Source organism: Hyla sarda, chromosome 4, assembly GCF_029499605.1.
Source record: "Hyla sarda isolate aHylSar1 chromosome 4, aHylSar1.hap1, whole genome shotgun sequence".
Taxonomy (NCBI): domain Eukaryota; kingdom Metazoa; phylum Chordata; class Amphibia; order Anura; family Hylidae; genus Hyla; species Hyla sarda.
In genome coordinates this window covers 126,451,642-126,523,730 of record NC_079192.1, presented here as the reverse complement: position 1 = coordinate 126,523,730, position 72,089 = coordinate 126,451,642, and the positions used below count along the sequence as shown (strand labels likewise).

The 72,089-nt window shown below is 36.1% G+C and overlaps 1 long non-coding RNA gene across 1 annotated transcript; it reads left to right on the top strand.

Annotated features, from left to right (window-relative positions):
• The first annotated feature begins 43,850 nt into the window (after positions 1-43,850).
• On the top strand, positions 43,851-65,492 carry LOC130368431 (uncharacterized). The gene is made up of 5 exons (XR_008892460.1): positions 43,851-43,924; positions 46,452-46,524; positions 46,900-46,969; positions 63,172-63,235; positions 65,411-65,492. It is a non-coding gene; the product is annotated as an uncharacterized LOC130368431 (long non-coding RNA).
• Positions 65,493-72,089: the final 6,597 nt, after the last annotated feature.

Sequence of the window (72,089 nt, the reverse complement as noted above, 5' to 3'; positions counted from 1 at the left end):
TATCATACCTGTGTCTTTTTACAGGTGACTGATGCCCGATGAGAAGGTGAACGTGACATATACCTTTGTCAGCTTCAAGAAAGGAACCACGAGACAGGTAATTAATATTTATATTAATTACTGATAACAATCAGGCTAGATGTAAAATCTAGACCTGCAGAGATGTCATAGTCTCTACCTTATACATGAAGATATATGTGTTGTTAATAAGTATATTGTGTATAGACAGCTTCTAATATAACACAACCATATCTCAGGTACAGAGATTAGGAACATTTATCATCCTTCTTCTCTAATTTTTTATTTGTAGGAATCCTCTTTTTCAATATTAAATAGAATAGACTGAACTTACTACAGAGTTTACAAGTTTACTTTAGACTGTGGGCCGACTGACCGCAGATTTAAGACTTAACTCTACTAAGTAAAATAAAATCAATTTTTTTTTGCTTCAAATATATAATTGTAGCCAAAGACTATAGCCATAATAATACATAGCCTGTTACCATAATACTGAAGGGTGTAATACACTGCACTTGAATACTAATGCAGTGTGTTATGTGAGCGATCTGAAGCTCGCTGTTAAAAGTCCCCTTTATAAAAAAAATTTAAGGCTAGGTTCACACTGAGGAATTTCCAGTCAGGATAAGTATTGCCGGAGGTTCCACGGGTACATTGCCGTCCCCATAGATGGCTATGTACTCTGCATGGATCCTATCTAAAAAAAATAAAACTAAGATAAAAATAAACAATGAATAAAATAATGAACCCCAACCTCTACAAAAATGTATATATAAAAAAAAGAATTTTTAAAAAAATAACCCAAAAATAATAAAAAGTAACTTAACCCTCCCCTCACATTAGCCATAATTAAACATTGGCTGTCAACATAATGCTGACAGCCATAATACACTGCACTGTAATACTAGTGCAATGTATTATATGGTGATCAGCAGATCGCTGGTGAAAGCCCTCACATGGGATAAAAAAACAAGAACAAAAAAACAAAACAAGTTAAAAAAACGAATTAAACATATCACTTTTAAAAAACATATTAAAAAAAGTGAGAGAAAATGTTTTAAAAAACCCACAATAAAACCCCTGACAATACCGTAACCATGCACTGTCTTTTAGAATAATACCGAGAGGCATAAGAAAGACACTGTCATACTTCTGCAGTCTATGAATATATGAGCTATCGAAACATGGCTGCTTTGTGTCCCTTAATGGGAATGGTTACAAACTAATAAGAAGAAAAAGAAGGCTAAAAAAATATTTAAAAAAATAACTAAAACTCTGCATTAACAAAAACTTCCCTTTAAAATAATTTTTGGATCAAATATAAAATTAAGAAAAAAGCAAAAAAAATATATAAAAATGCCAAAAAAACGTTATAACCCCATAAAAAAAACCCTTACGATAGCCATAACCATACACTGTCTGTCAGCATAATACTGAGAGGCATAATACACTGCACTACAATAGTGGTGCAGTGTTTCAAAGAAACAATCAGATCAGGAGTGAAAGGTCGTTCTCGTATGGGAAAACAATAATTAATAAAGAAAAAAGAAGTAAATAAATGAATAAAACTGATTAAGATTAGTTTAAAAAAGTATAAAAAATTAAGAAACGGTTGATGAAATAATAAAAAATTATCTGAATAGATAGTTAAAGGGGTACTCCACTGCTCAGCATTTGGACCACAGATTTCCAAACACTGGAGCTGATATCAGTTGCTCGTGATGTCATAGCCCCGCCCCCTCATGACATCACGCCCTGCCCCCTCATGACGTCACATCCTGCCCCCTCAATGCAAGTCTATGGGAGGGGGCTTGACAGCTGTACCCCTTTAAAAAAAAAATGGTTGATAAAATATTTTTTTAAAAACAACAACCCTGCCCCCACAAAAACATCCCTTTAAAAATACTTTTTTGTATCAAATATACAATTAAGAATACAGAAGAGAAAATATATTAAAAAAAATCCCCCAAATTTTATAAATAAACCCCAAAAATTCTACAAAAGCTACACACATTGCATAAATGTGAGAGGCATAAATCATGTAATAAAATAATACAACCACCCCCCACTTTAAAAATTAATAGGCATACATTCCTATTATATGATTAACTGTTGTATATAATATAAAAAATTTTAATAAAATATTTAGTAAAAAAATAAGAAAAATATACATAATATTTTAAATTAAAAAAAATCTAGATCCCAATATGGTCCATCTTTTTTGTTCCTTTTTCTTATGCAGTTTCATAATGTCTGAGATAAGTAGTTCTGGCCCTAGAATGTTATATATATTAGCTTCTGTAGCATGTATCAGGAACATGTTATCATACTTGTGTCTTTTTACAGGTGACTGATGCCCGATGAGAAGGTGAACGTGACATATACCTTTGTCAGCTTCAAGAAAGGAACCACAAGACAGGTAATTAATATTTATATTAATTACTGATAACAATCAGGCTAGATGTAAAATCTAGACCTGCAGAGATGTCATAGTCTCTACCTTATACATGAAGATATATGTGTTGTTAATAAGTATATCGTCTATAGACAGCTTCTTATATAACACAATGATATCTCAGGTACAGAGATTAGGAACATTTATCATCCTTCTTCTCTAATTTAATATTTGTAGGAATCCTCTTTTTCAATATTATATAGAATAGACTGAACTTACTACAGAGTTTACAAGTTTACTTAAGACTGTGGGCTGACTGACCGCAGATTTAAGACTTAACTCTACTAAGTAAAATAAAATCAAATTTTTTTTGCTTCAAATATATAATTGTAGCCAAAGACTATAGCCATAAATATACATAGCCTGTTAACATAATGCTGAAGGGCGTAATACACTGCACTTGAATACTAATGCAGTGTGTTATGTGAGCGATCTAAAGCTCGCTGTTAAAAGTCCCCTTTATAAAAAAAAAATTAAAGGCTAGGTTCACACTGAGGAATTTCCAGTCAGAATAAGTATTGCCGGAGGTTCCACGGGTACATTGCCGTCCCCATAGAGGGCTATGTACTCTGCATGGATCCTATCTAAAAAAAAAAAAAAAAAAAGTTAAAAATAAACAATGAATAAAATTATGAACCCCAACCCCTACAAAAATGTATATATAAAAAAAATTATTTTTTAAAAAATAACCCAAAAATAATAAAACGTAACTCAACCCTCCCCTAAAATTAGCCATAATTAAACATTGGCTGTCAACATAATGCTGACAGCCATAATACACTGCACTGTAATACTAGTGCAATGTATTATATGGTGATCAGCAGACTGCTGGTGAAAGCCCTCACCTGGGATTAAAAAAAAGAACAAAAAAACAAAACAAGTTAAAAAAACGAATTAAACAGAACACTCTTAAAAAACATATAAAAAAGAGAGAAAAAAAGTTTAAAAAACCCACAATAAAACCCCTGACAATACCGTAACCATGCACTGTCTTTTAGAATAATACCGAGAGGCATAAGAAAGACACTGTCATACTTCTGCAGTCTATGAATATATGAGCTATCGAAAGATGGCTGCTTTAAGTCCCTTAACCCCTTCAGGACCAAGCCCATTTTGGCCTTAAGGACCAGAGCGTTTTTTGCACATCTGACCACTGTCACTTTAAACATTAATAACTCTGGAATGCTTTTAGTTATCATTCTGATTCCGAGATTGTTTTTTCGTGACATATTCTACTTTAACGTAGTGGTAAAATTTTTTGGTAACTTGCATCCTTTCCTTGTGAAAAATCCTAAAATTTGATGAAAAATTTGAAAATTTTGCATTTTTCTAACTTTGAAGCTCTCTGCTTGTAAGGAAAATGTATATTACAAATAAAAAAAATTTTTATTCACATATACAATATGTCTACTTTATGTTTGCATCATAAAAGTGACGAGTTTTTACTTTTGGAAGACACCAGAGGGCTTCAAAGTTCAGCAGCAATTTTCCAATTTTTCACAAAATTTTCAAACTCACTATTTTTCAGGGACCAGTTCAGGTTTGAAGTGGATTTGAAGGGTCTTCTTATTAGAAATACCCCACAAAAGACCCCATTATAAAAACTGCACCCCCGAAAGTATTCAAAATGACATTTAGTCATCATTTTAACCCTTTAGGTGTTTCACAGGAATAGAAGCAAAGTGAAGGAGAAAATTCACAATCTTCATTTTTTACACTCGCATGTTCTTGTAGACCCAATTTTTAAATTTTTACAAGGGGTAAAAGGAGAAAATGTATACTTATATTTGTAGCCCAATTTCTCTTGAGTAAGCACATACCTCATATGTCTATGTTAAGTGTTCGGCGGGCGCAGTAGAGGGCTCAGAAGCGAAGGAGCGACAAGGGGATTTTGGAGAGTACGTTTTTCTGAAATGGTTTTTGGGGGGCATGTTGCATTTAGGAAGCCCCTATGGTGCCAGAACAGCAAAAAACCCTCACATGGCATACCATTTTGGAAACTAGACCCCTTGAGGAACATAACAAGGAATAAAGTGAGCCTTAATACCCCACAGGTGTTTCACGACTTTTGCATATGTAAAAAAAAAATATTTTTTTTTCACTAAAATGTGTGTTTCCCCCCAAATTTCACATTTTTCCAAGGGTTAATAGCAGGAAATACCCCCCAATATTTGTAACCCCTTCTCTTCTGAGTATGGAGGTACCCCATAAGTTGACCTGAAGTGCACTATGGGCGAACTACAATGCTCAGAAGAGAAGGAGTCATATTTGGCTTTTTGAGAGCAAATTTTGCTCGGGGGGCATGTCGCATTTAGGAAGCCCCTATGGTGCCAGAACAGTAAAAAATACCCACATGGCATACCATTTTGGAAACTAGACCCCTTGAGGAATGTAATAAGGAATAAAGTGAGCCTTATTACCCCACAGGTGTTTCACGACTTTTGCATATGTAAAAAAAAAAAAAAAAAATTTCCACTAAAATGTGTGTTTCCCCCTTAATTTCACCTTTTTGCAAGGGTTAATAGCAGAAAATACCCCCCAAAATTTGTAACCCCATCTCTTCTGAGTATGGAGGTACCCCATAAGTTGACCTGAAGTGCACTATGGGCGAACTACAATGCTCAGAAGAGGAGTCATATTTGGCTTTTTGAGAGCAAATTTTGCTCGGGGAGCATGTCGCATTTAGGAAGCCCCTAAGGTGTCAGAACAGCAAAATAACCCCCACATGGCATACCATTTTGGAAACTAGACCCCTTGAGGAACGTAACAAGGGGTACAGTGAGCATTTGCCCCCCACTGGTGTCTGACAGATCTTTGGAACAGTGGGCTGTACAAGTTTTCATTTTCATGGACCACTGTTCCAAAGATCCGTCAGACACCTGTGGGGGGTAAATTCTCACTGCACCCCTCATTACATTCCGTGAGGGGTGTCGTTTCCGAAATGGGGTCACATGTGGGGTTTTTTTTTTTTTGCGTTTGTCAAAACCGCTGTAACAATCAGCCACCCCTGTGCAAATCACCTCAAATGTACATGGTGCGCTCTCCCTTCTGGGCCTTGTTGTGCGCCCCCAGAGCACTTTGCGCCCACATATGGGGTATCTCCGTAGTCGGGAGAAATTGCGTTACAAATTTTGGGGGGCTTTTTTCCCTTTTACCTCTTGTGAAAATGTAAAGTATAGGGCAACATCAGCATGTTAGTGTAAAAAATAAAAAAAATTTACACTAACATTCTGGTGTAGACCCCAACATTTCCTTTTCATGAAGGGTTAAAGAAGAAAAAGCCCCCCAAACCTTGTAACGCAATTTCTCCCGAGTACGGCGATACCCCATATGTGACCCTAAACTGTTGCCCTGAAATACGACAGGGCTCCAAAGTGAGAGCGCCATGTGCATTTGAGGCCTAAATTAGGGATTTGCATAGGGGTGGACATAGGGGTATTCTACGCCAGTGATTCCCAAACAGGGTGCCTCCAGCTGTTGCAAAACTCCCAGCATGCCTGGACAGTCAACGGCTGTCCGACAATACTGGGAGTTGTTGTTTTTCAACAGCTGGAGGCTCTGCTTTGGAAACAGTGGTGTACCGGACGTTCTTATTGGGGGAGGGGGGCTGTGTAGGGGTATGTGTATATGTAGTGTTTTTAACTTTTTATTTTATTTTGTGTTAGTGTAGTGTAGTGTAGTGTTTTTAGGGTACAGTCACATGGGCGGGGGGTTACAGCGAGTTTCCCAGCGCAAAATTTGCTGCATCTCAAGATGCGAGAAACCCACTGTAAAAGCCTCGCCCATGTGAATGTACCCTGTACATTCACGGGGGTGGCGGGGCGGGGGGGGCTTGCATCAGCTGTTGCAAAACCACAACTCCCAGCATGCATGGTCTGTTAGTGCATGCTGGGAGTCATAGTTTTGCAACAGCTGGAGGCACACAGGTTAGGAAACACTGAGTTAGAAACAGACAATGTTTCCCAACCAGTGTGTCTCCAGTTGTTGCAAAACTACAACTCCCAGCATGCCCAGACAGCTGAAGGGCATGCTGGGAGTTGTAGTTCGGCAACATCTGAAGGGCCAGATGTTGCTGAACTAAAACTCCCAGCATGCCTGGACAGTCAGTGCATACTGGGAGTTGTAGTTTTGCAACAGCTGGAAGAGCACAGATTGGAGACCATTATACAATGGTCTCCAAACTGGGGCCCTCCAGATGTTGCAAAACTACAACTCCCAGCATGCATGGTCTTTTAGTGCATGCTGGGAGTTATAGTTTTGCAACAGCTGGAGGCACACAGGTTAGGAAACACTGAGTTAGAAACAATGTTTCCCAACCAGTGTGTCTCCAGCTGTTGCAAAACTACAACTCCCAGCATGCCCGGACAGCTGAATGGCATGCTGGGAGTTGTAGTTCGGCAACATCTGAAGGGCCAGATGTTGCTGAACTAAAACTCCCAGCATGCCTGGACAGTCAGTGCATGCTGGGAGTTGTAGTTTTGCAACAGCTGGAAGAGCACAGATTGGAGACCATTATACAATGGTCTCCAAACTGGGGCCCTCCAGATGTTGCAAAACTACAACTCCCAGCATGCCCAGACAGCCAAAGGCTGTCTAGGCATGCTGGGAGTTGTAGTTTTCAGACTCCTAGAAGCAGCAGTGAAGATCTTCACTGCTGCCTCTGAGGACTACATACTTACCCGTCGCTGCTCGTCCACGTGGCCGGTCCCGCGCTGCTCCTCGGTCCCGCCGCTGGATTAGGTAAGTCCGCCGGTCCCCTCCTGTTCCCCCCCGTGTGCCGCAGGTCCCCGCGAGCCCCTGCAGCGCTTCGTCCCCCGTTCTGCCCGACTTCCAGGGGCGGGCAGTGCGGGGGATCTGAACTTTCACCCCAGATCACTGTGATTGGTCCACAGGGACCAATCACAGTGATCGCTGACCAGGACCATCAATTGATGGTCCTGGGGGTGAAGCAGAAGTTGTCCCCTGCTGGAAACAGCGGGACTTCTGCCAGTTAACCCGTGTGATGCTGCGCATCGCCGGGTTAACTGAATGTCATTTATAAACGCCGGGATGCGCGAACGCACTGCACAACCCGGCGTTTATATATGACATTCTGCGGGAAGGGGTTAATGGGAATAGATACAAACTAATAAGAAGAAAACAAGGCTAATAAAATATTTTAAAAAATACTAAAACTCTGCATTAACAAAAACTTCCCTTTAAAAAAAATATTTGTATCAAATATAAAATTAAGAAAAAAGAAAAAAATATATAAAAATGCCAAAAAAACTTTATAACCCCATAAAAAAACCTAACGATAGCCATAACCATACACTGTCTGTCAGCATAAGACTGAGAGGCATAATACACTGCACTACATTAGTGGTGCAGTGTTTCAAAAAAAACGATCAGATCAGGAGTGAAAGGTCGTTCTCGTATGGGAAAACAATAATTAGTAAAGAAAAAAAGAGTAAATAAATGAATAAAACTGATTAAGATTAGTTTAAAAAGTATAAAAAATTAAGAAACAGTTGATAAAATAATAAAAAATTATCGGAATAGTTAGAAAGTTAAAGGGGTACTCCACTGCTCAGCGTTTGGAACACAGATTTCCGAACACTGGAGCCGATATCGGTTGCTTGTGATGTCATAGCCCCGCCCCCTCATGACATCACGCCCTGCCCCCTCATGACATCACATCCTGCCCCCTCAATGCAAGTCTATGTGAGGGGGCTTGACGGCTGTACCCCTTTAAAAAATAAAAAACAAACTGGTTGATAAAATGTTTAAAAAAAACAACAACCCTGCCCCCACAAAAACATCCCTTTAAAAATACTATTTTGTATCAAATATACAATTCAGAATACAGAAAAGAATATATATAAAAAATAATCCCCCAAATTTTATAAATAAACCCCAAAAATTCTACAAAAGCTACACACATAGCATTAATGTGACAGGCATAAATCATGTAATAAAATAATACAACAACCCCCCCCCCCCCTACTTTCAAAATTAATAGGCATAAATTCCTATTATATGATTAACTGTTGTATATAATATAACATTTTTAATAAAATATTTAGTAGAAAAATATACATAATATTTTAAATTTAAAAAAAATCTAGATCCCAATATGGTCCATCTTTTCTGTTCCTTTTTCTTATGCAGTTTCATAATGCCTGAGATAAATAGTTCTGGCCCTAGAATGTTATATATATTTGCTTCTGTAGCATGTATCAGGAACATGTTATCATACCTGTGTCTTTTTACAGGTGACTGATGCCCGATGAGAAGGTGAACGTGACATATACCTTTGTCAGCTTCAAGAAAGGAACCACGAGACAGGTAATTAATATTTATATTAATTACTGATAACAATCAGGCTAGATGTAAAATCTAGACCTGCAGAGATGTCATAGTCTCTACCTTATACATGAAGATATATGTGTTGTTAATAAGTATATTGTGTATAGACAGCTTCTAATATAACACAACCATATCTCAGGTACAGAGATTAGGAACATTTATCATCCTTCTTCTCTAATTTTTTATTTGTAGGAATCCTCTTTTTCAATATTAAATAGAATAGACTGAACTTACTACAGAGTTTACAAGTTTACTTTAGACTGTGGGCCGACTGACCGCAGATTTAAGACTTAACTCTACTAAGTAAAATAAAATCAATTTTTTTTTTGCTTCAAATATATAATTGTAGCCAAAGACTATAGCCATAATAATACATAGCCTGTTACCATAATACTGAAGGGCGTAATACACTGCACTTGAATACTAATGCAGTGTGTTATGTGAGCGATCTGAAGCTCGCTGTTAAAAGTCCCCTTTATAAAAAAAAATTTAAGGCTAGGTTCACACTGAGGAATTTCCAGTCAGGATAAATATTGCCGGAGGTTCCACGGGTACATTGCCGTCCCCATAGATGGCTATGTACTCTGCATGGATCCTATCTAAAAAAAATAAAACTAAGTTAAAAATAAACAATGAATAAAATAATGAACCCCAACCTCTACAAAAATGTATATATAAAAAAAAGAATTTTTAAAAACATAACCCAAAAATAATAAGCAGTAACTCAACCCTCCCCTCACATTAGCCATAATTAAACATTGGCTGTCAACATAATGCTGACAGCCATAATACACTGCACTGTAATACTAGTGCAATGTATTATATGGTGATCAGCAGATCGCTGGTGAAAGCCCTCACATGGGATAAAAAACAAGAACAAAAAAACAAAACAAGTTAAAAAAACGAATTAAACATATCACTCTTAAAAAACATATTAAAAAAAGAGAGAGAAAATGTTTTAAAAAACCCACAATAAAACCCCTGACAATACCGTAACCATGCACTGTCTTTTAGAATAATACCGAGAGGCTTAAGAAAGACACTGTCATACTTCTGCAGTCTATGAATATATGAGTTATCGAAACATGGCTGCTTTATGTCCCTTAATGGGAATGGTTACAAACTAATAAGAAGAAAAAGAAGGCTAAAAAAATATTTAAAAAAATAACTAAAACTGTGCATTAACAAAAACTTCCCTTTAAAATATTTTTTGGATCAAATATAAAATTAAGAAAAAAGCAAAAAAAATATATAAAAATGCCAAAAAAACGTTATAACCCCATAAAAAAAAAAAACTTACGATAGCCATAACCATACACTGTCTGTCAGCATAATACTGAGAGGCATAATACACTGCACTACAATAGTGGTGCAGTGTTTCAAAGAAACGATCAGATCAGGAGTGAAAGGTCGTTCTCGTATGGGAAAACAATAATTAATAAAGAAAAAAGAAGTAAATAAATGAATAAAACTGATTAAGATTAGTTTAAAAAAGTATAAAAAATTAAGAAACGGTTGATGAAATAATAAAAAATTATCTGAATAGATAGAAAGTTAAAGGGGTACTCCACTGCTCAGCATTTGGACCACAGATTTCCAAACGCTGGAGCTGATATCAGTTGCTCGTGATGTCATAGCCCCGCCCCCTCATGACATCACGCCCTGCCCCCTCATGACGTCACATCCTGCCCCCTCAATGCAAGTCTATGGGAGGGGGCTTGACAGCTGTACCCCTTTAAAAAAACAATGGTTGATAAAATATTTTTTTTAAAACAACAACCCTGCCCCCACAAAAACATCCCTTTAAAAATACTTTTTTGTATCAAATATACAATTCAGAATACAGAAAAGAAAATATATTTAAAAAAATCCCCCACATTTTATAAATAAACCCCAAAAATTCTACAAAAGCTACACACATAGCATAAATGTGAGAGGCATAAATCATGTAATAAAATAATACAACCACCCCCCCACTTTAAAGATTAATAGGCATACATTCCTATTATATGATTAAATGTTGAATATAATATAAAAAATTTTAATAAAATATTTAGTAAAAAAATAAGAAAAATATACATAATATTTTAAATTAAAAAAAATCTAGATCCCAATATGGTCCATCTTCTTTGTTCCTTTATCTTATGCAGTTTCATAATGCCTGAGATAAGTAGTTCTGGCCCTAGAATGTTATATATATTAGCTTCTGTAGCATGTATCAGGAACATGTTATCATACATGTGTCTTTTTACAGGTGACTGATGCCCGATGAGAAGGTGAACGTGACATATACCTTTGTCAGCTTCAAGAAAGGAACCACGAGACAGGTAATTAATATTTATATTAATTACTGATAACAATCAGGCTAGATGTAAAATCTAGACCTGCAGAGATGTCATAGTCTCTACCTTATACATGAAGATATATGTGTTGTTAATAAGTATATTGTCTATAGACAGCTTCTTATATAACACAACGATATCTCAGGTACAGAGATTAGGAACATTTATCATCCTTCTTCTCTAATTTAATATTTGTAGGAATCCTCTTTTTCAATATTATATAGAATAGACTGAACTTACTACAGAGTTTACAAGTTTACTTTAGACTGTGGGCTGACTGACCGCAGATTTAAGACTTAACTCTACTAAGTAAAATAAAATCAATTTTTTTTTGCTTTAAATATATAATTGTAGCCAAAGACTATAGCCATAAATATACATAGCCTGTTAACATAATGCTGAAGGGCGTAATACACTGCACTTGAATACTAATGCAGTGTGTTATGTGAGCGATCTAAAGCTCGCTGTTAAAAGTCCCCTTTATAAAAAAAAAATGAAAGGCTAGGTTCACACTGAGGAATTTCCAGTCAGAATAAGTATTGCCGGAGGTTCCACGGGTACATTGCCGTCCCCATAGATGGCTATGTACTCTGCATGGATCCTATCTAAAAAAAAAAAAAAAAAAAGTTAAAAATAAACAATGAATAAAATAATGAACCCCAACCCCTACAAAAATGTATATATAAAAAAATTTATTTTTTAAAAAATAACCCAAAAATAATAAAACGTAACTCAACCCTCCCCTAAAATTAGCCATAATTAAACATTGGCTGTCAACATAATGCTGACAGCCATAATACACTGCACTGTAATACTAGTGCAATGTATTATATGGTGATCAGCAGACTGCTGGTGAAAGCCCTCACCTGGGATTAAAAAAAAGAACAAAAAAACAAAACAAGTTAAAAAAACGAATTAAACAGAACACTCTTAAAAAACATATAAAAAAGAGAGAAAAAAAGTTTAAAAAACCCACAATAAAACCCCTGACAATACCGTAACCATGCACTGTCTTTTAGAATAATACCGAGAGGCATAAGAAAGACACTGTCATACTTCTGCAGTCTATGAATATATGAGCTATCGAAAGATGGCTGCTTTAAGTCCCTTAATGGGAATAGATACAAACTAATAAGAAGAAAACAAGGCTAATAAAATATTTTAAAAAATACTAAAACTCTGCATTAACAAAAACTTCCCTTTAAAAAAAATATTTGTATCAAATATAAAATTAAGAAAAAAGAAAAAAATATATAAAAATGCCAAAAAAACTTTATAACCCCATAAAAAAACCTAACGATAGCCATAACCATACACTGTCTGTCAGCATAATACTGAGAGGCATAATACACTGCACTACATTAGTGGTGCAGTGTTTCAAAAAAAACGATCAGATCAGGAGTGAAAGGTCGTTCTCGTATGGGAAAACAATAATTAGTAAAGAAAGAGTAAATAAATGAATAAAACTGATTAAGATTAGTTTAAAAAGTATAAAAAATTAAGAAACAGTTGATAAAATAATAAAAAATTATCGGAATAGTTAGAAAGTTAAAGGGGTACTCCACTGCTCAGCGTTTGGAACACAGATTTCCGAACACTGGAGCCGATATCGGTTGCTCGTGATGTCATAGCCCCGCCCCCTCATGACATCACGCCCTGCCCCCTCATGACATCACATCCTGCCCCCTCAATGCAAGTCTATGTGAGGGGGCTTGACGGCTGTACCCCTTTAAAAAATAAAAAACAAACTGGTTGATAAAATGTTTAAAAAAAACAACAACCCTGCCCCCACAAAAACATCCCTTTAAAAATACTATTTTGTATCAAATATACAATTCAGAATACAGAAAAGAATATATATAAAAAATAATCCCCCAAATTTTATAAATAAACCCCAAAAATTCTACAAAAGCTACACACATAGCATTAATGTGACAGGCATAAATCATGTAATAAAATAATACAACAACCCCCCCCCCTACTTTCAAAATTAATAGGCATAAATTCCTATTATATGATTAACTGTTGTATATAATATAACATTTTTAATAAAATATTTAGTAGAAAAATATACATAATATTTTAAATTTAAAAAAAATCTAGATCCCAATATGGTCCATCTTTTCTGTTCCTTTTTCTTATGCAGTTTCATAATGCCTGAGATAAATAGTTCTGGCCCTAGAATGTTATATATATTTGCTTCTGTAGCATGTATCAGGAACATGTTATCATACCTGTGTCTTTTTACAGGTGACTGATGCCCGATGAGAAGGTGAACGTGACATATACCTTTGTCAGCTTCAAGAAAGGAACCACGAGACAGGTAATTAATATTTATATTAATTACTGATAACAATCAGGCTAGATGTAAAATCTAGACCTGCAGAGATGTCATAGTCTCTACCTTATACATGAAGATATATGTGTTGTTAATAAGTATATTGTGTATAGACAGCTTCTAATATAACACAACCATATCTCAGGTACAGAGATTAGGAACATTTATCATCCTTCTTCTCTAATTTTTTATTTGTAGGAATCCTCTTTTTCAATATTAAATAGAATAGACTGAACTTACTACAGAGTTTACAAGTTTACTTTAGACTGTGGGCCGACTGACCGCAGATTTAAGACTTAACTCTACTAAGTAAAATAAAATCAAATTTTTTTTGCTTCAAATATATAATTGTAGCCAAAGACTATAGCCATAAATATACATAGCCTGTTAACATAATGCTGAAGGGCGTAATACACTGCACTTGAATACTAATGCAGTGTGTTATGTGAGCGATCTGAAGCTCGCTGTTAAAAGTCCCCTTTATAAAAAAAATTTAAAGGCTAGGTTCACACTGAGGAATTTCCAGTCAGGATAAGTATTGCCGGAGGTTCCACGGGTACATTGCCGTCCCCATAGATGGCTATGTACTCTGCATGGATCCTATCTAAAAAAAATAAAACTAAGTTAAAAATAAACAATGAATAAAATAATGAACCCCAACCTCTACAAAAATGTATATATAAAAAAAAGAATTTTTTAAAAAATAACCCAAAAATAATAAAAAGTAACTCAACCCTCCCCTCACATTAGCCATAATTAAACATTGGCTGTCAACATAATGCTGACAGCCATAATACACTGCACTGTAATACTAGTGCAATGTATTATATGGTGATCAGCAGATCGCTGGTGAAAGCCCTCACATGGGATAAAAAACAAGAACAAAAAAACAAAACAAGTTAAAAAAACGAATTAAACATATCACTCTTAAAAAACATATTAAAAAAAGAGAGAGAAAATGTTTTAAAAAACCCACAATAAAACCCCTGACAATACCGTAACCATGCACTGTCTTTTAGAATAATACCGAGAGGCTTAAGAAAGACACTGTCATACTTCTGCAGTCTATGAATATATGAGTTATCGAAACATGGCTGCTTTATGTCCCTTAATGGGAATGGTTACAAACTAATAAGAAGAAAAAGAAGGCTAAAAAAATATTTAAAAAAATAACTAAAACTCTGCATCAACAAAAACTTCCCTTTAAAATATTTTTTGGATCAAATATAAAATTAAGAAAAAAGCAAAAAAAATATATAAAAATGCCAAAAAAACGTTATAACCCCATAAAAAAAAAACTTACGATAGCCATGACCATACACTGTCTGTCAGCATAATACTGAGAGGCATAATACACTGCACTACAATAGTGGTGCAGTGTTTCAAAGAAACGATCAGATCAGGAGTGAAAGGTCGTTCTCGTATGGGAAAACAATAATTAATAAAGAAAAAAGAAGTAAATAAATGAATAAAACTGATTAAGATTAGTTTAAAAAAGTATAAAAAATTAAGAAACGGTTGATGAAATAATAAAAAATTATCTGAATAGATAGAAAGTTAAAGGGGTACTCCACTGCTCAGCATTTGGACCACAGATTTCCAAACGCTGGAGCTGATATCAGTTGCTCGTGATGTCATAGCCCCGCCCCCTCATGACATCATGCCCTGCCCCCTCATGACGTCACATCCTGCCCCCTCAATGCAAGTCTATGGGAGGGGGCTTGACAGCTGTACCCCTTTAAAAAAAAAAATGGTTGATAAAATATTTTTTTTAAAACAACAACCCTGCCCCCACAAAAACATCCCTTTAAAAATACTTTTTTGTATCAAATATACAATTCAGAATACAGAAGAGAAAATATATAAAAAAAATCCCCCAAATTTTATAAATAAACCCCATAAATTCTACAAAAGCTACACACATAGCATAAATGTGAGAGGCATAAATCATGTAATAAAATAATACAACCACCCCCCACTTTAAAAATTAATAGGCATACATTCCTATTATATGATTAACTGTTGTATATAATATAAAAAATTTTAATAAAATATTTAGTAAAAAAATAAGAAAAATATACATAATATTTTAAATTAAAAAAAATCTAGATCCCAATATGGTCCATCTTTTTTGTTCCTTTTTCTTATGCAGTTTCATAATGCCTGAGATAAGTAGTTCTGGCCCTAGAATGTTATATATATTAGCTTCTGTAGCATGTATCAGGAACATGTTATCATACCTGTGTCTTTTTACAGGTGACTGATGCCCGATGAGAAGGTGAACGTGACATATACCTTTGTCAGCTTCAAGAAAGGAACCACGAGACAGGTAATTAATATTTATATTAATTACTGATAACAATCAGGCTAGATGTAAAATCTAGACCTGCAGAGATGTCATAGTCTCTACCTTATACATGAAGATATATGTGTTGTTAATAAGTATATCGTCTATAGAAAGCTTCTTATATAACACAATCATATCTCAGGTACAGAGATTAGGTACATTTATCATCCTTCTTCTCTAACTTTTTATTTGTAGGAATCCTCTTTTTCAATATTAAATAGAATAGACTGAACTTACTACAGAGTTTACAAGTTTACTTTAGACTGTGGGCCAACTGACCGCAGATTTAAGACTTAACTCTACTAAGTAAAATAAAATCAATTTTTTTTTTGCTTCAAATATATAATTGTAGCCAAAGACTATAGCCATAAATATACATAGCCTGTTAACATAATGCTGAAGGGCGTAATACACTGCACTTGAATACTAATGCAGTGTGTTATGTGAGCGATCTAAAGCTCGCTGTTAAAAGTCCCCTTTATAAAAAAAAAATGAAAGGCTAGGTTCACACTGAGGAATTTCCAGTCAGAATAAGTATTGCCGGAGGTTCCACGGGTACATTGCCGTCCCCATAGATGGCTATGTACTCTGCATGGATCCTATCTAAAAAAAAAAAAAAAAAAAGTTAAAAATAAACAATGAATAAAATAATGAACCCCAACCCCTACAAAAATGTATATATAAAAAAATTTATTTTTTAAAAAATAACCCAAAAATAATAAAACGTAACTCAACCCTCCCCTAAAATTAGCCATAATTAAACATTGGCTGTCAACATAATGCTGACAGCCATAATACACTGCACTGTAATACTAGTGCAATGTATTATATGGTGATCAGCAGACTGCTGGTGAAAGCCCTCACCTGGGATTAAAAAAAAGAACAAAAAAACAAAACAAGTTAAAAAAACGAATTAAACAGAACACTCTTAAAAAACATATAAAAAAGAGAGAAAAAAAGTTTAAAAAACCCACAATAAAACCCCTGACAATACCGTAACCATGCACTGTCTTTTAGAATAATACCGAGAGGCATAAGAAAGACACTGTCATACTTCTGCAGTCTATGAATATATGAGCTATCGAAAGATGGCTGCTTTAAGTCCCTTAATGGGAATAGATACAAACTAATAAGAAGAAAACAAGGCTAATAAAATATTTTAAAAAATACTAAAACTCTGCATTAACAAAAACTTCCCTTTAAAAAAAATATTTGTATCAAATATAAAATTAAGAAAAAAGAAAAAAATATATAAAAATGCCAAAAAAACTTTATAACCCCATAAAAAAAACTAACGATAGCCATAACCATACACTGTCTGTCAGCATAATACTGAGAGGCATAATACACTGCACTACATTAGTGGTGCAGTGTTTCAAAAAAAACGATCAGATCAGGAGTGAAAGGTCGTTCTCGTATGGGAAAACAATAATTAGTAAAGAAAGAAAGAGTAAATAAATGAATAAAACTGATTAAGATTAGTTTAAAAAGTATAAAAAATTAAGAAACAGTTGATAAAATAATAAAAAATTATCGGAATAGTTAGAAAGTTAAAGGGGTACTCCACTGCTCAGCGTTTGGAACACAGATTTCCGAACACTGGAGCCGATATCGGTTGCTCGTGATGTCATAGCCCCGCCCCCTCATGACATCACGCCCTGCCCCCTCATGACATCACATCCTGCCCCCTCAATGCAAGTCTATGTGAGGGGGCTTGACGGCTGTACCCCTTTAAAAAATAAAAAACAAACTGGTTGATAAAATGTTTAAAAAAAACAACAACCCTGCCCCCACAAAAACATCCCTTTAAAAATACTATTTTGTATCAAATATACAATTCAGAATACAGAAAAGAATATATATAAAAAATAATCCCCCAAATTTTATAAATAAACCCCAAAAATTCTACAAAAGCTACACACATAGCATTAATGTGACAGGCATAAATCATGTAATAAAATAATACAACAACCCCCCCCCCCCCCCCTACTTTCAAAATTAATAGGCATAAATTCCTATTATATGATTAACTGTTGTATATAATATAACATTTTTAATAAAATATTTAGTAGAAAAATATACATAATATTTTAAATTTAAAAAAAATCTAGATCCCAATATGGTCCATCTTTTCTGTTCCTTTTTCTTATGCAGTTTCATAATGCCTGAGATAAATAGTTCTGGCCCTAGAATGTTATATATATTTGCTTCTGTAGCATGTATCAGGAACATGTTATCATACCTGTGTCTTTTTACAGGTGACTGATGCCCGATGAGAAGGTGAACGTGACATATACCTTTGTCAGCTTCAAGAAAGGAACCACGAGACAGGTAATTAATATTTATATTAATTACTGATAACAATCAGGCTAGATGTAAAATCTACACCTGCAGAGATGTCATAGTCTCTACCTTATACATGAAGATATATGTGTTGTTAATAAGTATATTGTGTATAGACAGCTTCTAATATAACACAACCATATCTCAGGTACAGAGATTAGGAACATTTATCATCCTTCTTCTCTAATTTTTTATTTGTAGGAATCCTCTTTTTCAATATTAAATAGAATAGACTGAACTTACTACAGAGTTTACAAGTTTACTTTAGACTGTGGGCCGACTGACCGCAGATTTAAGACTTAACTCTACTAAGTAAAATAAAATCAATTTTTTTTTGCTTCAAATATATAATTGTAGCCAAAGACTATAGCCATAAATATACATAGCCTGTTAACATAATGCTGAAGGGCGTAATACACTGCACTTGAATACTAATGCAGTGTGTTATGTGAGCGATCTGAAGCTCGCTGTTAAAAGTCCCCTTTATAAAAAAAATTTAAAGGCTAGGTTCACACTGAGGAATTTCCAGTCAGGATAAGTATTGCCGGAGGTTCCACGGGTACATTGCCGTCCCCATAGATGGCTATGTACTCTGCATGGATCCTATCTAAAAAAAATAAAACTAAGTTAAAAATAAACAATGAATAAAATAATGAACCCCAACCTCTACAAAAATGTATATATAAAAAAAAGAATTTTTTAAAAAATAACCCAAAAATAATAAAAAGTAACTCAACCCTCCCCTCACATTAGCCATAATTAAACATTGGCTGTCAACATAATGCTGACAGCCATAATACACTGCACTGTAATACTAGTGCAATGTATTATATGGTGATCAGCAGATCGCTGGTGAAAGCCCTCACATGGGATAAAAAACAAGAACAAAACAAGTTAAAAAAACGAATTAAACATATCACTCTTAAAAAACATATTAAAAAAAGAGAGAGAAAATGTTTTAAAAAACCCACAATAAAACCCCTGACAATACCGTAACCATGCACTGTCTTTTAGAATAATACCGAGAGGCTTAAGAAAGACACTGTCATACTTCTGCAGTCTATGAATATATGAGTTATCGAAACATGGCTGCTTTATGTCCCTTAATGGGAATGGTTACAAACTAATAAGAAGAAAAAGAAGGCTAAAAAAATATTTAAAAAAATAACTAAAACTCTGCATCAACAAAAACTTCCCTTTAAAATATTTTTTGGATCAAATATAAAATTAAGAAAAAAGCAAAAAAAATATATAAAAATGCCAAAAAAACGTTATAACCCCATAAAAAAAAAACTTACGATAGCCATGACCATACACTGTCTGTCAGCATAATACTGAGAGGCATAATACACTGCACTACAATAGTGGTGCAGTGTTTCAAAGAAACGATCAGATCAGGAGTGAAAGGTCGTTCTCGTATGGGAAAACAATAATTAATAAAGAAAAAAGAAGTAAATAAATGAATAAAACTGATTAAGATTAGTTTAAAAAAGTATAAAAAATTAAGAAACGGTTGATGAAATAATAAAAAATTATCTGAATAGATAGAAAGTTAAAGGGGTACTCCACTGCTCAGCATTTGGACCACAGATTTCCAAACGCTGGAGCTGATATCAGTTGCTCGTGATGTCATAGCCCCGCCCCCTCATGACATCACGCCCTGCCCCCTCATGACGTCACATCCTGCCCCCTCAATGCAAGTCTATGGGAGGGGGCTTGACAGCTGTACCCCTTTAAAAAAAAAAATGGTTGATAAAATATTTTTTTAAAAACAACAACCCTGCCCCCACAAAAACATCCCTTTAAAAATACTTTTTTGTATCAAATATACAATTCAGAATACAGAAGAGAAAATATATAAAAAAAATCCCCCAAATTTTATAAATAAACCCCAAAAATTCTACAAAAGCTACACACATAGCATAAATGTGAGAGGCATAAATCATGTAATAAAATAATACAACCACCCCCCACTTTAAAAATTAATAGGCATACATTCCTATTATATGATTAACTGTTGTATATAATATAAAAAATTTTAATAAAATATTTAGTAAAAAAATAAGAAAAATATACATAATATTTTAAATTAAAAAAAATCTAGATCCCAATATGGTCCATCTTTTTTGTTCCTTTTTCTTATGCAGTTTCATAATGCCTGAGATAAGTAGTTCTGGCCCTAGAATGTTATATATATTAGCTTCTGTAGCATGTATCAGGAACATGTTATCATACCTGTGTCTTTTTACAGGTGACTGATGCCCGATGAGAAGGTGAACGTGACATATACCTTTGTCAGCTTCAAGAAAGGAACCACGAGACAGGTAATTAATATTTATATTAATTACTGATAACAATCAGGCTAGATGTAAAATCTAGACCTGCAGAGATGTCATAGTCTCTACCTTATACATGAAGATATATGTGTTGTTAATAAGTATATCGTCTATAGACAGCTTCTTATATAACACAATCATATCTCAGGTACAGAGATTAGGTACATTTATCATCCTTCTTCTCTAACTTTTTATTTGTAGGAATCCTCTTTTTCAATATTAAATAGAATAGACTGAACTTACTACAGAATTTACAAGTTTACTTTAGACTGTGGGCCAACTGACCGCAGATTTAAGACTTAACTCTACTAAGTAAAATAAAATCTATTTTTTTTGCTTCAAATATATAATTGTAGCCAAAGACTATAGCCATAATAATACATAGCCTGTTACCATAATACTGAAGGGAGTAATAAACTGCACTTGAATACTAATGCAGTGTGTTATGTGAGCGATCTGAAGCTCGCTGTTAAAAGTCCCCTTTATAAAAAAGATTAAAGGCTAGGTTCAGACTGAGGAATTTCCAGTCAGAATAAGCATTGCCGGAGGATCCACGGGTACATTGCCGTCCCCATAGATGGCTATGTACTCTGCATGGATCCTATTTAAAAAAATAAAAATAAGTTAAAAATAAACAATGAATAAAATAATGAACCCCAACCACTACAAAAATGTATATATAAAAAGAGAATTTTTTAAAATATAACCCAAAAATAATAAAAAGTAACTCAACCCTCCCCTCAAATTAGCCATAATTAAACATTGGCTGTCAACATAATGCTGACAGCCATAATACACTGCACTGTAATACTAGTGCAATGTATTATATGGTGATCAGCAGACTGCTGGTGAAAGCCCTCACCTGGGATTAAAAAAAAGAACAAAAAAACAAAACAAGATAAAAAACGAATTAAACAGAACACTCTTAAAAAACATATAAAAAAAGAGAGAAAAAATGTTTAAAAAAACCCACAATAAAAACCCTGACAATACCGTAACCATGCATTGTCTTTTAGAATAATACCGAGAGGCATAAGAAAGACACTGTCATGCTTCTGCAATCTATGAATATATGAGCTATCGAAAGATGGCTGCTTTAAGTCCCTTAATGGGAATAGATACAAACTAATCAGAAGAAAACAAGGCTAATAAAATATTTAAAAAAAAACTAAAACTCTGCATTAACAAAAACTTCCCTTTAAAAAAGATTTTTTGTATCAAATATAAAATTAAGAAAAAAGAAAAAAATATATAAAAATGCCAAAAAAACTTTATAACCCCATAAAAAAAAACTAACGATAGCCATAACCATACACTATCTATCAGCATAATACTGAGAGGCATAATACACTGCACTACATTAGTGGTGCAGTGTTTCAAAGAAACGATCAGATCAGGAGTGAAAGGTCGTTCTCGTATGGGAAAACAATAATTAGTAAAGAAAAATAAGTAAATAAATGAATAAAACTGATTAAGATTAGTTTAAAAAGTATAAAAAACGGTTGATAAAATAATAAAAAATTATCTGAATAGATAGAAAGTTAAAGGGGTACTCCACTGCTCAGCGTTTGGAACACAGATTTCCGAACGTTGAAGCCGATATCGGTTGCTCGTGATGTCATAGCCCCGCCCCCTCATGACATCACGCCCTGCCCCCTCATGACGTCACATCCTGCCCCCTCAATGCAAGTCTATGTAAGGGGGCTTGACGGCTGTACCCCTTTAAAAAATAAAAAACAAACTGATTGATAAAATGTTTAAAAAAAACAACAACCCTGCCCCCACAAAAACATCCCTTTAAAAATACTTTTTTGTATCAAATATACAATTCAGAATACAGAAAAGAAAATATATTTAAAAAAATCCCCCACATTTTATAAATAAACCCCAAAAATTCTACAAAAGCTACACACATAGCATAAATGTGAGAGGCATAAATCATGTAATAAAATAATACAACCACCCCCCCACTTTAAAAATTAATAGGCATACATTCCTATTATATGATTAAATGTTGAATATAATATAAAAAATTTTAATAAAATATTTAGTAAAAAAATAAGAAAAATATACATAATATTTTAAATTAAAAAAAATCTAGATCCCAATATGGTCCATCTTCTTTGTTCCTTTATCTTATGCAGTTTCATAATGCCTGAGATAAGTAGTTCTGGCCCTAGAATGTTATATATATTAGCTTCTGTAGCATGTATCAGGAACATGTTATCATACATGTGTCTTTTTACAGGTGACTGATGCCCGATGAGAAGGTGAACGTGACATATACCTTTGTCAGCTTCAAGAAAGGAACCACTAGACAGGTAATTAATATTTATATTAATTACTGATAACAATCAGGCTAGATGTAAAATCTAGACCTGCAGAGATGTCATAGTCTCTACCTTATACATGAAGATATATGTGTTGTTAATAAGTATATTGTCTATAGACAGCTTCTTATATAACACAACGATATCTCAGGTACAGAGATTAGGAACATTTATCATCCTTCTTCTCTAATTTAATATTTGTAGGAATCCTCTTTTTCAATATTATATAGAATAGACTGAACTTACTACAGAGTTTACAAGTTTACTTTAGACTGTGGGCTGACTGACCGCAGATTTAAGACTTAACTCTACTAAGTAAAATAAAATCAATTTTTTTTTGCTTTAAATATATAATTGTAGCCAAAGACTATAGCCATAAATATACATAGCCTGTTAACATAATGCTGAAGGGCGTAATACACTGCACTTGAATACTAATGCAGTGTGTTATGTGAGCGATCTGAAGCTCGCTGTTAAAAGTCCCCTTTATAAAAAAAATTTAAAGGCTAGGTTCACACTGAGGAATTTCCAGTCAGGATAAGTATTGCCGGAGGTTCCACGGGTACATTGCCGTCCCCATAGATGGCTATGTACTCTGCATGGATCCTATCTAAAAAAAATAAAACTAAGTTAAAAATAAACAATGAATAAAATAATGAACCCCAACCTCTACAAAAATGTATATATAAAAAAATAGAATTTTTTAAAAAATAACCCAAAAATAATAAAAAGTAACTCAACCCTCCCCTCACATTAGCCATAATTAAACATTGGCTGTCAACATAATGCTGACAGCCATAATACACTGCACTGTAATACTAGTGCAATCTATTATATGGTGATCAGCAGATCGCTGGTGAAAGCCCTCACATGGGATAAAAAACAAGAACAAAAAAACAAAACAAGTTAAAAAAACGAATTAAACATATCACTCTTAAAAAACATATTAAAAAAAGAAAGAGAAAATGTTTTAAAAAACCCACAATAAAACCCCTGACAATACCGTAACCATGCACTGTCTTTTAGAATAATACCGAGAGGCTTAAGAAAGACACTGTCATACTTCTGCAGTCTATGAATATATGAGTTATCGAAACATGGCTGCTTTATGTCCCTTAATGGGAATGGTTACAAACTAATAAGAAGAAAAAGAAGGCTAAAAAAATATTTAAAAAAATAACTAAAACTCTGCATCAACAAAAACTTCCCTTTAAAATATTTTTTGGATCAAATATAAAATTAAGAAAAAAGCAAAAAAAATATATAAAAATGCCAAAAAAACGTTATAACCCCATAAAAAAAAAACTTACGATAGCCATGACCATACACTGTCTGTCAGCATAATACTGAGAGGCATAATACACTGCACTACAATAGTGGTGCAGTGTTTCAAAGAAACGATCAGATCAGGAGTGAAAGGTCGTTCTCGTATGGGAAAACAATAATTAATAAAGAAAAAAGAAGTAAATAAATGAATAAAACTGATTAAGATTAGTTTAAAAAAGTATAAAAAATTAAGAAACGGTTGATGAAATAATAAAAAATTATCTGAATAGATAGAAAGTTAAAGGGGTACTCCACTGCTCAGCATTTGGACCACAGATTTCCAAACGCTGGAGCTGATATCAGTTGCTCGTGATGTCATAGCCCCGCCCCCTCATGACATCACGCCCTGCCCCCTCATGACGTCACATCCTGCCCCCTCAATGCAAGTCTATGGGAGGGGGCTTGACAGCTGTACCCCTTTAAAAAAAAAATGGTTGATAAAATATTTTTTTAAAAACAACAACCCTGCCCCCACAAAAACATCCCTTTAAAAATACTTTTTTGTATCAAATATACAATTCAGAATACAGAAGAGAAAATATATTTAAAAAATCCCCCAAATTTTATAAATAAACCCCAAAAATTCTACAAAAGCTACACACATAGCATAAATGTGAGAGGCATAAATCATGTAATAAAATAATACAACCACCCCCCACTTTAAAAATTAATAGGCATACATTCCTATTATATGATTAACTGTTGTATATAATATAAAAAATTTTAATAAAATATTTAGTAAAAAAATAAGAAAAATATACATAATATTTTAAATTAAAAAAAATCTAGATCCCAATATGGTCCATCTTTTTTGTTCCTTTTTCTTATGCAGTTTCATAATGCCTGAGATAAGTAGTTCTGGCCCTAGAATGTTATATATATTAGCTTCTGTAGCATGTATCAGGAACATGTTATCATACCTGTGTCTTTTTACAGGTGACTGATGCCCGATGAGAAGGTGAACGTGACATATACCTTTGTCAGCTTCAAGAAAGGAACCACGAGACAGGTAATTAATATTTATATTAATTACTGATAACAATCAGGCTAGATGTAAAATCTAGACCTGCAGAGATGTCATAGTCTCTACCTTATACATGAAGATATATGTGTTGTTAATAAGTATATCGTCTATAGACAGCTTCTTATATAACACAATCATATCTCAGGTACAGAGATTAGGTACATTTATCATCCTTCTTCTCTAACTTTTTATTTGTAGGAATCCTCTTTTTCAATATTAAATAGAATAGACTGAACTTACTACAGAATTTACAAGTTTACTTTAGACTGTGGGCCAACTGACCGCAGATTTAAGACTTAACTCTACTAAGTAAAATAAAATCAATTTTTTTTTGCTTCAAATATATAATTGTAGCCAAAGACTATAGCCATAATAATACATAGCCTGTTACCATAATACTGAAGGGAGTAATAAACTGCACTTGAATACTAATGCAGTGTGTTATGTGAGCGATCTGAAGCTCGCTGTTAAAAGTCCCCTTTATAAAAAAGATTAAAGGCTAGGTTCAGACTGAGGAATTTCCAGTCAGAATAAGCATTGCCGGAGGATCCACGGGTACATTGCCGTCCCCATAGATGGCTATGTACTCTGCATGGATCCTATTTAAAAAAATAAAAATAAGTTAAAAATAAACAATGAATAAAATAATGAACCCCAACCACTACAAAAATGTATATATAAAAAGAGAATTTTTTAAAATATAACCCAAAAATAATAAAAAGTAACTCAACCCTCCCCTCAAATTAGCCATAATTAAACATTGGCTGTCAACATAATGCTGACAGCCATAATACACTGCACTGTAATACTAGTGCAATGTATTATATGGTGATCAGCAGACTGCTGGTGAAAGCCCTCACCTGGGATTAAAAAAAAGAACAAAAAAACAAAACAAGATAAAAAACGAATTAAACAGAACACTCTTAAAAAACATATAAAAAAAGAGAGAAAAAATGTTTAAAAAAACCCACAATAAAAACCCTGACAATACCGTAACCATGCATTGTCTTTTAGAATAATACCGAGAGGCATAAGAAAGACACTGTCATGCTTCTGCAATCTATGAATATATGAGCTATCGAAAGATGGCTGCTTTAAGTCCCTTAATGGGAATAGATACAAACTAATCAGAAGAAAACAAGGCTAATAAAATATTTAAAAAAAAACTAAAACTCTGCATTAACAAAAACTTCCCTTTAAAAAAGATTTTTTGTATCAAATATAAAATTAAGAAAAAAGAAAAAAATATATAAAAATGCCAAAAAAACTTTATAACCCCATAAAAAAAAACTAACGATAGCCATAACCATACACTATCTATCAGCATAATACTGAGAGGCGTAATACACTGCACTACATTAGTGGTGCAGTGTTTCAAAGAAACGATCAGATCAGGAGTGAAAGGTCGTTCTCGTATGGGAAAACAATAATTAGTAAAGAAAAAATAAGTAAATAAATGAATAAAACTGATTAAGATTAGTTTAAAAAGTATAAAAAATTAAGAAACGGTTGATAAAATAATAAAAAATTATCTGAATAGATAGAAAGTTAAAGGGGTACTCCACTGCTCAGCGTTTGGAACACAGATTTCCGAACGTTGAAGCCGATATCGGTTGCTCGTGATGTCATAGCCCCGCCCCCTCATGACATCACGCCCTGCCCCTCATGACGTCACATCCTGCCCCCTCAATGCAAGTCTATGTAAGGGGGCTTGACGGCTGTACCCCTTTAAAAAATAAAAAACAAACTGATTGATAAAATGTTTAAAAAAAAAACAACCCTGCCCCCACAAAAACATCCCTTTAAAAATACTTTTTTGTATCAAATATACAATTCAGAATACAGAAAAGAAAATATATAAAAAAAAATCCCCCACATTTTATAAATAAACCCCAAAAATTCTACAAAAGCTACACACATAGCATAAATGTGAGAGGCATAAATCATGTAATAAAATAATACAACCACCCCCCCCACTTTAAAAATTAATAGGCATACATTCCTATTATATGATTAAATGTTGAATATAATATAAAAAAATTTAATAAAATATTTAGTAAAAAAATAAGAAAAATATACATAATATTTTAAATAAAAAAAAATCTAGATCCCAATATGGTCCATCTTTTTTGTTCCTTTATCTTATGCAGTTTCATAATGCCTGAGATAAGTAGTTCTGGCCCTAGAATGTTATATATATTAGCTTCTGTAGCATGTATCAGGAACATGTTATCATACATGTGTCTTTTTACAGGTGACTGATGCCCGATGAGAAGGTGAACGTGACATATACCTTTGTCAGCTTCAAGAAAGGAACCACGAGACAGGTAATTAATATTTATATTAATTACTGATAACAATCAGGCTAGATGTAAAATCTAGACCTGCAGAGATGTCATAGTCTCTACCTTATACATGAAGATATATGTGTTGTTAATAAGTATATTGTCTATAGACAGCTTCTTATATAACACAACGATATCTCAGGTACAGAGATTAGGAACATTTATCATCCTTCTTCTCTAATTTAATATTTGTAGGAATCCTCTTTTTCAATATTATATAGAATAGACTGAACTTACTACAGAGTTTACAAGTTTACTTTAGACTGTGGGCTGACTGACCGCAGATTTAAGACTTAACTCTACTAAGTAAAATAAAATCAATTTTTTTTTGCTTCAAATATATAATTGTAGCCAAAGACTATAGCCATAAATATACATAGCCTGTTAACATAATGCTGAAGGGCGTAATACACTGCACTTGAATACTAATGCAGTGTGTTATGTGAGCGATCTAAAGCTCGCTGTTAAAAGTCCCCTTTATAAAAAAAAATTAAAGGCTAGGTTCACACTGAGGAATTTCCAGTCAGAATAAGTATTGCCGGAGGTTCCACGGGTACATTGCCGTCCCCATAGATGGCTATGTACTCTGCATGGATCCTATCTAAAAAAAAAAAAAAAAAATAAGTTAAAAATAAACAATGAATAAAATAATGAACCCCAACCCCTACAAAAATGTATATATAAAAAAATTTATTTTTTAAAAAATAACCCAAAAATAATAAAACGTAACTCAACCCTCCCCTAAAATTAGCCATAATTAAACATTGGCTGTCAACATAATGCTGACAGCCATAATACACTGCACTGTAATACTAGTGCAATGTATTATATGGTGATCAGCAGACTGCTGGTGAAAGCCCTCACCTGGGATTAAAAAAAAGAACAAAAAAACAAAACAAGTTAAAAAAACGAATTAAACAGAACACTCTTAAAAAACATATAAAAAAGAGAGAAAAAAGTTTAAAAAAACCCACAATAAAACCCCTGACAATACCGTAACCATGCACTGTCTTTTAGAATAATACCGAGAGGCATAAGAAAGACACTGTCATACTTCTGCAGTCTATGAATATATGAGCTATCGAAAGATGGCTGCTTTAAGTCCCTTAATGGGAATAGATACAAACTAATAAGAAGAAAACAAGGCTAATAAAATATTTTAAAAAATACTAAAACTCTGCATTAACAAAAACTTCCCTTTAAAAAAAATATTTGTATCAAATATAAAATTAAGAAAAAAGAAAAAAATATATAAAAATGCCAAAAAAACTTTATAACCCCATAAAAAAACCTAACGATAGCCATAACCATACACTGTCTGTCAGCATAATACTGAGAGGCATAATACACTGCACTACATTAGTGGTGCAGTGTTTAAAAGAAAACGATCAGATCAGGAGTGAAAGGTCGTTCTCGTATGGGAAAACAATAATTAGTAAAGAAAAAAAGAGTAAATAAATGAATAAAACTGATTAAGATTAGTTTAAAAAGTATAAAAAATTAAGAAACAGTTGATAAAATAATAAAAAATTATCGGAATAGTTAGAAAGTTAAAGAGGTACTCCACTGCTCAGCGTTTGGAACACAGATTTCCGAACACTGGAGCCGATATCGGTTGCTCGTGATGTCATAGCCCCGCCCCCTCATGACATCACGCCCTGCCCCCTCATGACATCACATCCTGCCCCCTCAATGCAAGTCTATGTGAGGGGGCTTGACGGCTGTACCCCTTTAAAAAATAAAAAACAAACTGGTTGATAAAATGTTTAAAAAAAACAACAACCCTGCCCCCACAAAAACATCCCTTTAAAAATACTATTTTGTATCAAATATACAATTCAGAATACAGAAAAGAATATATATAAAAAATAATCCCCCAAATTTTATAAATAAACCCCAAAAATTCTACAAAAGCTACACACATAGCATTAATGTGACAGGCATAAATCATGAAATAAAATAATACAACAACCCCCCCCCCTACTTTCAAAATTAATAGGCATAAATTCCTATTATATGATTAACTGTTGTATATAATATAACATTTTTAATAAAATATTTAGTAAAAAAATAAGAAAAATATACATAATATTTTAAATTTAAAAAAAATCTAGATCCCAATATGGTCCATCTTTTCTGTTCCTTTTTCTTATGCAGTTTCATAATGCCTGAGATAAGTAGTTCTGGCCCTAGAATGTTATATATATTAGCTTCTGTAGCATGTATCAGGAACATGTTATCATACCTGTGTCTTTTTACAGGTGACTGATGCCCGATGAGAAGGTGAACGTGACATATACCTTTGTCAGCTTCAAGAAAGGAACCACGAGACAGGTAATTAATATTTATATTAATTACTGATAACAATCAGGCTAGATGTAAAATCTAGACCTGCAGAGATGTCATAGTCTCTACCTTATACATGAAGATATATGTGTTGTTAATAAGTATATTGTGTATAGACAGCTTCTAATATAACACAACCATATCTCAGGTACAGAGATTAGGAACATTTATCATCCTTCTTCTCTAATTTTTTATTTGTAGGAATCCTCTTTTTCAATATTAAATAGAATAGACTGAACTTACTGCAGAGTTTACAAGTTTACTTTAGACTGTGGGCCGACTGACCGCAGATTTAAGACTTAACTCTACTAAGTAAAATAAAATCAATTTTTTTTTTGCTTCAAATATATAATTGTAGCCAAAGACTATAGCCATAATAATACATAGCCTGTTACCATAATACTGAAGGGCGTAATACACTGCACTTGAATACTAATGCAGTGTGTTATGTGAGCGATCTGAAGCTCGCTGTTAAAAGTCCCCTTTATAAAAAAAATTTAAGGCTAGGTTCACACTGAGGAATTTCCAGTCAGGATAAGTATTGCCGGAGGTTCCACGGGTACATTGCCGTCCCCATAGATGGCTATGTACTCTGCATGGATCCTATCTAAAAAAAAGTAAAACTAAGTTAAAAATAAACAATGAATAAAATAATGAACCCCAACCTCTACAAAAATGTATATATAAAAAAAAGAATTTTTTAAAAAATAACCCAAAAATAATAAAAAGTAACTCAACCCTCCCCTCACATTAGCCATAATTAAACATTGGCTGTCAACATAATGCTGACAGCCATAATACACTGCACTGTAATACTAGTGCAATGTATTATATGGTGATCAGCAGATCGCTGGTGAAAGCCCTCACATGGGATAAAAAACAAGAACAAAAAAACAAAACAAGTTAAAAAAACGAATTAAACATATCACTCTTAAAAAACATATTAAAAAAAGAGAGAGAAAATGTTTTAAAAAACCCACAATAAAACCCCTGACAATACCGTAACCATGCACTGTCTTTTAGAATAATACCGAGAGGCATAAGAAAGACACTGTCATACTTCTGCAGTCTATGAATATATGAGCTATCGAAACATGGCTGCTTTATGTCCCTTAATGGGAATGGTTACAAACTAATAAGAAGAAAAAGAAGGCTAAAAAATATTTAAAAAAATAACTAAAACTCTGCATTAACAAAAACTTCCCTTTAAAATATTTTTTGGATCAAATATAAAATTAAGAAAAAAGCAAAAAAAATATATAAAAATGCCAAAAAAACGTTATAACCCCATAAAAAAAACCCTTACGATAGCCATAACCATACACTGTCTGTCAGCATAATACTGAGAGGCATAATACACTGCACTACAATAGTGGTGCAGTGTTTCAAAGAAACGATCAGATCAGGAGTGAAAGGTCGTTCTCGTATGGTAAAACAATAATTAATAAAGAAAAAAGAAGTAAATAAATGAATAAAACTGATTAAGATTAGTTTAAAAAAGTATAAAAAATTAAGAAACGGTTGATGAAATAATAAAAAAATTATCTGAATAGATAGAAAGTTAAAGGGGTACTCCACTGCTCAGCATTTGGACCACAGATTTCCAAACGCTGGAGCTGATATCAGTTGCTCGTGATGTCATAGCCCCGCCCCCTCATGACATCACGCCCTGCCCCCTCATGACGTCACATCCTGCCCCCTCAATGCAAGTCTATGGGAGGGGGCTTGACAGCTGTACCCCTTTAAAAAAAAAAAATGGTTGATAAAATATTTTTTTTAAAACAACAACCCTGCCCCCACAAAAACATCCCTTTAAAAATACTTTTTTGTATCAAATATACAATTCAGAATACAGAAGAGAAAATATATAAAAAAAAATCCCCCAAATTTTATAAATAAACCCCAAAAATTCTACAAAAGCTACACACATAGCATAAATGTGAGAGGCATAAATCATGTAATAAAATAATACAACCACCCCCCACTTTAAAAATTAATAGGCATACATTCCTATTATATGATTAACTGTTGTATATAATATAAAAAAATTTTATAAAATATTTAGTAAAAAAATAAGAAAAATATACATAATATTTTAAATTAAAAAAAATCTAGATCCCAATATGGTCCATCTTTTTTGTTCCTTTTTCTTATGCAGTTTCATAATGCCTGAGATAAGTAGTTCTGGCCCTAGAATGTTATATATATTAGCTTCTGTAGCATGTATCAGGAACATGTTATCATACCTGTGTCTTTTTACAGGTGACTGATGCCCGATGAGAAGGTGAACGTGACATATACCTTTGTCAGCTTCAAGAAAGGAACCACGAGACAGGTAATTAATATTTATATTAATTACTGATAACAATCAGGCTAGATGTAAAATCTAGACCTGCAGAGATGTCATAGTCTCTACCTTATACATGAAGATATATGTGTTGTTAATAAGTATATCGTCTATAGACAGCTTCTTATATAACACAATCATATCTCAGGTACAGAGATTAGGTACATTTATCATCCTTCTTCTCTAATTTTTTATTTGTAGGAATCCTCTTTTTCAATATTAAATAGAATAGACTGAACTTACTACAGAATTTACAAGTTTACTTTAGACTGTGGGCCAACTGACCGCAGATTTAAGACTTAACTCTACTAAGTAAAATAAAATCAATTTTTTTTTGCTTCAAATATATAATTGTAGCCAAAGACTATAGCCATAATAATACATACCATAATACTGAAGGAAGTAATAAACTGCACTTGAATACTAATGCAGTGTGTTATGTGAGCGATCTGAAGCTCGCTGTTAAAAGTCCCCTTTATAAAAAAGATTAAAGGCTAGGTTCAGAGGAATTTCCAGTCAGAATAAGCATTGCCGGAGGATCCACGGGTACATTGCCGTCCCCATAGATGGCTATGTACTCTGCATGGATCCTATTTAAAAAAATAAAAATAAGTTAAAAATAAACAATGAATAAAATAATGAACCCCAACCACTACAAAAATGTATATATAAAAAAGAATTTTTTAAAATATAACCCAAAAATAATAAAAAGTAACTCAACCCTCCCCTCAAATTAGCCATAATTAAACATTGGCTGTCAACATAATGCTGACAGCCATAATACACTGCACTGTAATACTAGTGCAATGTATTATATGGTGATCAGCAGACTGCTGGTGAAAGCCCTCACCTTGGATTAAAAAAAAGAACAAAAAAACAAAACAAGATAAAAAACGAATTAAACAGAACACTCTTAAAAAACATATAAAAAAAGAGAGAAAAAATGTTTAATAAAACCCACAATAAAAACCCTGACAATACCGTAACCATGCATTGTCTTTTAGAATAATACCGAGAGGCATAAGAAAGACACTGTCATGCTTCTGCAATCTATGAATATATGAGCTATCGAAAGATGGCTGCTTTAAGTCCCTTAATGGGAATAGATACAAACTAATCAGAAGAAAACAAGGCTAATAAAATATTTAAAAAAAACTAAAACTCTGCATTAACAAAAACTTCCCTTTAAAAAAGATTTTTTGTATCAAATATAAAATTAAGAAAAAAGAAAAAAATATATAAAAATGCCAAAAAAACTTTATAACCCCATAAAAAAAAACTAACGATAGCCATAACCATACACTATCTATCAGCATAATACTGAGAGGCGTAATACACTGCACTACATTAGTGGTGCAGTGTTTCAAAGAAACGATCAGATCAGGAGTGAAAGGTCGTTCTCGTATGGGAAAACAATAATTAGTAAAGAAAAAATAAGTAAATAAATGAATAAAACTGATTAAGATTAGTTTAAAAAGTATAAAAAATTAAGAAACGGTTGATAAAATAATAAAAAATTATCGGAATAAATAGAAAGTTAAAGGGGTACTCCACTGCTCAGCATTTGGAACACAGATTTCCGAACGTTGAAGCCGATATCGGTTGCTCGTGATGTCATAGCCCCGCCCCCTCATGACATCACGCCCTGCCCCTCATGACGTCACATCCTGCCCCCTCAATGCAAGTCTATGTAAGGGGGCTTGACGGTTGTACCCCTTTAAAAAATAAAAAACAAACTGATTGATAAAATGTTTAAAAAAAACAACAACCCTGCCCCCACAAAAACATCCCTTTAAAAATACTTTTTTGTATCAAATATACAATTCAGAATACAGAAAAGAAAATATATAAAAAAAATCCCCCACATTTTATAAATAAACCCCAAAAATTCTACAAAAGCTACACACATAGCATAAATGTGAGAGGCATAAATCATGTAATAAAATAATACAACCAACCCCCCACTTTAAAAATTAATAGGCATACATTCCTATTATATGATTAAATGTTGAATATAATATAAAAAAATTTAATAAAATATTTAGTAAAAAAATAAGAAAAATATACATAATATTTTAAATAAAAAAAATCTAGATCCCAATATGGTCCATCTTTTTTGTTCCTTTATCTTATGCAGTTTCATAATGCCTGAGATAAGTAGTTCTGGCCCTAGAATGTTATATATATTAGCTTCTGTAGCATGTATCAGGAACATGTTATCATACATGTGTCTTTTTACAGGTGACTGATGCCCGATGAGAAGGTGAACGTGACATATACCTTTGTCAGCTTCAAGAAAGGAACCACGAGACAGGTAATTAATATTTATATTAATTACTGATAACAATCAGGCTAGATGTAAAATCTAGACCTACAGAGATGTCATAGTCTCTACCTTATACATGAAGATATATGTGTTGTTAATAAGTATATTGTCTATAGACAGCTTCTTATATAACACAACGATATCTCAGGTACAGAGATTAGGAACATTTATCATCCTTCTTCTCTAATTTAATATTTGTAGGAATCCTCTTTTTCAATATTATATAGAATAGACTGAACTTACTACAGAGTTTACAAGTTTACTTTAGACTGTGGGCTGACTGACCGCAGATTTAAGACTTAACTCTACTAAGTAAAATAAAATCAATTTTTTTTTGCTTCAAATATATAATTGTAGCCAAAGACTATAGTCATAAATATACATAGCCTGTTAATATAATGCTGAAGGGCGTAATACACTGCACTTGAATACTAATGCAGTGTGTTATGTGAGCGATCTAAAGCTCGCTGTTAAAAGTCCCCTTTATAAAAAAAAATTAAAGGCTAGGTTCACACTGAGGAATTTACAGTCAGAATAAGTATTGCCGGAGGTTCCACGGGTACATTGCCGTCCCCATAGATGGCTATGTACTCTGCATGGATCCTATCTAAAAAAATAAATAAAAAATAAGTTAAAAATAAACAATGAATAAAATAATGAACCCCAACCCCTACAAAAATGTATATATAAAAAATTTATTTTTTAAAAAATAACCCAAAAATAATAAAACGTAACTCAACCCTCCCCTAAAATTAGCCATAATTAAACATTGGCTGTCAACATAATGCTGACAGCCATAATACACTGCACTGTAATACTAGTGCAATGTATTATATGGTGATCAGCAGACTGCTGGTGAAAGCCCTCACCTGGGATTAAAAAAAAGAACAAAAAAACAAAACAAGTTAAAAAAACGAATTAAACAGAACACTCTTAAAAAACATATAAAAAAGAGAGAAAAAAAGTTTAAAAAACCCACAATAAAACCCCTGACAATACCGTAACCATGCACTGTCTTTTAGAATAATACCGAGAGGCATAAGAAAGACACTGTCATACTTCTGCAGTCTATGAATATATGAGCTATCGAAAGATGGCTGCTTTAAGTCCCTTAATGGGAATAGATACAAACTAATAAGAAGAAAACAAGGCTAATAAAATATTTTAAAAAATACTAAAACTCTGCATTAACAAAAACTTCCCTTTAAAAAAAATATTTGTATCAAATATAAAATTAAGAAAAAAGAAAAAAACTATATAAAAATGCCCAAAAAACTTTATAACCCCATAAAAAAACCTAACGATAGCCATAACCATACACTGTCTGTCAGCATAATACTGAGAGGCATAATACACTGCACTACATTAGTGGTGCAGTGTTTAAAAGAAAACGATCAGATCAGGAGTGAAAGGTCGTTCTCGTATGGGAAAACAATAATTAGTAAAGAAAAAAAGAGTAAATAAATGAATAAAACTGATTAAGATTAGTTTAAAAAGTATAAAAAATTAAGAAACAGTTGATAAAATAATAAAAAATTATCGGAATAGTTAGAAAGTTGAAGGGGTACTCCACTGCTCAGCGTTTGGAACACAGATTTCCGAACACTGGAGCCGATATCGGTTGCTCGTGATGTCATAGCCCCGCCCCCTCATGACATCACGCCCTGCCCCCTCATGACATCACATCCTGCCCCCTCAATGCAAGTCTATGTGAGGGGGCTTGACGGCTGTACCCCTTTAAAAAATAAAAAACAAACTGGTTGATAAAATGTTTAAAAAAAACAACAACCCTGCCCCCACAAAAACATCCCTTTAAAAATACTATTTTGTATCAAATATACAATTCAGAATACAGAAAAGAATATATATAAAAAATAATCCCCCAAATTTTATAAATAAACCCCAAAAATTCTACAAAAGCTACACACATAGCATTAATGTGACAGGCATGAATCATGAAATAAAATAATACAACAACCCCCCCCCCTACTTTCAAAATTAATAGGCATAAATTCCTATTATATGATTAACTGTTGTATATAATATAACATTTTTAATAAAATATTTAGTAGAAAAATATACATAATATTTTAAATTAAAAAAAAATCTAGATCCCAATATGGTCCATCTTTTCTGTTCCTTTTTCTTATGCAGTTTCATAATGCCTGAGATAAATAGTTCTGGCCCTAGAATGTTATATATATTTGCTTCTGTAGCATGTATCAGGAACATGTTATCATACCTGTGTCTTTTTACAGGTGACTGATGCCCGATGAGAAGGTGAACGTGACATATACCTTTGTCAGCTTCAAGAAAGGAACCACGAGACAGGTAATTAATATTTATATTAATTACTGATAACAATCAGGCTAGATGTAAAATCTAGACCTGCAGAGATGTCATAGTCTCTACCTTATACATGAAGATATATGTGTTGTTAATAAGTATATTGTGTATAGACAGCTTCTAATATAACACAACCATATCTCAGGTACAGAGATTAGGAACATTTATCATCCTTCTTCTCTAATTTTTTATTTGGAGGAATCCTCTTTTTCAATATTAAATAGAATAGACTGAACTTACTACAGAGTTTACAAGTTTACTTTAGACTGTGGGCCGACTGACCGCAGATTTAAGACTTAACTCTACTAAGTAAAATAAAATCAATTTTTTTTTGCTTCAAATATATAATTGTAGCCAAAGACTATAGCCATAATAATACATAGCCTGTTACCATAATACTGAAGGGCGTAATACACTGCACTTGAATACTAATGCAGTGTGTTATGTGAGCGATCTGAAGCTCGCTGTTAAAAGTCCCCTTTATAAAAAAAATTTAAGGCTAGGTTCACACTGAGGAATTTCCAGTCAGGATAAGTATTGCCGGAGGTTCCACGGGTACATTGCCGTCCCCATAGATGGCTATGTACTCTGCATGGATCCTATCTAAAAAAAAAGTAAAACTAAGTTAAAAATAAACAATGAATAAAATAATGAACCCCAACCTCTACAAAAATGTATATATAAAAAAAAGAATTTTTTTAAAAATAACCCAAAAATAATAAAAAGTAACTCAACCCTCCCCTCACATTAGCCATAATTAAACATTGGCTGTCAACATAATGCTGACAGCCATAATACACTGCACTGTAATACTAGTGCAATGTATTATATGGTGATCAGCAGATCGCTGGTGAAAGCCCTCACATGGGATAAAAAACAAGAACAAAAAAACAAAACAAGTTAAAAAAACGAATTAAACATATCACTCTTAAAAAACATATTAAAAAAAGAGAGAGAAAATGTTTTAAAAAAACCCACAATAAAACCCCTGACAATACCGTAACCATGCACTGTCTTTTAGAATAATACCGAGAGGCATAAGAAAGACACTGTCATACTTCTGCAGTCTATGAATATATGAGCTATCGAAACATGGCTGCTTTATTTCCCTTAATGGGAATGGTTACAAACTAATAAGAAGAAAAAGAAGGCTAAAAAAATATTTAAAAAAATAACTAAAACTCTGCATTAACAAAAACTTCCCTTTAAAATATTTTTTGGATCAAATATAAAATTAAGAAAAAAGCAAAAAAAATATATAAAAATGCCAAAAAAACGTTATAACCCCATAAAAAAAACCCTTACGATAGCCATAACCATACACTGTCTGTCAGCATAATACTGAGAGGCATAATACACTGCACTACAATAGTGGTGCAGTGTTTCAAAGAAACGATCAGATCAGGAGTGAAAGGTCGTTCTCGTATGGTAAAACAATAATTAATAAAGAAAAAAGAAGTAAATAAATGAATAAAACTGATTAAGATTAGTTTAAAAAAGTATAAAAAATTAAGAAACGGTTGATGAAATAATAAAAAAATTATCTGAATAGATAGAAAGTTAAAGGGGTACTCCACTGCTCAGCATTTGGACCACAGATTTCCAAACGCTGGAGCTGATATCAGTTGCTCGTGATGTCATAGCCCCGCCCCCTCATGACATCACGCCCTGCCCCCTCATGACGTCACATCCTGCCCCCTCAATGCAAGTCTATGGGAGGGGGCTTGACAGCTGTACCCCTTTAAAAAAAAAATGGTTGATAAAATATTTTTTTTAAAACAACAACCCTGCCCCCACAAAAACATCCCTTTAAAAATACTTTTTTGTATCAAATATACAATTCAGAATACAGAAGAGAAAATATATTAAAAAAAATCCCCCAAATTTTATAAATAAACCCCAAAAATTCTACAAAAGCTACACACATAGCATAAATGTGAGAGGCATAAATCATGTAATAAAATAATACAACCACCCCCCACTTTAAAAATTAATAGGCATACATTCCTATTATATGATTAACTGTTGTATATAATATAAAAAAAAATTATAAAATATTTAGTAAAAAAATAAGAAAAATATACATAATATTTTAAATTAAAAAAAATCTAGATCCCAATATGGTCCATCTTTTTTGTTCCTTTTTCTTATGCAGTTTCATAATGCCTGAGATAAGTAGTTCTGGCCCTAGAATGTTATATATATTAGCTTCTGTAGCATGTATCAGGAACATGTTATCATACCTGTGTCTTTTTACAGGTGACTGATGCCCGATGAGAAGGTGAACGTGACATATACCTTTGTCAGCTTCAAGAAAGGAACCACGAGACAGGTAATTAATATTTATATTAATTACTGATAACAATCAGGCTAGATGTAAAATCTAGACCTGCAGAGATGTCATAGTCTCTACCTTATACATGAAGATATATGTGTTGTTAATAAGTATATCGTCTATAGACAGCTTCTTATATAACACAATCATATCTCAGGTACAGAGATTAGGTACATTTATCATCCTTCTTCTCTAATTTTTTATTTGTAGGAATCCTCTTTTTCAATATTAAATAGAATAGACTGAACTTACTACAGAATTTACAAGTTTACTTTAGACTGTGGGCCAACTGACCGCAGATTTAAGACTTAACTCTACTAAGTAAAATAAAATCAATTTTTTTTTGCTTCAAATATATAATTGTAGCCAAAGACTATAGCCATAATAATACATACCATAATACTGAAGGAAGTAATAAACTGCACTTGAATACTAATGCAGTGTGTTATGTGAGCGATCTGTAGCTCGCTGTTAAAAGTCCCCTTTATAAAAAAGATTAAAGGCTAGGTTCAGACTGAGGAATTTCCAGTCAGAATAAGCATTGCCGGAGGATCCACGGGTACATTGCCGTCCCCATAGATGGCTATGTACTCTGCATGGATCCTATATAAAAAAATAAAAATAAGTTAAAAATAAACAATGAATAAAATAATGAACCCCAACCACTACAAAAATGTATATATAAAAAATAATTTTTTTAAATATAACCCAAAAATAATAAAAAGTAACTCAACCCTCCCCTCAAATTAGCCATAATTAAACATTGGCTGTCAACATAATGCTGACAGCCATAATACACTGCACTGTAATACTAGTGCAATGTATTATATGGTGATCAGCAGACTGCTGGTGAAAGCCCTCACCTTGGATTAAAAAAAAGAACAAAAAAACAAAACAAGATAAAAAACGAATTAAACAGAACACTCTTAAAAAACATATAAAAAAAAGAGAGAAAAAATGTTTAATAAAACCCACAATAATAACCCTGACAATACCGTAACCATGCATTGTCTTTTAGAATAATACCGAGAGGCATAAGAAAGACACTGTCATGCTTCTGCAATCTATGAATATATGAGCTATCGAAAGATGGCTGCTTTAAGTCCCTTAATGGGAATAGATACAAACTAATCAGAAGAAAACAAGGCTAATAAAATATTTAAAAAAAAACTAAAACTCTGCATTAACAAAAACTTCCCTTTAAAAAAGATTTTTTGTATCAAATATAAAATTAAGAAAAAAGAAAAAAATATATAAAAATGCCAAAAAAACTTTATAACCCCATAAAAAAAAACTAACGATAGCCATAACCATACACTATCTATCAGCATAATACTGAGAGGCGTAATACACTGCACTACATTAGTGGTGCAGTGTTTCAAAGAAACGATCAGATCAGGAGTGAAAGGTCGTTCTCGTATGGGAAAACAATAATTAGTAAAGAAAAAATAAGTAAATAAATGAATAAAACTGATTAAGATTAGTTTAAAAAGTATAAAAAATTAAGAAACGGTTGATAAAATAATAAAAAATTATCGGAATAGATAGAAAGTTAAAGGGGTACTCCACTGCTCAGCGTTTGGAACACAGATTTCCGAACGTTGAAGCCGATATCGGTTGCTCGTGATGTCATAGCCCCGCCCCCTCATGACATCACGCCCTGCCCCTCATGACGTCACATCCTGCCCCCTCAATGCAAGTCTATGTGAGGGGGCTTGACGGCTGTACCCCTTTAAAAAATAAAAAACAAACTGGTTGATAAAATGTTTAAAAAAAACAACAACCCTGCCCCCACAAAAACATCCCTTTAAAAATACTTTTTTGTATCAAATATACAATTCAGAATACAGAAAAGAAAATATATTAAAAAAATCCCCCACATTTTATAAATAAACCCCAAAAATTCTACAAAAGCTACACACATAGCATAAATGTGAGAGGCATAAATCATGTAATAAAATAATACAACCACCCCCCCCCACTTTAAAAATTAATAGGCATACATTCCTATTATATGATTAAATGTTGAATATAATATAAAAAATTTTAATAAAATATTTAGTAAAAAAATAAGAAAAATATACATAATATTTTAAATAAAAAAAATCTAGATCCCAATATGGTCCATCTTTTTTGTTCCTTTATCTTATGCAGTTTCATAATGCCTGAGATAAGTAGTTCTGGCCCTAGAATGTTATATATATTAGCTTCTGTAGCATGTATCAGGAACATGTTATCATACCTGTGTCTTTTTACAGGTGACTGATGCCCGATGAGAAGGTGAACGTGACATATACCTTTGTCAGCTTCAAGAAAGGAAACACGAGACAGGTAATTAATATTTATATTAATTACTGATAACAATCAGGCTAGATGTAAAATCTAGACCTGCAGAGATGTCATAGTCTCTACCTTATACATGAAGATATATGTGTTGTTAATAAGTATATCGTCTATAGACAGCTTTTTATATAACACAACCATATCTCAGGAAGAGATTAGGAACATTTATGATCCTTCTTCTCTAATTTTTTATTTGTAGGAATCCTCTTTTTCAATATTAAATAGAATAGACTGAACTTACTACAGAGTTTACAAGTTTACTTTAGACTGTGGGCAGACTGACCGCAGATTTAAGACTTAACTCTACTAAGTAAAATAAAATCAAATTTATTTTTTTGCTTCAAATATATAATTGTAGCCAAAGACTATAGCCATAATAATACATAGCCTGTTACCATAATACTGAAGGGCGTAATACACTGCACTTGAATACTCATGCAGTGTGTTATGTGAGCGATCTGAAGCTCGCTGTTAAAAGTCCCCTTTATAAAAAAAATTAAAGGCTAGGTTCACTGTGAGGAATTTCAAGTCAGAATAAGTATTGCCGGAGGTTCCTCAGGTACATTGCCGTCCCCATAGATGGCTATGTACACTGCATGGATCCTATCTAAAAAACATAAAGAAAGTTAAAAATAAACAATGAATAAAATAATGAACCACAACCACTACAAAAATGTATATATATAAAAAAAGATTTTTTTTTTAAAATTAACCCAAAAATAATAAAAAGTAACTCAACCCTCCCCTCAAATTAGCCATAATTAAACATTGGCTGTCAACATAATGCTGACAGCCATAATACACCGCACTGTAAAACTAGTGCAATGTATTATATGGTGATCAGCAGACTGCTGGTGAAAGCCCTCACATGGGATAAAAAAAAGAACAAAAAAACAAAACAAGTTAAAAAAACGAATTAAACAGAAAACTCTTAAAAAAACATATAAAAAAAGAGAGAAAAATGTTAAAAAAAAACCACAATAAAACCCCTGACAACACCGGAACCATACATTGTCTTTCAGAATAATACCGAGAGGCATAAGAAAGACACTGTCATACTTTTGCAGTCTATGAATATATGAGCTATCGAAAGATGGCTGCTTTAAGTCCCTTAATGGGAATAGATACAAACTAATAAGAAGAAAACAAGGCTAATAAAATATAAAAAAAAAACTAAAACTCTGCATTAACAAAAACTTCCCTTTAAAAAATATTTTTGTATCAAATATAAAATTAAGAAAAAAGAAAAAAATATATAAAAATGCCAAAAAAACTTTATAACCCATGAAAAAAAACAACGATAGCCATAACCATACACTGTCTGTCAGCATAATACTGAGAGGCATAATACACTGCACTACATTAGTGGTGCAGTGTTTCAAAGAAACGATCAGATCAGGAGTGAAAGTTTGTTCTCGTATGGGAAAACAATAATTAGTAAAGAAAAAATAAGTAAATAAATGAATAAAACTGATTAAGATTAGTTTAAAAAGTATAAAAAACTTAAGAAACGGTTAATAAAATAATAAAAAATTATCGGAATAGTTAGAAAGTTAAAGGGGTACTCCACTGCTCAGCGTTTGGAACACAGATTTCCGAACGCTGGAGCCGATATCGGTTGCTCGTGATGTCATAGCTCCGCCCCCTCATGACATCACGCCCTGCCCCCTCATGACGTCACATCCTGCCCCCTCAATGCAAGTCTATGTGAGGGGGCTTGACGGCTGTACCCCTTTAAACACAAACTGGTTGATAAAATGTTTAAAAAAAACAACAACCCTGCCCCCACAAAAACATCCCTTTAAAAATACTTTTTTGTATCAAATATACAATTCAGAATACAGAAAAGAATATATATAAAAAATAATCCCCCAAATTTTATAAATAAACCCCAAAAATTCTACAAAAGCTACACACATAGCATAAATGTGAGAGGCATAAATCATGTAATAAAATAATACAACCACCCCCCCCACACACTTTAAAAATTAATAGGCATACATTCCTATTATATGATTAACTGTTGTATATAATATAACATTTAAAAAAAAATATTTAGTAAAAAAATAAGAAAAATACACATAATGTTTTAAATTAAAAAAAATCTAGATCCCAATATGGTCCATCTTTTTTGTTCCTTTTTCTTATGCAGATTCATAATGCCTGAGATAAGTAGTTCTGGCCCTAGAATGTTATATATATTAGCTTCTGTAGCATGTATCAGGAACATGTTATCATACCTGTGTCTTTTTACAAGTGACTGATGCCCGATGAGAAGGTGAACGTGAAATATACCTTTGTCAGCTTCAAGAAAGGAACCACGAGACAGGTATTTAATATTTATATTAATTACTGATAACAATCAGGCTAGATGTAAAATCTAGACCTGCAGAGATGTCATAGTCTCTACCTTATACATGAAGATATATGTGTTGTTAATAAGTATATCGTCTATAGACAGCTTCTTATATAACACAACCATATCTCAGGAACAGAGATTAGGAACATTTATGATCCTTCTCTAATTTTTTATTTGTAGGAATCCTCTTTTTCAATATTAAATAGAATAGACTGAACTTGCTACAGAGTTTACAAGTTTACTTTAGACTGTGGGCTGACTGACCGCAGATTTAAGACTTAACTCTACTTAGTAAAATAAAATCAATATTTTTTTGCTTCAAATATATAATTGTAGCCAAAGACTATAGCCATAATAATACATAGCCTGTTACCATAATACTGAAGGGCGTAATACACTGCACTTGAATTCTAATGCAGTGTGTTATGTGAGCGATCTGAAGCTCGCTGTTTAAAGTCCCCTTTATAAAAAAAATTAAAGGCTAGGTTCACAGTGAGGAATTTCCAGTCAGAATAAGTATTGCAGGAGGTTCCACAGGTACATTGCCGTCCCCATAGATGGCTATGTACTCTGCATGGATCCTATCTAAAAAACATAAAGAAAGTTAAAATTAAACAATGAATAAAATAATGAACCACAACCACTACAAACATGTATATATAAAAAAAAGAATTTTTAAAAAATTAACCCAAAAATAATAAAAAGTAACTCAACCCTCCCCTCAAATTAGCCATAATTAAACATTGGCTGTCAACATAATGCTGGCAGCCATAATACACTGCACTGTAATACTAGTGCAATGTATTATATGGTGATCAGCAGACTGCTGGTGAAAGCCCTCACATGGGATAAAAAAAAAAGAACAAAAAAACAAAACAAGTTAAAAAAAGAATTAAACAGAACACTCTTAAAAAACATATAAAAAAAGAGAGAAAAAATGTTTAAAAAAAAACACAATAAAACCCCTGACAATACCGTAACCATACATTGTCTTTTAGAATAATACCGAGAGGCATAAGAAAGACACTGTCATACTTCTGCAGTCTATGAATATATGAGCTATTGAAAGATGGCTGCTTTAAGTCCCTTAATGGGAATAGATACAAACTAATAAGAAGAAAACAAGGCTAATCAAATATTTAAAAAAAAACTAAAACTCTGCAGTAACAAAAACTTCCCTTTAAAAAATTTTTTTTTATCAAATATAAAATTAAGAAAAAAGAAAAAAATATATAAAAATGCCAAAAAACTTTATAACCCCATAAAAAAAACAACGATAGCCATAACCAGACACTGTCTGTCAGCATAATACTGAGAGGCATAATACACTGCACTACATTAGGTGGTGCAGTGTTTCAAAGAAACGATCAGATCAGGAGTGAAAGGTCGTTCTCGTATGGGAAAACAATAATTAGTAAAGAAAAAAGAAGTAAATAAATGAATAAAATTGATTAAGATTAGTTTAAAAAGTATAAAAAATTAAGAAACGGTTGATAAAATAATAAAAAATTATCGGAATAGTTAGAAAGTTAAAGGGGTACTCCACTGCTCAGCGTTTGGAACACAGATTTCCGAACGCTGGAGCCGATATCGGTTGCTTGTGATGTCATAGCCCCTTCCCCTCATGACATCACGCCCTGCCCCCTCATGACGTCACATCCTGCCCCCTCAATGCAAATCTATGTGAGGGGGCTTGACGGCTGTACCCCTTTAAACACAAACTGGTTGATAAAATGTTTTAAAAAATCAACAACCCTGCCCCCACAAAAACATCCCTTTAAAAATACTTTTTTGTATCAAATATACAATTCAGAATACAGAAAAGAATATATATAAAATATAATCCCCCAAATGTTATCAATAAACCCCAAAAATTCTACAAAAGCTACACAAATAGCATAAATGTGAGAGGCATAAATCATGTAATAAAATAATACAACCGCCCCCCCCCCCCCCCCCACACTTTCAAAATTAATAGGCATACATTCCTATTATATGATTAACTGTTGTATATAAGATTTTTTAATAAAATATTTATTAAAAATATAAGCAAAATATACATTATATTTTAAATTTAAAAAAAATCTAGATCTCAATATGGTCCTTCTTTTTTGTTCCTTTTTCTTATGCAGTTTCATAATGCCTGAGATAAGTAGTTCTGGCCCTAGAATGTTATATATATTAGCTTCTGTAGCATGTATCAGGAACATAGAGAGATTCAGGGTGGATACAGCACCAAATAGCTGAGGACTCAGGCTGGTAGATGGAACAAGACTGTATTTGCCATCCATGTGCACATGGATGGCAAATAAAGTCTTGTTCCATCTACCAGACTGAGTCCTCAGCTATTTGGTGCTGTATCCACCCTGAATCTCTGTATGCCTTTCCGGGTTGGCATTCCCGGATGATCACCTGCACATGCTGATTGGATCGGTGCTGTCTCTCCTCCTTACCTAATGTATCAGGAACATGTTATCATACCTGTGTCTTTATACAGGTGACTGATGCCTGATGAAAAGGTGAACGTGACATATACCTTTGTCAGCTTCAAGAAAGGAACCACGAGACAGGTATAAAGGGTCTCCTCATGCTGCCAACACCTCCACGCTGTGTCATTCAGCCAGTATATGGTCTCCTCATGCTTCAGCCTCATCCAAGCTGTGTCATTCATCCACTATATCAGGGGGCTCAAACTCCCGGCCTGCGGGCCATTTGCGGCCCGCGGAACGAAAGTTTGTGGCCCGCACCAGACATGTGTCACTTGTATTGCCTGACGCCCGGCATATGAAGTTCTGAGTGTCGGGCAATTAACTTCTTCAGGCATTTAGCCCTGCTTCGGGCAAGCAGCACTAAATGTCCGGAAGACTTCACTTACCCCGCCCTCCTCCTCCTCCTCCCAGTCTCCATCTGATGAGTGACGTTTCGCATGTGACGTCCCTCCACAGACCCGCACAGGAGAACATCAGTGACGTCACTCGTCAGGCCAACGCCGGAGAGAAGCGCACAGCAGGACAGGTAAGGTTGTCTGTGTGTGTGAGCATGTGTGGGTGTCTGTCTGTGTGTGTGTGGGTGAGCATGTGTGGGTGTCTGTCTGTGTGGGTGTCAGTCTGTGTGTGTGAGCATGTGTGTCTGTCTGTGTGTGTGAGCATGTGTGGGTGTCTACTTCTACCTAATGTGGGGAACCTGCTACTTCCTAATGTGGGGAACTTGCTACTTCCTAATGTGGGGAGCCTGCTACTACCTAATGTGGGGAGCCTGCTACTACCTAATGTGGGGAACCTGCTACTATGCTACTACCTAATGTGGGGAGCCTGCTAATACCTTATGTGGGGAACCTGCTACTACCTAATGTGGGGAGCCTGTTACTACCTAATGTGGGGAACCTGCTACTACCTAATGTGGGGAACCTGCTACATACCTAATGTGGGGAACCTGCTACTACCTAATGTGGGGAACCTGCTACTACCTAATGGGGGAACCTGCCACTACCTAATGTGGGTAGCCTGCCACTACCTAATGTGGGGAACCTGCTACTACCTAATGTGGGGAACCTGCTGCTACCTAAAGTGGTGAAACTGCTACTACCTAATGTGGGGAACCTGCTACTACTACCTAATGTGGGGAACCTGCTACTATTACCTAATGTGGGGAACCTGCTACTACCTAATGTGGGGAACCTGCTACTACTACCTAATGTGGGGAACCTGCTTCTACCTAATGTGGGGAACCTGCTACTTGCTAATGTGGGGAACCTGCTACTATCTAATGTGGGGAACATGCTACCTAACTAATGTGGGGAACCTGCTACTACCTAATGTGGGGAACCTGCCACTATCTAATGTGGGTAGCCTACCACTACCTAATGTGGAGAACCTGCTACTACCTAATGTGGGGAACCTGCTACTACCTAATGTGGGGAACCTGCTACTATTACCTAAAGTGGGGAACCTGCTACTACTATCTAATGTGGGGAGCCTGCTACTAACTAATGTGAGGAGCCTGCTACTACCTAATGTGGGGAACTTGCTACTACTACCTAATGTGGGGAACCTGATACTACTACCTAATGTGGAGAACCTGCTACTACTACCTAATGTGGGGAACCTGCTACTACTACCTAATGTGGGGAATCTGCTACTACTACCTAATGAGGGGAACCTGCTACTACTACCTAATGGGGGGAACATGCTGCCTACCTAATGTGGGGAACCCCCAGAAGTTGCACCCCCATCATCCGTCAGCTCATGCTATTACCACACGGGGGTAGGAGGAATGGGGGATTGCTGGTGGATGATTGGGTTGCTACTGCTGGTGGGGGGTGTTGCTGGTGGATGATGAGGGGCGCATGATGTAGGTATTATATGTGAGGGGCGCATGATGGGGGCATTATATGTAAGGGGCGCATGATGGGGGCATTATATGTAAGTGTTGCATTCGGCCCAGCCTCACCCAGCTGCTACCTCCAGTGGCCCCCAGATAATTTGAGTTTGAGACCCCTGCACTATATGGTCTCCTCATGCCACCTCCAGGCTCTGTCATTGTGCTGCTGTGCGGCAGTGATTCTAAAAGCGATGCCGGTAATCTGCATTCTATTCTGAATAACAGTATTATTTCACTACCCCAGCACACTCCAAATGCGTGTTAGAACACAGCAAAGTGTTCTACACCCTAATTGAGGCTTTCTGTAGGTCAGAAATAGCCGTTTTTAATATAGATTCGCCGCAAATAAATTTGTATCGAAACTATTTTTTTCTAAAAATTCGGCGAATCGCCCAAATCAAATTTTTCAAAAGTTTGCTCATCTCTATCCAGCATGTTTGGACAGTCAATGGCAGTTCAGCCATGCTGGGAGTTGTTGTTTTGCAATAGCTGGAGGTTCCATTTAATAGACCTTATTAAAGCTGTTATTAATTCTTATTGGGGGTTGGGGGGTAACGGTGTAAGGGTGTGTGTATATGTAGTGTTTTACTCTTTATTTTCAGCTACATCATAAAGTATGTATCATTCTTTTAATGCTGCAAAAGGCCTCGTGCTAAAAGGGGCCTCGCGGCCGGCTAAATCGTGTAATTAGCCCGTTCCCACAGAAGGACATATAGAAAATGTCATGATGTGCTGGTAGTTCGCGCATCATGACATTTATATATGTACTGCAGTTAACCCCGCGATGTGTGGCATCACACGTGTTAACTTGCAGAAGTCCCGCTGTTACCAGTCGGGGACAACTTCTGCAAACCCCCCCAGGACCATCTGTGGATGGTCCTGATCAGTGATCACTGTGATTGGTCCCTGTGGACCAATCACAGTGATCGCTGACTGGGGGGGGGGGGGGTTAAAGTTCAGATCCCCCTGCTCTGCCTGCCCCTAGAAGTCGGGCAGAGCGGGGGAAGAGGATCCCGGGAGCTGCGGGGGGCCGCGGCACATACCTGCAGAGGGACCGGCGGGGATATCACACGTGTTAACTGGCAGAAGTCCCGCTGTTACCATTCGGGGACAACTTCTGCAAACCCCCCCTGCCTGCAGAGGGACCAGCGGGGACGGCGCGACAGTAAGTGGAAGCAGCAGTGAAGATCGCCGTAAAGTGATATTCACTGCTGCTTCTAGGAGTTTCAAAACTACAACTCCCAACATGCCCAGAAAGCCTTTGGCTGTCTGGGCATGCTGGGAGTTGTAGTTTTGCGACATCTGGAGAGCCGCAGTTTGGAGACCAATGTGCAGTGGTCTCCAATCTGTGCTCTTCCAGAAGTTGCAAAACTACAATGCCCAGACAGTCCAGGCAGGCTGGGAGTTGTCGTTTTGTAACATCTGGCCCTTCAGATGTTGCCGAACTACAACTCCCAGCATGCCTGGGCAGTCTGGGCATGCTTGGAGTTGAAGTTTTGCAACAGCTGGAGGCACACGGTTTGGGAAACACTGAGTTAGGAAACAATGTTTCCCAACCAGTATGCCTCCACTTGTTGCAAAACTACAACTCCCAGCATGCCCAGACAGCCGAAGGGCATGCTAGGAGTTGTAGTTTTGCAACAACTGGAGGAGAAGAGTTGGGAAGTAGTGTTGTCCAAACTGTAGCCCTCCAGGTGTTGCAAATCTTCAACTCCAAGCATGCCCAGACTGCCCAGGCATGCTGGGAGTTGTAGTTCGGCAACATCTGAAGGGCCAGATGTTACAAAACTACAACTCCCAGCATTGCTGGACTGTCTGGACATGCTGGGAGTTGTAGTTTTGCAACATCTGGAATAGCACAATGGTCCCCAAACTGCGGCCCTCCAGATGTTTCAAAACTACAACTCCCAGCATGCATGGACAGCCAAAGGGCATGCTGGGAGTTGCAGTTTTGCAACAGGTTTGCACAGGGTACATTCACATGGATGGGTTTACAGCGAGTCTCAGGCTGCAACTTGCTGTGAACCCACCCATGTGAATGAACCCCAAAAACACTACACAAAATAAGAAGTAAAACACTACATATACCCCTACACAGTCCCCCCTCCCCCTCTCCAATAAAAATGAAAAAACATCAGGTACGGCACTGTTTCCAAAATGGAGCCTCCAGCTGTTGCAAAACAACAACTCCCAGTATTGCCGGACAGCCAATGACTGTCCTGGCATGCTGGGAGTTTTGCAACAGCTGGAGGCACCCTCTTTGGGAATTACTGGCGTAGAATACCCCTATGTCCATCCATATGCCTAATTTAGGCCTCAAATACGCATGGCGCTCTCTCACTTCGGAGCCTTGTCATATTTCAAGGCAACAGTTTAGGACCACATATGGGGTATTTCCGTAATAGGGAGAAATTGCCTAATAAATTTGGGGGGCTTTTTCTCCTTTTACCCTTTATGAAAAGGTAAAGTTGGGGTCTACTCTAGCATGTTATTGTAAAAACAAAACAATTTTTTTACAGTAACTTGCTGGTGTTGCCCTATACTTTTTATTTTCACAAAAGGTAAAAGGGGGAAAAAGACCCCCAAAATTTGTAACGTAATTTGTTCTGAGTACGGAAATACCCCATATGTGGATGTAAAATGCTCTGCGGGCGCACAACAAGGCTCAGGAGTGAGGGCGCCATGTACATTTGAGCTGATTTGCACAGGGGTGGCTGACCGTTACAGCTGTTCTGATATAAACACACAAAAAAGACACCCACATGTGACCCCATTTTGGAAACTACACACCTTAAGGAACGTAACAAGGGGTATAGTGCGCCTTAACTACCCAGAGGTGTTTGAAGAATTTCCGTTGAAAATAAAAAAAAATTATTTTTTCACTAAAATGCTGGTGTTATCCCAAATTTTTCATTTTCACAAGGGGTAATAGAAGAAATGGGCTTACAAATTTTGGGAGGATTTTTTCCTGAGTATATAAATACCCCATATGTGGATGTAAAGTTCTCAGCGGGCATGCTCAGAAGAGAAGGAGCACCATTTGGCTTTTGGAGAAAGAATTTGGATGGAATTGAAGGCCATGTGCATTTACAAAGCCCCTATAGTGCCAGAACAGTGTGTGTGGGGGGGGGGGTTGGGAACTACACCCCATTTTGGAACTACACCCCTCACAGAATTTAATAAGGGGTGCAGTGAGCATTTACACCCCACAGGTGTCTGACATATTTTTGAAACAATGGTCCTTGAAACTGAAGGGCCAGATGTTGCAGAACTACAACGCCCAGCATGCCTGACTTACTGGGCATGCTGGGAATTGTAGTTTTGCAACATCTGGAGGTCTACAGTTTGGAGACCACTGTATAGTGGTGCTCCTCCAGATGTTGCAAAACTACAACTCCCAGCATGCCAAGACTGTCCAGGCAGGCTGTGAGTTTTAGTTCTGCAACATCTGAAGGGTCAGATGTTACAGAACTACAACTCCCAGCATGCCTGGACTGTCTGGGCATGCTGAGCATAGTAGTTTTGCAACGTCTGGAAACCACAGTTTGGAGTCCACTGCACAGTGGTCTCCAATCTGTGGCCCCCAAGATGTTGCAAAACTACAACTCCCAGCATGCTGGGTATGCTGGGAGTTGTAGTTTTGTAACTTCTAGCAGGCCACAGTGAAGATCACTCATCAAAGATGATCTTCACTGTTGCCCGCAGCCTCCTCCAATGCCGTAACTCCTCTAAATTGACGCTTGCTGTCTGCCACCATCTGCTGCCTGCCGCTTGCAGCCAGTAAGACCCCGGACCCCACGCCACTTTCCAAACCCCCCCCCCTACTCTGCTCGGAATTCAATGGGAAGGCAGAGTGGGGGATCTGAACTTTATTCCCTCCCACCCCCTCCTGCCCTTGGTCAATCAGTCCTGACCAACCAATGGTAGTGGATAGGAGGAGGTGGCATCCCGATCACCCTTATTTTCCAGGCCATCATCTCACCAGAGACCTGATTGGCTAGGAAAAACATTGATTCGCTGGTCAGAATTGACTGGCGAATCACGGCAATCACGGCCTCAGGACCCTCCTAGGCGATGTGCCGGGATGGCTGCTGATACATATAGTACAGGTACGCCCTCCGTCCTTAAGTACCCGGACCCAAGGGCGTACCTGTACGCCCTTCATCCCCATCAGGTTAATATTTTGTCTTGTAAAATGTTAGATAATGGAAGCCTGACAGATCCCATTAAAACTAACAATATAAAATCATACAGTGGCCTTGTCGACTTTCTTTGTTAATCTTCCTTTATGACATCACACATGTGACATCATCAAGTGTTTGGAGCTATCTGTACCAGCCACTAGTACAGTTCAGGCCTTAGCTATCAGAGGGAGCACACACAAAGAACAGGAGATGAGGAAGAGGACAAGACAACACAGGAGAGGTACATAAATTCTAAATATTGGTCATAATACATCTAGAGGGCCAGGGGGGCAGATGCAAGAGGGGCCCTGGGGACATGGAAGGGAGGCTGCCTGCAGCAAGAGTTTGGGGTAACACCTCCCGTACTGGGCTACCATATATGTAAAGGTGAACAAATGTGCTGTTTTTAAGGAAATTAACTTATTTCCCCGTAGAGTTCTTCTCCCCCATGGATCTGATCACCCAATTTCCTCTCTGAGCTCTAACCCTACTGTTGCCAGTCAACAGAGCACACACTTTCCCACAATCCTCCTTGCTTATAAGCACAGGGGAGACAAACTGCCATAACCTTCAGGAGACTGCAGGTCAACTGAGCATGTATTACCCCACCATAGTAGACCGTAACCAAGGGCAACAGTTATCAAAACAATGCGGTACATAGAGGATTAGAAAGCTTATATTTCTCACTCAGATAGATACATAGATAGACAGATAGATAGATAGATGGATAGATAGGACATTGGTCAGTGTTTCCTGAACAGGTTGCCCTCAGCTGTTGCAAAACTTCAACTCCCAGCATGCTGAGAGTTGTAGTTTTGCTACTGCTGGAGGCACCCTGTTCAGGAAACACTGACATAGGCGATGTGCCGGGATGGCTGCTGATAGATATCAGCAGTAGTCCCGTTCCAATAATTGCCCAGTGAATGGTGGTTATTGGAAATACGGAGGGCAGGTATGCCCTCCGTCCTTAAGTACCGGGATGACAGGGCATACCTGTATGCCCTCCGTCCCCAACAGGTTAATATTCTGTCTTGTAAAATGTTAGATAATGGAAGCCTGACAGATCCCATTAAAACTAACAATATAAAATCATACAGTGGCCTTGCCGGCTTTCTTTGTTAATCTTCCCTTATGACATCACACATGTGACTTCATCAAGTGTTTGGAGCTATCTGTACCAGCCACTAGTACAGTTCAGGCCTTAGCTATCAGAGGGAGCGCACACAAAGAGCAGGAGATGAAGAAGAGGACAAGATGACAAAGGAGAGGTACATAAATTCTAAATATTGGTCAGAACACATCTACAGTTTCTAGAGTTCTAGACTTGCAAATGATGACTAGATCTATTAAATATAATGTGTCAAAATAATAATGTAAATTGTATTAAATCTAATTATTTAACTAGACACTTTGCTGATGTTCACAAATGACCAAGTATATACTGTTTTTCAATTCTATTACACAAAGAGTTGGGGGTGTAAGTACTGTATGCTTATATTGGCCCTGATTTACTATAGTAAACCGGACAAATTTTGCCAGGTTGTGCGCCAGAAATTCTGTCTGCGCCAGAATCTGCGCCAGAATTCTGTCTCTGCGCCAGAATTCTATCATTTTCACAAAAACCCAACATATTTACTAAGGTTTCCACAGAAAATGTAGTGGATTTTGAGCTGAGAAAAACCCTCCAGATCAGAACATGTGTAAAAAAATAAAAATGTAGGGAAAAGTGCAAAATGTAGGGAAATCTTAGTAAATACGGTGGAAAAAAAATTGTAGGGAATTAAAACCCACAAAGAAACCTACACTCCACTCTTAGTAAATCAGTAATCATTAAGTCTATGAGGGAGAATCATCAAAATCTGTGTAGAGCAGGGGTCTCCAACCTGCAGACCTCCAGATGTTGCAAAACTACAACTCCCAGCATGCCCGGACAGCCGTTGGCTGTCCGGGCATGCTGGGAGTTGTAGTTTTGCAACATCTGGAGGTCCGCAGGTTGAAGACAACTGGTGTAGAGGAAGAGTGGAGCAGTTGCACATAGCAACCAATCAGATTGATTCTTTCAGTTTTCAGAAGCTTTTTTTTTTTTTAAATGAAAGATGCAATCTTATTGGTTGCTACTGGCAACTGGTAAACTTTTCCTCCGCACTGGTTTTTATAAATCTGCCCCTATATCTATAGTTTTCCATACCATAGAAGCCCCTTAATGTCTAAAACACACCTATATGTTCAGTGCATGTGACCTACTAATGGAGGTGACAGGGAAGTGATATAAGACATCTCTGACCTTTAACATGACCTCCTGTTATAACCTAAAACAAGAATTTAGGCTGAAATAATGTATATTTCACTATTATAATGCTGAATTTCATGTATGACTATTAGTACTGAATCATAAAAGGAAATGCATACATCGAATTTTCTTTAACAGGATTGTCCCAGAGAGCAAATTTTGTAAAATCAGATGTGTGCCCCATACATATATGTAAAGGGGAACAAATGTGTTGTTTTTTAAGGAAAATAACTTATATCCCTGTAGAGTTCTTCTCCCTATGGATCTGATCACCTAATTTCCTCTCTGAGCTCTAACCCTACTGTTGCCAGGCAACAGAGCACACACTTTCCCACAATCCTCCTTGCTTATAAGCACAGTGGAGACAAACTGCCATTGCCTTCAGGAGACTGCAGGCAAACTGAGCATGTATTACCCCACCATAGTAGGCCGTAACCAAGGGCAACAGTTATCAAAACAATGCAGGTACATGGAGGAGGAGTGATCTTATATCTCTCACTGAGAGAGAGAGAGAGAGAGAGAGAGAGAGAGAGAGAGAGAGAGAGAGAGAGAGAGAGAGAGAGAGAGAGAGAGAGAGAGAGAGAGAGAGATAGATAGATAGATAGATAGGGCATAGATCAGTGTTTCCTGAACAGATTGCCTCCAGCAGTTGCAAAACTACAACTCCCAGCATGCTACCACTGGAGGCACCCTGGTTGGCAAACACTGTCATAGATAGATAGATAAATAGATAATAGATATGGGAAATAGATCAAAGTTTCCTAGCCAGGGTGACTCCAACATGCTGGTAGTTGTAGTTTTGCAACAGCTGGAGGCACCTTCTTCAGGAAACACTGATCTATATAACTATCAGTGTTTCCTTACCCTCCAGCTGTTGCAACAGTTTTGCAACAGCGGGAGGTACCCTGGTAAGGAAGGGAGGGGTGAACAGGGATGGTGCTGAGAAGTGGGGGATGGCTACAGGGATAGCGCTGGAAAAGGGGGGCAGGCATGGTTTGTGGGGGGTGTTTGGGGGACACAGAGTTAGGAAACACTGATAAAGATAGAGAGATAGATAGGAAAATAAAAAATAACAATGGCATGAAAAAAGTGGTGTTTATTTCACTCAAACCTGAAGCGACGTTTCGGCTACCTCACCCAGCCATTATCAAGCGGCTTGAAAATGGCTAGGTGAGCTAGCCAAAAAGTCACCTCACTTTTGAGTAAAATAAACACCACTTTTTTCACATCAGTGGAGTGCTGCTATTTTTTTTATTTTTCTACTACTGTCAGTCCTGACCCGGACAAGATAAAGCAGGCATCTAGGCATCTTTTGTACAGGTGTGCAGCTCTCCTGAACAAGACTGTAGATAGATAAATAGATAGATAGATAGATAGATAGAGCATAGATCAGTGTTTTCAGAACAGGGTTCCTCCAGCTGTTGCAAAACTACAACTCCAAGCATGCTGGGAGATGCAGTTTTGCAACCGCTGGAGGCACCCTGGTTGGAAAACACTGAGATAGATAGATAGATAGATAGATAGATAGATTGATCTATGTCCCATATATATTCCCAATCTATCTATCTATCTATGTTTCCTAACCAGGGTGACTCCAGTGTTGAAGATGCTGTTTTGCAACTGCTGGAGGCACCCTCTTCACAAAACACTGATCTATCTATCTAATAAAATGAAGGAAAACAGGACCTCCCAGTAGAAAGTTCCAATGTGGTGCACGCAGAGACCAGACCTGGGTCAAGGGTCCATATACAGTACAGACCAAAAGTTTGGACACACCTTCTCATTCAGAGTTTTCTTTAGTTTCATGACTATGAAAATTGTAGCTTCACACTGAAGGCATCAGAACTATGAATTAACACATGTGGAAATATATACATAACAAAAAAAGTGTGAAACAACTGAAAATATGTCAAATTCTAGGTTCTTCAAAGTAGCCACCTTTTGCTTTGATTACTGCTTTGCACACTCTTGGCATTCTCTTGTTGAGCTTCAAGAGGTAGTCACCTGAAATGGTTTTCACTTCACAGGTGTGCTGGTGTGGAGGAGGAGGTGTGATGGTGTGGGGGTGCTTTGCTGGTGACACTGTTGGGGATTTATTCAAAATTGAAGGCATACTGAACCAGCATGTCTACCACAGCATCTTGCAGCGGCATGCTATTCCATCCGATTTGCGTTTAGTTGGACCATCAGGCTGTATAAGGGCTATTTGACTAAAAAGGAGAGTGATGGGGTGCTGCGCCAGATGACCTGGCCTCCACAGTCACCGGACCTGAACCCAATCGAGATGGTTTGGGGTGAGCTGGACCGCAGAGTTAAGGCAAAAGGGCCAACAAGTGCTAAGCATCTCTGGGAACTCCTTCAAGACTGTTGGAAGACCATTTCAGGTAACTACCTCTTGAAGCTCATCAAGAGAATGCCAAGAGTGTGCAAAGCAGTAATCAAAACAAAAGGTGGCTACTTTGAAGAACCTAGAATATGACATATTTTCAGTTGTTTCACACTTTTTGTTATGTGTATGTTAATTCAGTTTTGATGCCTTCAGTGTGAATCTACAATTTTCATAGTCATGAAAATAAAGAAAACTCTGAACGAGAAGGTGTTTCCAAACCTTTGGTCTGTAAAAATCAAGCAGTGATTTATTCCATCAAAACAGAATGTCAAAGAACAACGTTTCAGCCAGCTCTCTTGGTCTTTTTTTTCCGTGAAAAATCAAGCAGTCATTTATTCCGTCAAAACAGAGTGTCCAAGAACAACGTTTCAACCAGCTCTCCTGGTCTTTTTCAAGCTCAGTATACTTAGTGAATAACACACCTCATATAAGGGTACACATCAGGTACCAATAGTGAAATTAATGAAAAAATAAATATAGAAAATTCATAAAATAGTGAACACAATATATCATCAGTGTACATAAAAAAATTTCAAACATGCATACAATTGTATATCCATATATATCACACAAATTGGAAGCTAGTGCATATGCCGCCATATACTATATTTACTTTCACATCCTTAATTAAGTAATGATTGTAAACATAGAACACCCTGGTGCAATTAAAAACAGTAACTACAGTGACCGTGAGAACGATCACTCACCGGGACTCCATAGCTAATGTCTCAGATTGTAAACAATGTATTTGTACATGCGCGTCACGCGTGATCGCATGTCTATTGCGTCATGTCTGGTGGGACCTGTCAGTTAAGGGAGCGTGTAGGTTGTCACAATAACCCGTCTAGGGCTGCGCACAGCTACAACTAGGAATGGGCCATATCTCTATGCACCGTGAACTCTACGCATGCGCATTAGAGTTCATATGAACTAGGGCACCAAATTAACCCCTTAAGGACCACGGACGTATGAGTATGTCCCTGCGCCCTGGGTCTTAAGGACCAGGGACGTACTCATATGTCCGTGGGAATTCCGGCCCCTGCCGCGCGCCGGGCGGGGACCGGACCGGGGTGACTGCTGATATCGATCAGCAGTCACCCCGCGCAAATGCCCAGGGGGGTCATCAGACCCCCCTATGTCAGCAATCGGCGCAAATCGCAAGTGAATTCACACTTGCGATTTGCGCGATTCCGGGTCTGTAGTGACCCGGTGACCCGGAATGTAAGGGGGATCGTGGGTGTATAAGATACCCAGGATCCCACTGAAGCCATAGGAGTGAGGTGGCAGGGGTGCCACCCCTCCTATCCCTGCTATTGGTGGTCTAGACGCGACCACCAATAGCAGATCGGGGGCGGGGGGGTTAACTTTCGTTTTCCCCGTCCTGCCCACCCACAATAGGCGGGGCAGGACGGGGAAACGACGGGGACCGGCGCCGAAGATCCACTTACCGATCCGGGCGGGCGATGGAGGCTGAGGGCGGCGATGACGTGCGGCTGGATCCGACGGAAGCCGGTGAGTTGCCTAGCAACATCTGGAGGGTACAGTTTGAGACCATTATACAGTGGTCTCTAACTGTAGCCCTCCAGATGTTGCAAAACTACAACTCCCAGCATGCCCAGACACCTGTTTGGGCATGCTGGGAGTTGTAGTTTTGCAACAGCTGGAGGGCTACAGTTTGAGACCACTATATGGTAGTCTCTGAACTATAGCCCTCCAGATCTTGCAAAACTACGACTCCTAGCATGCCCACAAATGTTTGCTGTCTGGGCCGCCTGCTGGGATTTGTAGTTTTGCAGCATCTGGAGTGCCACAGTTTTCAGTGGTCTATATACTGTAGCTCTCCAGATGTTGCAAACCTGCAAATCCCAGCATGCTGGGAGTTGTAGTTGCTATCCCTCCAGCTGTTGCATAACTACATCTCGCAGCATGCCCTTCGGTGATCAGTACATGCTGGGAGTTGTAGTTTTGCAACACCTGGAGGCACACTGGTTGGAAAATATTGAGTTAGATAACAGAACCTAACTGAAGGTTTTCCAACCAGTGTGCCTCCAGCTGTTTCAAAAGTGCAGCTCTGGGAGTTGTAGTTTTGAAACAGCTGGAGGTTTGCCCCCCCCCCCCCCCCATGTGAACATACAGGGTACATTCACACGGGCAGGCTTACAGTAAGTTTTCTGCTTCAAGTATAAGCTGCGGCTAATTTTTCGCCGCAGCGCAAACTCCTAGCAGAGAACTCACTGTAAACCTCCGCCAGTGGGAATGTACCCTAAAAACACTACACTAACACATAATAAAGGGTAAAACACAACATATACACCCCTTACACTGTCGCCCCCCCCCCCCCAATAAAAATTTAAAACGTATTGTACGGCAGTGTTTACAAAACGGAGCCTCCAGCTGTTGCAAAACAACAACTCCCAGCATTTCTGGACAGCCACTGACTGTCCAGGCATGCTGGGAGTTTAGCAGCAGCTGGAGGACCCTGTTTGGGAATCACTGGCGTACAATACCCCTATGTCCACCCCTATGCAATCCCTAATTCAGTCCTCAAATTCGCATGGCGCTCTCAGTTTGGAGCCCTGTCGTATTTCAAGGCAACCATTTAGGGCCACATATGGGGTATCGCTGTACTCGGGAGAAATTGCCTAACAAATTTTGGGGGCTTTTTCTCCTTTTACCCCTTATGAAAAAGGTGAAGTTTTAGTCTACACCAGCATGTTAGTGTAAAAAAAATAAATCTTTTACACTAACATGCTGGTGTTGCCCTATACTTTTCATTTTGACAAGAGGTAAAAGGGAAAAAAAGTCCCCTAAAATTTGTAATGAAATTTCTCCAGACTACGGAGATACCCCATATGTGGGCGCAAAGTGCTCTGGGGGCGCACAACAAGGCCCAGAAGGGGGAGTGCACCATGTACATTTGAGGTGATTTGCACAGGGGTGGCTAATTGTTACAGCGGTTTTGACAAAAGCAAAAAAAAAACACATGTGACCCCATTTCGGAAACTACACCCCTCACGGAATGTAATGTGGGGTGCAGTGAGCATTTACACCCCACTGGTGTCTGACAGATATTTGGAACGGTAGGCTGTGCAAATTACAAAATTTTGTACAGCCCACTGTTCCAAAGATCTGACAAACACCAGTTGGGGGTAAATGCTCACTGTACCCCTTGTTACGTTCCTCAAGGGGTCTAGTTTCCAAAATGGTATGCCATGTGGGGGTTATTTTGCTGTCCTGGCACCATAGGGGCTTCCTAAATGCGACATGCCCCCCCGAGCAAAATTTGCTCTCCAAAAGCTAAATGTGACTCCTTCTCTTCTGAGCATTGTAGTTCGCCCGTAGTGCACTTCTGATCCACTTATAGGGTTCCTTCATACTCAGAAGAGATGGGGTTACAAATTTTGGGGGGTATTTTCTGCTATTAACCCTTGCAAAAATGTGAAATTTGGGGGGAAACACACATTTTAGTGGAAAAAAAAATACTTTTTTTTAACATATGCAAAAGTTGTGAAACCCCTGAGGGGTATTAAGGCTCACTTTATTCCTTGTTACGTTCCTCAAGGGGTCTAGTTTCCAAAATGGTTTGACATGTGTTTTTTTTTGTTTGTTTTTTGCTGTCCTGGCACCATAGGGGCTTCCTAAATGCGACATGCCCCCCGAGCAAAATTTGCTCTCAAAAAGCCAAATATGACTCCTTCTCTTCTGAGCGTTGTAGTTCGCCCGTAGTGCACTTCAGGTCAACTTATGGAGTACCTTCATACTCAAAAGAGATGGGGTTACAAATCTTGGGGGGTATTTTCTGCTATTAACCCTTGCAAACATGTGAAATTTTTGGGGAAACACAAATTTTAGTGAATTTTTTTTTTTTTTTACATATACAAAAGTCGTGAAACACCTGTGGGGTATTAAGGCTCACTTAATTCCTTGTTACGTTCCTCAAGGGGTCTAGTTTCCAAAATGGTATGGCATTTTTTTTTTTTTTTTTGCTGTTCTGGGACCATAGGGGCTTCCTAAATGCAACATGCCCCCAAAAACCATTTCAGAAAAACGTACTCTCCAAAATCTCATTGTCGCTCCTTCCCTTCTGAGCCCTCTACTGCGCCCACCGAACACTTTACATAGACATATGAGGTATGTGCTTACTCGAGAGAAATTGGGCTACAAACATAAGCATACATTTTCTCCTTTTACCCCTTTTAAAAATTCAAAAATTGGGTCTACAAAAACATGCGAGTGTAAAAAATGAAGATTGTGAATTTTCTCCTTCATTTTGTTGCTATTCCTGTGAAACACCTAAAGGGTTAAAACGCTGATTGAATGTCATTTTGAATACTTTGAGGGGTTTAGTTTTTATAATGGGGTCATTTATGGGGTATTTCTAAGTTGAAGACCCTTCAAATCCATTTCAAACCTGAACTGGTCCCTGAAAAATAGTGAGTTTGAAAATTTTGTGAAAAATTAGAAAATTGCTTCTGAACTTTGAAGCCCTCTGGTAACTTCCAAAACTAAAAACACGTCAATTTTATGATGCAAATGTAAAGTAGACATATTGTATATGTGAATAAACATTTTTTTTATTTGGAATATCTATTTTCCTTACAAGCAGAGAGCTTCAAAGTTAGAAAAATTAAAAATTTTCTAATTTTTCATCACATTTTGGGATTTTTCACCAAGAAATGAAGTTACCACAACATTTTACCCCTATGTTAAAGTAGAATATGTCACGGAAAAAAATCTCAGAATCAGAATGATAACTAAAAGAATTCCAGAGTTATTAATGTTTAAAATGACAGTGGTCAGATGTGCAAAAAACGCTCTGGTCCTAAGGTGTAAAATGGCCTGGTCCTTAAGGGGTTAAAGCCTGGCTGGCCCTCCTACATCCAAAATTGAACAATGTAAATAAAAATAAAATAAAATTCTATGCTGTTTTAGTGCCTGGTCCTCTGGCATGCACACAGTGTTTTTACCTGCATAGAATATTTACCAGAGTAAGGTGAGTGTATGTGCTCAACGCTAACCACCATTATGTGTCCAATATCAAGTAGGGTTAGATACATTCCTGGAACAAAATAACATTAATGCTTATGCAGAATTATAAAAATACATCCCTTTCCCTTATCCCCTTACACCCTTCCCTTCAATTCCCTGGTTGGACTTGATGGACGTATGTCTTTTTTCAACCGTACTAACTAACTATGTAACTATATAAGTACCAAAGACACATGTCCTCCCAGAAACCATCAATTCGATGGCACCCAGGTGGTACATGTGTCCCTATATCTCCACAATCCTCTCGGTCGTCTGTCAAGTTAAAGGCACAATCAAAATCCGAAATGAATAATGTATACTAAAAAATAAAAAACAAAAGTTGAGATAAAAAAATAAATATAAAAAAAATGAATTTAAAAAAAATACATAACAAAAAATTTAAAAAGTGACTACCGCTACACACTCTCCCATCTGACCATATCACCACAATTGAAATGCAGATAGCAGTAAAATATTTATTTATTCTTTATCACATAAACAATTCAAATAATTCTTTTTCGGTCCTGTGAGTAGAGACTCTTCTCCCAGTTTGTCACTTAGGAGTGTATTCCTATCCGTGGCTTTAGTGAACAAATCTGTGGTAGGCGTCCATCCTCAAGTGTGACCATAACATCAAGGAAGCTGATTGCATGGGTAGAGTGGGTCAAGGTGAATTGTGGGTCCAAAAACAACGTTTCGACCAGCTCTCCTGGTCTTTTGATCAGGAGAGCTGGTTGAAACTTTGTTCTTGGATACTCTGTTTTGATGGAATAAATCACTGCTTGATTTTTCACGGATACCTGTGTGCTGTGGCTATTCCTTCTTTATCTACCTTTCTAGCTATCTTTATCAAAGTTTCCAAACCAAGGTGCCTCCAGCTCTGTTATATATATTAGCATCTGTGACATGTATCAGGAACATGTTATCATACCTGTGTCTTTTTCAGGGGACTAATGCCCGATGAGAAGGTGAACGTGACATATACCCTCGTCAGCTACAAGAAAGGACAGGTAATTAATATTTATATTAATTACTGATAACAATCAGGCTAGATGTAAAATATAGACCTGCAGAGATGTCATAGTCTCTCCCTTATACATGAAGATATATGTGTTGTTAATAAGTATATCGTCTATAGACAGCTTCTTATATAACACAATCATATCTCAGGTACAGAGATTGGGAACATTTATGATTCTTATTCTCTAATTTTTTATTTGTAGGAATCCTCTTTTTTGATATTTAATAGAATAGACTGAACTTACTACAGAGTTTACAAGTTTACTTTAGACTGTGGTCTGACTGACCGCAGATTTAAGACTTAACTGTACTAAGTAAAATAGAATCAATTCAATTTTTTTTGCTTCAACGATATAATTGTAGCCAAAAACTATAGCCATAATAATACATAGCCTGTTAACATAACGCTGAAGGGCATAATACACGGTACTTTAATACTAATGCAGTTCGTTATGTGAGTGATCTGAAGATTGCTGTTAAAAGTCCCCTGTATAAAAAATAAATGAAGGCTAGGTTCACACTGAGGAATTTCCAGTCGGAATAATTATTGACGGAGGTTCCATTGGTACATTGCCGTCCCCATAGATGGCAATGTACTCTGCATGGATCCTATCTAAAAAAAATATATATATATATATATTTTTTAAATAACCCAAAAATTATTAAAGTAACTGAACCCTCCCATAACATAAGCCATAATTAAACATTGGCTGTCAACATAATGCTGACAGCCATAATACACTGCACTATAATACTAGTGCAATGTATTATATGGGTGATCAGTAGATCGCTGGTGAAAGCCCTCACATGGGATAAAAAAAACAAGAACAAAAAAAAAAAAAACAAGTTAAATAAACCTAATTAAACAGAGCACTCAAAAAACATATTAAAAAAAGAGAACAAATGTTTAAAAAAAAAGCTACAATAAAACCCCTGACAATACCGTAACCATACATTGTCTTTTAGAATAATACCGAGAGGCATGAGAAAGACACTGTCATTCTACGGCAGACTATTAATATATGAGCTATTAAAAGATGGCTGCTTTAAGTCCCTTAATGGGAATAGTTAAAAACTAATAAGAAAAAAAACAAGGCTAATAAAATATTTAAAAGAAAACTAAAACTCTGCATTAGCAAAAACTTCCCTTAATTTTTTTTTTATCATATAATAAATTAAGAAAAAAGAAAAATATATATAAAAATGCCCCAAAAACTTTATAACCCTAGAAAAAAAACCTAACGATAGCCATAACCATACACTGTCTGTCAGCATAATACTGAGAGGCATAATACACTGCACTACAATAGTGGTGCAGTGTTTCGTAGGGGAAAACAATAATTAATAAAGAAAAAAGAAGTAAAAAATGAATAAAATTGATTAGGATTAGTTTAAAAAGTATAAAAAATTAAGAAACAGTCAATAAAATAATAAAAAAATATCGGAATAGTTAGAAAGTTAAAAGGGTACTCCACTGCTCAGCGTTTGGAACACAGTTTTCCGAACGCTGGAGCCGATATCGGTTGCTCGTGATGTCATAGCCCCGCCCCCTCATGACATCACGCCCTGCCCCCTCATGATGTCACATCCTGCCCCCTCAATGCAAGTCTATGTGAGGGGGCTTGACGGCTGTACCCCTTTAAAAAAAAAAAAAAAACTGGTTGATAAAATGTTTAAAAAAAACAACAACCCTGCCCCCACAAAAACATCCCTTTAAAAATACTTTTTTGTATCAAATATACAATTCAGAATACAGAAAAGAATATATATATAAAATAATCCACCAAATTTTATAAATAAACCCCAAAAATTCTACAAAAGCTACACACATAGCATAAATGTGAGAGGCATAAATCATGTAATAAAATAATACAATAACCCCCCTTACTTTCAAAATTAATAGGCATACATTCCTATTATATGATTAACTGTTGTACATAATATAACATTTTTAATAAAATATTTAGTAAAAAAATTAGAAAAATATACATAATATTTTAAATTAAAAAAAAATCTAGATCCCAATATGGTCCATCTTTTTTGTTCCTTTTTCTTATGCAGTTTCATAATGCCTGAGATAAGTAGTTCTGGCCCTAGAATGTTATATATATTAGCTTCTGTAGCATGTATCAGGAACATGTTATCATACCTGTGTCTTTTTACAGGTGACTGATGCCTGATAAAAAGGTGAACGTGACACATACCTTTGTCAGCTTCAAGAAAGGAACCACGAGACAGGTAATTAATATTTATATTAATTACTGATAACAATCAGGCTAGATGTAAAATCTAGACCTGCAGAGATGTCATAGTCTCTACCTTATACATGAAGATATATGTGTTGTTAATAAGTATATTGTCTATAGACAGCTTCTTATATAACACAACGATATCTCAGGTTCAGAGATTAGGAACATTTATCATCCTTCTTCTCTAATTTAATATTTGTAGGAATCCTCTTTTTCAATATTATATAGAATAGACTGAACTTACTACAGAGTTTACAAGTTTACTTTAGACTGTGGGCTGACTGACCGCAGATTTAAGACTTAACTCTACTAAGTAAAATAAAATCAAATTTTTTTTGCTTCAAATATATAATTGTAGCCAAAGACTATAGCCATAAATATACATAGCCTGTTAACATAATGCTGAAGGGCGTAATATACTGCACTTGAATACTAATGCAGTGTGTTATGTGAGCGATCTGAAGCTCGCTGTTAAAAGTCCCCTTTATAAAAAAATATTAATGGCTAGGTTCACACTGAGGAATTTCCAGTCAGAATAAGTATTGCCGGAGGTTCCACGGGTACATTGCCGTCCCCATAGATGGCTATGTACTCTGCATGGATCCTATCTAAAAAAAATAAGTTAAAAATAAACAATGAATAAAATAATGAACCCCAACCTCTACAAAAATGTATATATATAAAAAAAAGAATTTTTAAAAAAATAACCCAAAAATAATAAAAAGTAACTCAACCCTCCCCTCACATTATCCATAATTAAACATTGGCTGTCAACATAATGCTGACAGCCATAATACACTGCACTGTAATACTAGTGCAATGTATTATATGGTGATCAGCAGACTGCTGGTGAAAGCCCTCACCTGGGATTTAAAAAAAAGAACAAAAAAACAAAAGAAGTTAAAAAAACGAATTAAACAGAACACTCTTAAAAAACATATAAAAAAGAGAGAAAAAATGTTTAAAAAACCCCACAATAAAACCCCTGACAATACCATAACCATGCACTGTCTTTTAGAATAATACCGAGAGGCATAAGAAAGACACTGTCATACTTCTGCAGTCTATGAATATATGAGCTATCGAAAGATGGCTGCTTTAAGTCCCTTAATGGGAATAGATACAAACTAATAAGAAGAAAACAAGGCTAATAAAATATTTTAAAAAAAACTAAAACTCTGCATTAACAAAACTTCTCTTTAAAAAAAAATTTGTATCAAATATTAAATTAAGAAAAAAGAAAAAAATATATAAAAATGCCAAAAAAACGTTATAACCCCATAAAAAAAACCTAACGATAGCCATAACCATACACTGTCTGTCAGCATAATACTGAGAGGCATAATACACTGCACTACATTAGTGGTGCAGTGTTTCAAAGAAACAATCAGATCAGGAGTGAAAGGTCGTTCTCGTATGGGAAAACAATAATTAGTAAAGAAAAAATAAGTAAATAAATGAATAAAACTGATTAAGATTAGTTTAAAAAGTATAAAAAATTAAGAAACAGTTGATAAAATAATAAAAAATTATCGGAATAGTTAGAAAGTTAAAGGGGTACTCCACTGCTCAGCGTTTGGAACACAGATTTCCGAACACTGGAGCCGATATCGGTTGCTCGTGATGTCATAACCCCGCCCATTCATGACATCACGCCCTGCCCCCTCATTACGTCACATCCTGCCCCCTCAATGCAAGTCTATGGGAGGGGGCTTGACGGCTGTACCCCTTTAAAAAATAAAAAACAAACTGGTTGATAAAATGTTTTAAAAAAACAACAACCCTGCCCCCACACAAACATCTCATTAAAAAAATACTATTTTGTATCAAATATACAATTCAGAATACAGAAAAGAATATATATAAAAAATAATCCCCCAAATTTTATAAATAAACCCCAAAAATTATACAAAAGCTACATACATAGCATAAATGTGACAGGAATAAATCATGTAATAAAATAATACAACAACGCCCCCTACTTTCAAAATTAATAGGCATACATTCCTATTATATGATTAACTGTTGTATATAATATAACATTTTTTATAAAATATTTAGTAAAAAAATAAGAAAAATATACATAATATTTAAAAAAATAAAATAAATCTAGATCCCAATATGGTCCATCTTTTTTGTTCCTTTTTCTTATGCAGTTTCATAATGCCTGAGGTAAGTAGTTCTGGCCCTAGAATGTTATATATATTAGCTTCTGTAGCATGTATCAGGAACATGTTATCATACTTGTGTCTTTTTACAGGTGACTGATGCCCGATGAGAAGGTGAACGTGACATATACCTTTGTCAGCTTCAAGAAAGGAACCACGAGACAGGTAATTAATATTTATATTAATTACTGATAACAATCAGACTAGATGTAAAATCTAGACCTGCAGAGATGTCATAGTCTCTACCTTATACATGAAGATATATGTGTTGTTAATAAGTATATTGTCTATAGACAGCTTCTTATATAACACAACCATATCTCAGGTACAGAGATAAGGAACATTTATCATCCTTCTTCTCTAATTTTTTATTTGTAGGAATCCTCTTTTTCAATATTAAATAGAATAGACTGAACTTACTACAGAGTTTACAAGTTTACTTTAGACTGTGGGCCGACTGACCGCAGATTTAAGACTTAACTCTACTAAGTAAAATAAAATCAAATTTTTTTTTGCTTCAAATATATAATTGTAGCCAAAGACTATAGCCATAATAATACATAGCCTGTTACCATAATACTGAAGGGCGTAATACACTGCACTTGAATACTAATGCAGTGTGTTATGTGAGCGATCTGAAGCTCGCTGTTAAAAGTCCCCTTTATAAAAAAAAAATTAAAGGCTAGGTTCACACTGAGAAATTTCCAGTCAGAATAAGTATTGCCGGAGGTTCCACGGGTACATTGCCGTCCCCATAGATGGCTATGTACTCTGCATGGATCCTATCTAAAAAAAATAAAAATAAGTTTAAAAAAAACAATGAATAAAATAATGAACCCCAACCTCTACAAAAATGTATATATAAAAAATAGAATTTTTAAAAAAATAACCCAAAAATAATAAAAAGTAACTCAACCCTCCCCTCACATTAGCCATAATTAAACATTGGCTGTCAACATAATGCTGACAGCCATAATACACTGCACTGTAATACTAGTGCAATGTATTATATGGTGATCAGCAGATCGCTGGTGAAAGCCCTCACATGGGATAAAAAAGAAGAACAAAAAAACAAAACAAGTTAAAAAAACGAATTAAACAGAACACTCTTAAAAAACATATAAAAAAAGAGAGAGAAAATGTTTTAAAAAACCCACAATAAAAACCCTGACAATTCTGTAACCATACATTGTCTTTTAGAATAATACCGAGAGGCATAAGAAAAACACTGTCATACTTCTGCAGTCTATGAATATATGAGCTATCGAAACATGGCTGCTTTATGTCCCTTAATGGGAATGGTTACAAACTAATAAGAAGAAAAAGAAGGCTAATAAAATATTTTTTTTTAAAAACTAAAACTCTGCGTTAGCAAAAACTTCCCTTTAAAATTTGTTTTGTATCAAATATAAAATTAAGAAAAAAGCAAAATAAATATATAAAAATGCCATAAAAACGTTATAACCCCATAAAAAAACCCTAACGATAGCCATAACCATACACTGTCTGTCAGCATAATACTGAGAGGCATAATACACTGCACTACAATAGTGGTGCAGTGTTTCAAAGAAACGATCAGATCAGGAGTGAAAGGTTGTTCTCGTATGGGAAAACAATAATTAATAAAGAAAAAAGAAGTAAATAAATGAATAAAACTGATTAAAATTAGTTTAAAAAAGTATAAAAAATTAAGAAACGGTTGATGAAATAATAAAAAATTATCTGAATAGATAGAAAGTTAAAGGGGTACTCTACTGCTCAGCGTTTGGAACACAGATTTCCAAACGCTGGAGCTGATATCAGTTGCTCGTGATGTCATAGCCCCGCCCCCTCATGACATCACGCCCTGCCCCCTCATGACGTCACATCCTGCCCCCTCAATGCAAGTCTATGGGAGGGGGCTTGACGGCTGTACCCCTTTAAAAAAAAAATGGTTGATAAAATATTTAAAAAAAAACAACAACCCTGCCCCCACAAAAACATCCCTTTAAAAATACTTTTTTGTATCAAATATACAATTCAGAATACAGAAAAGAAAATATATTAAAAAAATCCCCCAAATTTTATAAATAAACCCCAAAAATTCTACAAAAGCTACACACATAGCATAAATGTGAGAGGCATAAATCATGTAATAAAATAATACAACCACCCCCCCCCCCCACTTTAAAAATTTATAGGCATACATTCCTATTATATGATTAACTGTTGTATATCATATAAAACATTTTAATAAAATATTTAGTAAAAAAATAAGAAAAATATACATAATATTTTAAATAAAAAAAAATCTAGATCCCAATATGGTCCATCTTTTTTGTTCCTTTTTCTTATGCAGTTTCATAATGCCTGAGTTAAGTAGTTCTGGCCCTAGAATGTTATATATATTAGCTTCTGTAGCATGTATCAGGAACATGTTATCATACCTGTGTCTTTTTACAGGTGACTGATGCCCGATGAGAAGGTGAACATGACATATACCTTTGTCAGCTTCAAGAAAGGAACCACGAGACAGGTAATTAATATTTATATTAATTACTGATAACAATCAGGCTAGATGTAAAATCTAGACCTGCAGAGATATCATAGTCTCTACCTTATACATGAAGATATATGTGTTGTTAATAAGTATATTGTCTATAGACAGCTTCTTATATAACACAACGATATCTCAGGTTCAGAGATTAGGAACATTTATCATCCTTCTTCTCTAATTTAATATTTGTAGGAATCCTCTTTTTCAATATTATATAGAATAGGCTGAACTTACTACAGAGTTTACAAGTTTACTTTAGACTGTGGGCTGACTGACCGCAGATTTAAGACTTAACTCTACTTAGTAAAATAAAATCAATTTTTTTTGCTTCAAATATATAATTGTAGCCAAAGACTATAGCCATAAATATACATAGCCTGTTAACATAATGCTGAAGGGCGTAATTGTCACGATGCCGGCTGGCAGGAGGTGGATCCTCTGTGCCAGAGAGGGATTGGCGTGGACCGTGCTAGTGGACCGGTTCTAAGTCACTACTGGTTTTCACCAGAGCCCGCCGCAAAGCGGGATGGTCTTGCTGCGGCGGTAGTGACCAGGTCGTATCCACTAGCAACGGCTCAACCTCTCTGACTGCTGAAGATAGGCGCGGTACAAGGGAGTAGACAGAAGCAAGGTCGGACGTAGCAGAAGGTCGGGGCAGGCAGCAAGGATCGTAGTCAGGGGCAACGGCAGGAGGTCTGGAATACAGGCTAGGAACACACAAGGAAACGCTTTCACTGGCACAATGGCAACAAGATCCGTCGAGGGAGTGCAGGGGAAGTGAGGTATAAATAGGGAGTGCACAGGTGAACACACTAATTAGAACCACTGCGCCAATCAGCGGCGCAGTGGCCCTTTAAATCGCAGAGACCCGGCGCGCGCGCGCCCTAGGGAGCGGGGCCGCGCGCGCCGGGACAGGACCGACGGAGAGCGAGTCAGGTACGGGAGCCGGGGTGCGCATCGCGAGCGGGCGCCACCCGCATCGCGAATCGCATCCCGGCTGGAGGCGGTATCGCAGCGCACCGGGTCAGTGGATCTGACCGGAGCGCTGCAGTAGCGAGAGTGTAGCGAGCGCTCCGGGGAGGAGCGGGGACCCGGAGCGCTCGGCGTAACAGTACCCCCCCCCCTTGGGTCTCCCCCTCTTCTTAGAGCCTGAGAACCTGAGGAGCAGACTTTTGTCTAGGATATTGTCCTCAGGTTCCCAGGATCTCTCTTCAGGACCACAACCCTCCCAATCGACTAAAAAAAAAGTTTTCCCTCTGACCTTCTTGGAGGCCAGTATCTCCTTTACGGAGAAGATGTCCGAGGAGCCGGAAACAGGAGTGGCAGAAACAAGTTTTGGAGAGAAACTGTTGATGATGAGTGGTTTAAGAAGAGAAACGTGAAAGGCATTAGGAATACGAAGAGAAGGAGGAAGAAGAAGTTTGTAAGAGACAGGATTAATCTGGCACAAAATTTAGAAAGGACCTAGATAGCGTGGTCCCAATTTGTAGCTAGGGACACGGAAGCAGACATATTTAGCGGAGAGCCATACCTTGTCTCCAGGAGAAAAAATGGGGGGAGCTCTTCTTTTTTTATCAGCAAACTTCTTCATGCGTGATGAAGCCTGTAAGAGAGAATTTTGGGTCTCTTTCCATATGGTGGAAAGATCACGAGATATTTCATCCACAGAGGGCAAACCAGAGGGCAAGGGAGTAGGGAGGGGGGGAAGAGGGTGACGGCCGTACACCACGAAAAATGGGGATTTGGAGGAAGATTCAGAGATTCTGAAGTTATACGAGAATTCGGCCCATGGTAGAAGATCTGCCCAGTCATCCTGGCGGGAGGAAACAAAATGCCGTAAATAATCACCCAAGACCTGGTTAATTCTTTCTACTTGCCCATTGGATTGAGG